The sequence below is a fragment of the Ananas comosus genome, linkage group 3 (assembly GCF_001540865.1).
Source record: "Ananas comosus cultivar F153 linkage group 3, ASM154086v1, whole genome shotgun sequence".
In the NCBI taxonomy this organism is placed as follows: domain Eukaryota; kingdom Viridiplantae; phylum Streptophyta; class Magnoliopsida; order Poales; family Bromeliaceae; genus Ananas; species Ananas comosus.
The window spans coordinates 11,332,457-11,403,748 of NC_033623.1; the positions used below are offsets into that span (position 1 = coordinate 11,332,457).

General features: G+C 36.5%; 7 protein-coding genes across 10 annotated transcripts in view; 3 read left to right on the plus strand and 4 right to left on the minus strand.

Annotated features, from left to right (window-relative positions):
* On the minus strand, positions 412-6,136 carry LOC109707977 (autophagy-related protein 13a). Its single transcript, XM_020229532.1, has 3 exons — positions 4,516-6,136; positions 2,308-2,486; positions 412-1,097 (listed from the first exon to the last, which is right to left on the minus strand). Exons 1-3 carry the CDS (start codon positions 5,809-5,811, stop codon positions 788-790), a joined length of 1,785 nt encoding a protein of 594 aa, XP_020085121.1. The 5' UTR covers positions 5,812-6,136; the 3' UTR covers positions 412-787.
* Positions 12,424-15,852, minus strand: LOC109707186 (putative receptor-like protein kinase At3g47110). The gene is made up of 2 exons (XM_020228307.1): positions 13,198-15,852; positions 12,424-13,011 (listed from the first exon to the last, which is right to left on the minus strand). Exons 1-2 carry the CDS (start codon positions 15,842-15,844, stop codon positions 12,632-12,634), a joined length of 3,027 nt encoding a protein of 1,008 aa, XP_020083896.1. The 5' UTR covers positions 15,845-15,852; the 3' UTR covers positions 12,424-12,631.
* On the plus strand, positions 21,559-27,477 carry LOC109707016 (probable methyltransferase PMT17). 2 transcript variants are annotated; one of them, XM_020228055.1, is made up of 6 exons: positions 21,559-21,810; positions 23,128-23,872; positions 24,296-24,506; positions 25,075-25,372; positions 25,858-26,325; positions 26,837-27,062. In XM_020228055.1, the coding sequence occupies exons 2-6, from the start codon at positions 23,141-23,143 to the stop codon at positions 27,060-27,062; spliced, it is 1,935 nt and encodes a 644-aa protein (XP_020083644.1). In that variant the 5' UTR covers positions 21,559-21,810; positions 23,128-23,140. The 2 variants fall into 2 exon arrangements, with proteins under 2 accessions (XP_020083644.1, XP_020083645.1); XM_020228056.1 differs by lacking the exon at positions 21,559-21,810 and having other exon boundaries at positions 23,141-23,872; positions 26,837-27,477.
* LOC109707017 (auxin-responsive protein SAUR32-like) lies at positions 29,007-30,042 on the minus strand. The gene has a single exon (XM_020228057.1). It carries the CDS (start codon positions 29,712-29,714, stop codon positions 29,334-29,336), a length of 381 nt encoding a protein of 126 aa, XP_020083646.1. The 5' UTR covers positions 29,715-30,042; the 3' UTR covers positions 29,007-29,333.
* LOC109708044 (NAD(P)H-quinone oxidoreductase subunit M, chloroplastic-like) lies at positions 41,755-43,410 on the plus strand. Of its 3 annotated transcripts, none has more exons than XM_020229622.1 (3): positions 41,755-42,056; positions 42,099-42,378; positions 43,057-43,410. In XM_020229622.1, exons 1-3 carry the CDS (start codon positions 41,857-41,859, stop codon positions 43,231-43,233), a joined length of 657 nt encoding a protein of 218 aa, XP_020085211.1. In that variant the 5' UTR covers positions 41,755-41,856; the 3' UTR covers positions 43,234-43,410. The 3 variants fall into 3 exon arrangements, with proteins under 3 accessions (XP_020085211.1, XP_020085210.1, XP_020085209.1); XM_020229621.1 differs by having other exon boundaries at positions 41,755-42,053; positions 42,096-42,378; XM_020229620.1 differs by having other exon boundaries at positions 41,755-42,378.
* Positions 43,307-47,607, minus strand: LOC109708043 (matrix metalloproteinase-2-like). The gene is made up of 4 exons (XM_020229619.1): positions 46,780-47,607; positions 46,430-46,658; positions 45,104-45,180; positions 43,307-43,589 (listed from the first exon to the last, which is right to left on the minus strand). The coding sequence occupies exons 1-4, from the start codon at positions 47,431-47,433 to the stop codon at positions 43,479-43,481; spliced, it is 1,071 nt and encodes a 356-aa protein (XP_020085208.1). The 5' UTR covers positions 47,434-47,607; the 3' UTR covers positions 43,307-43,478.
* Positions 69,295-71,292, plus strand: part of LOC109708195 (GATA transcription factor 5-like) — a 2,408-nt gene continuing 410 nt past the window's right edge. Inside the window, exons 1-3 of the mRNA XM_020229839.1 lie at positions 69,295-69,576; positions 69,747-70,115; positions 70,258-71,292. The exon at positions 70,258-71,292 is cut by the window's right edge and continues 410 nt beyond it. Of these exons, the coding sequence (XP_020085428.1) occupies positions 69,361-69,576; positions 69,747-70,115; positions 70,258-71,196 (1,524 nt within the window). The 5' untranslated portion in view covers positions 69,295-69,360 and the 3' untranslated portion in view covers positions 71,197-71,292. The remainder of the gene's footprint in view (positions 69,577-69,746; positions 70,116-70,257) is intronic.

The following is a 71,292-nucleotide window of genomic DNA, read 5'->3' on the forward strand; positions in this document are numbered from 1 at the left end:
TGAAGAACGAACCTCGCAAAATGAATATTGGGCCTAAACTCAAACTTAACCTAAACTAAAGCTTATGCAGGACAAGACCTGAATATTATTTGGAATGTTGCATTGAAGTTTTGGGCTTCTATTCTCTCTGCTTATTCACCTTTGCTCTTTTTTTGACAGGTCGACGTCCCAGCGCTCGACGGAAAAGAAATTGATACCTGTCCAACTGGGCCCCATATGGCCCATTAGGGCTTTCACCTGTTTATGTGGGCCACATGTGACCCATTAAGGATTTTTATCCTACAAGGCACAGGTTCTAAATGCCATGAAACAAATGAAGTCATTTATTTGATAATCTTGAACTAGGAACTATACTGCTGCACTGGATATTACATTCAAAACCCCAGAAAAAAGGATTTTTCAAATAGAAAGTAGTGGATAATCTTGAACTAAATTACGAAACATAAAAGTTTATAAACATTTGTCCACAGCACTGAATCTGCATACCTGTCACGGGAACGTGCGGTTGGCTTTAAATGTCACCTTTGTACAAATGAGAATGTGTAAGCGAACTTAGCGTGTCGCAATCCAACAGGCTCTCAAAGGGAAAAGAATTTCTTTGCCGAAATTAAATGGCATCTCGTGTTTTTCTTTACTTTTTTTTTTTTTTTTTTTTTTTTTAACACAAGCCTGAACAAGAACAAGTTTATGTACATGGTCATATGTCCTCCGGATGTATCATATAAAATTAGCTTCGATGGGTACCTTTAATATTACATTTTCTGAGGAAGAAGTTGGTTTTAGGCTGCTACTCTGTTCGCTGTTTCAGTGGGTCTTCGAGCTGACCTCTACTCTGGGAAAGCAGAATCTCCTTCATCTCTTTATAGGTTTGGAGCTCCTCTAGTGCATCAGAGGTTTTACGAGACATGAAAAAACTGGAGGTGACACCGCTGTCTCCGTTAAGCTCGGATTTCGACGATTGAGATGAATAGCTTTGGTCTCTCAGAGGAGGTGCGGTCCTTAACATGTGGACGAGAACGCCGACGGCTGCATCCTGGGATCTGTGGGATGACGCGTATGCCTGGCTATATTCGGATGTCTCCTTTCCATCGTTGCTCCTACAAATGGATCATTAACATTTAACATCAGTGATCCAACATCGACAGAGTGTGATAAAATATATCATAAAACTAAATGGTGACGAACGAAGAGTCAGCTTGAACTGATAAATATTCGAGTGAAAGAAGTGAAAAGGAAATATTAGTAGACAGGAGCCTTAAAGAATTATTAGAATCTAAGACTTGGTTAAAATTATAAAAGGCAAGAAACACATGGCTCAACATAGAAAATTAGCTTCAAAAGCAAACGAGAGGAAGGGGAGCCCTATTCATCACATCCTCCATGGTGCTCTAGTATACAATTGTTAGGGATGGACTATTTAGAAATGATCTACAAATAGGTCCTCTCCCTATCTTTTCTGTTGAACAAGTTTGTGAGAACTAAGTTGAGCAGTGCTAGAGTACAAATCTATTTAAGGCAAGTTACCCCCTCAAAAAGGGATGTGAGAGGGTTCTCTTCCCCTAAAAGGGGAGATATGCTGTTGGGAAACGAAGTGTTTGTGACAGAAATACTGCAAAATCAGCTGTTTCGATAAACCAAATGTGCACCCACAATTCAAGATACTGCAAAACACATTAATGATACGGATTTTCCAAAAAAATCCTTTTCTCACTTTCATTTGCTTCTAGCCTTCTACCACTCCGACCAGTATAGATCTAAGAGGTTTTCTTGTTTCTTCTACAGTTTGTTCTTGTATGTGTAACACTTCCAACATCCCACAAGAGGGTGATTGTATCTATTTCTATATGGAGTAAAACAGAGAAGAGACAAGGCTAAAAGATGCCAATCTATGTCCCCTCTTATCAGGCATGTATAATGAGAGCTAGTGTGTCAGTATTCAGAAAAGCAGCAAAAATTCTTAACTAATTCACTATAACAACAATTGGCTGTAATAAATAACGACAATTGGGTATCAATAAAACTTTATAACCTCAGTAATTTAAATAATAGTTATTATATCAACATCTAGTGAAAGAAAATCCAAATTTTCTTTAATACTTCACCAGAATAGCTCTTCAGAGGATCATTGAAAGAGATAAAAGGGATAAAAATTCTGTATTAACCAATATCAGTTTAAAACCAAATACATTATATAATCATGTAACGAATCATCACTTAGTCACCACTAGCCACCTCATACCATGAATAAACAGAACCAAGGATTAAACTATTATGAAATACTCAAGATAGTTAAGAATAGAGAAGTACCTAGTTTGGGAATCTGAAATATCAACATCATCCACAGCAAAAGGATAAGAGTAATCTGCATCATCATCATCTTGGATAGATAATCTGCTCGAACTTCTCGAGAACCCAAATCTTGGTGAACCACCAGATGAGAAAACACCAGAAAATCTTCCAGAATCATCCCTACTTTCCTTCAGACCCTATGTGTTTTGCAGAAACAATATATATTCAACCAAATAAATAGAGTGAACATCAAAATTTTATTTATAAATAAACAAAAGCTGATATATGTTCTAAGCTGCAAGGTAAATGATTGAAAAAAGAATTGTATCCAATACCTCCAAGACTCCAACCAAATATAACTAAGATCAGCTAATAAAATAATTACAAGATTTTCAGAAGTGCTTATTGGAATAGCTCACCGTTCAAAAAGAGAACCCTTCTGTCAAATTCTAACGGACAAGGGGAGACATTAAGCATTTTTACCTGCCAATATTGTGAGGCGTAGAATATTTAGCTTAGTCTTTATTAGTTTACAAAGAACGCCCAATTTATGCAGCATGAATCTTCAACAGGAAGGAATAATAAAGGAGGGAACAACTGCATAGCATATTGTCAGGGTTTGCTGTATTGTGGCATGGAGGCATGCCGGTGCCGGTCACAGTCCCGTATGGAAAAGTGCCATGGCACCTGCAACAGCAAGCCCTATGTGGCACCAGCTAGGTGCCAAACTCTTGTCGGCTTTTCATCTTGACCATGTTAAATAATAGACTTAAGACTAAGCTTTAAGCAGTATCCAAAGATTGTTTAATATAAGAAAATAGCAAGGAAGGGGGAATCAGATTTGTACATAGAAACACAAACAGGGGCATCGCAAGGATGCCTTCATTGGCGCATTGACACATGCATGCTGACTGTCACAAGTGCCACATGTAGTTCGCATATATTGTTGAAAAAGAACAGCATAACCATAAGCATCTGCAATTTAATTGTACATTTCGGCAAATTCTACAGGCATGGCTTTTGGCAATCACATGGACCCCCAAAAATACAGAGCCCTGTTTCCCGAATTACTGTTACCGATAGCCATTTATATAAATGCAAGTCCTAGCTATCAAAGAAGCTTCAGCAAATGATTTACAATAGGAGGACTGCCTGATGATTTAAACAAATTAAGATTTAGTACACACCAACAATTGAGGAGAATGGCATTTTAGAATGTCTTTCCTACTGAAGTTCTATCAAACTCTAGATATATGTGACATTTCCAATGGAGGACACTTAAGCACAGTTGCAGAAAAGAAAGAAATACGCCAAAGAATCATATGGAAGATTTATCATGAGTCTACTAGCCAATGAAAAAGCATAGTGAGATGATGGACAGTCTACTAGCATGTTTCAATAATTTTCTTGTTAAACTAGCGTACTGTTTACTACTAACAGTAACTACTCTCCGAGAACCACCATACTTAGAAGAAGGCAGATAAAAGAAGAGTACAAAAGACTCATTACAAGCTCTACCTTCCGATGAATTTACAACTTAGCCATATCATAATTCAGAGTAGGGTTGGGAAGTTCAGCTCAGAAACCAACTCAGCCTAATCTGAGTGTTCAACAAGCTGAATCAAATACAGCAAACACTCCGGGCCTGTTCTCAATGTCCAATACAATTAATAACAACCAATGAAGAGTGTCTTTCTTTTGATGCAACATTGCAACCAAATACCCAATCACAAATTCACAATCCTCCGCCTATTCTCTACTCAAAAAAGTATGAAAGCATCTCCCTTTTTGCAAGTGCTATTCAAAATACTGGGCGAAAAATGGCTCATCCAGTTTCGAGTGTGAACTTTCTTCATCGGATCAATAAATAACCGATAGTGTGCAAATACATTTCATCTTGATAATGTCTCTGTTACAGTGCAGCTTCCAGTTTGCAATGAACCATCAAATATCAAGGTAAGGCAAATGAAAACACAAGGATAAAAGGTCCCCACAGAAATTTTCAGCTTGCTTACAAAGTTCTAGGTTCATATTGTGTTCATCTTATTTGTGACAAAACTTCGAAAGTTCAGAAGCTAAGACCAACTCAACCCAGCTAGAATGTCTAAACAAATCAATTTATTAAGTTCATTCTTAACAGCATTTGATCATTTCTCTGTTGCAGGGTTAATATAAAATGAAATTGCATCTAATGCACAAAATGAGAGAAAGAAAGGATCATATTACCTTCTGAACCGCATACAAGTTTGAGAAGAGATCCGCAGTCTTTAGCCCTTCCGACTTCCTGAACGATCTACTCCCTGAAGGATATTCCTGGGCCGAGTGATCCGCTCTCGTGCTTCGCGGAGACGGTGGCGGTAAGAAGTTCCTCGTCGGATCTGAAAGGTTAGGGCCGCGAAGTGCCTGGCTCTTCCAAGATGCTGCTTGCGGAATGCTCACCGGCGCCGTCTCGGACGGTAACCGGAACTGCATATTGGCACCCCCGAACGTGGGAGGCGACGGCGTCGTCGACGACGAGAAGGGCGGGGAGAGCTTGAACTCGTCGAAGCTAAACCCGCCTTTTCTCAGCGCCGATGCCGCCGCTTGCTGGCTCGGCAAACGGGGATCGTAGCTCTCCGGCAGCGACAGTCTCTGGTCCGCGACAGGGATCGGCGACGCGCCGCCGATGCCGAGGGGGTGGTGCGGAATCGGCGCGCTCGTCCAGCTGTGCGGGCGCTGGAACAGCGGCGGCGCGGAGGTCGACGGCCGCGGCGGGGCCCCGCCGCGCTCCGCGGGCGACGCGGGGAACGCGCGCATCGGATCCGTGGCGGGGCTCCCGACGTAGTCGGCGATGAGCATCGGCGGGGAGAGCGACGACACCTCCAAATTGAAGTCGGCGAGGGTGGGGCGATACTGCACGGACACGAGGAGGTTCCCGAACTGCGTCTCGACGGGGGCGAAGCTGTGGAGCGCGAAGCCCTTCTCCTCCTCGCGCGAGAAGGGCGCGGCGAAGGAGGAGACCCTGTAGCTGAGGTCGTAGTTGTACGACTGGTGCGACGCGCACATCATCCGGAAGAAGCGGTACGCGGGGAGGAGCCGCAGCAGGGAGTAGAGCGATCGGAGCAAGATGATCGACTTCTTGTAGGTCCTCCTCACGACGAACGAGCTCGAGGCCGCGTCGGCGGGCGCCGGCGGGGGCGACTCGCACTGCGCCGTCCACCGCTCCACCACCGGCTCCGCCGCCGCCGCCGCCGCCGCGGAGGCCGAGGCGTCGCGGGGGGAGAGGACGATGTCGACGACCAAGGGCTCCAGGACGCCGTGGGGGAGGAGGCCCCCGTGCTCGATCGGCGGCGGCGGGTCGCCGAGGGCGAGGTGGAACCACCGATCTCGGCGCCGGTGCCGCGGCGCCGCGGCGCCGCCGCCGCGCGCCGCGGCGGCGTGGAGGTGGGGGATCCGCGCGGCGAGGATCGCGTGGAGGGTTTTGGCGAGGAACTGGGATATGATTTGCTCCGTGGTCCGGTTCGATTCGGTTTGCAGGGCCATGGCTATCCGGGAGATCTTTTAAAAAGTTATTCTCGCGAGAATAGCTTATTCCGAACCGGGTCGGGATCCTCCTCTCCACCGCGAATAGGGGCGGAGCACGGCGTAAGAGACGGAGAATAGGAGGCGTACTCGGGAGTCATCATTAGAGGGAAGGATTAGGGGAATAGTATTCATAGCATAATAATAATATGGGAAATACAACACGGAGAAGAAGAGGAACCCATCACGGATAAAGAGAGAGAAAGAGAAGGGGCAGGGAGAGGGGAGAAGTTATTAGTGGGATTAATACGCAGGTAAATAATATCTTTAAATATCTTTGATTGATTAAATTCTGTTAAATGTTTGATTGATTAAAATTAGAACCAGTTTTAATCTTTAATCTTTAATTTAATAATTTAATGAGGGGGAGAGATGGATTTGGACGCTACTGGGGAAGAGTGTTGGTTAATGATTGTGTTTTTGTGTGTTTTGAGGGGAAAATGATTGAGATAAGGATGTCAAAATACCAACCTAGATCTATCTAACATGTTACATGCGTGTGAGATACTGAGGTTTTTTATTTTATCTTTATTTTTTGATAATCCAGACGCTGATAAATTCGAACTCCAGGGTGGATTATATTCAAAAAAAGATTTGAACAAGAATTCTATCGGGATTTGGGGAAATATTATTATTATTAGCAGTTAAAAAAACCAAAAAGATAAAAGGTTGGTTGGGTTTTATGGTATTGGTGGGCTACTTGTCCGAGAAGATCGCATGGGATGGTCAACGAGTCTACGTTTTGTTAAAGCAATTTTTCTAAAGAAATTAAGAAGAAATAAAGAGGGGAATATTTGTTTCTTGTGTGCGAAGAGATGTATCATGTATGTAGCTCATTAATTCTGTTTTAATTAGAGCAACCGTCCCGATTCGGTTAACCAATTATGTTGTACCAATTTAAGAACAAATCTTGATTTCAGTTTTTATTTACTATTGGAGCATCGATAAACATAATTTATGATGTTTTGAATATCTAAAAAATCAAATTTTATATTTTTAATTTTATTTATCTAGCAAATGAATAGCTTCAAATCAAAATTTCGTTAACCGGCTCAAATTGAACAAATTAAAAAATTGGNAGAGCTATAAAATTTAGCATACTATTTTATTTAGTTAAATAAATTAGCTTATCAAAAATAATTAGAAAATTAAAAATGTATAAATAAAATATTTAAAGTTAGAAGGGTTTATTTTAAAATGCACTATAATTAAGAGATTATTAGTATATTTTCACCTATAAAATACATAAGAAGAGAGAGAGTTCCATATTAGCACTATTACGAATTATAGGCTTATATTTAAAAATTAACTAAAATTTATAAGCTAGAATTATATAGTAAATACTGAAAAGTTTTTTCTTTTTTGAGAGAGATAGGTGGCACGCTACTCGCTTTGTTTATTTTATTTAGAAATAAACTTAGCTGGAAGTATAAATCAATTAGAATTCAAATTTAAAATCTCGGGTATCAATTATTAAGCCCTTTACTACTTGCTTTAGAAACGAACGGTGTAAATACTGAAAAGTTGAGAGGGGTTGTGACCCTGTTGGGTCTATACATGGCTCGGTCGCTGTGCTAGTGGGAAACGGTTGACCCCTAATATTCGGGTATACGTTGAATCTGAGTAAACGTCGGTGTATCGTGGAGGACCCGCTAACGAAAGTCATCATCCGTTGCGAAAACGATCGTGACCATTTTATGTTTGGAGCAACCACAGCATTAACTCGTGCTGCGATCAATAGCAGTACAATACCTGCGCTGTTGTTACTGGAATTTTTTCGAGTCAAAGCACTGAGGGTGGAGTTTCGTTTGCTCCAGGACAAGAACTCTCACATCATCATCATCAGATTGGCGCAGATTGCTCCTCGTAACTACAGAAAATCAGATGGAAAAAAATTTGGTGGGCACCATACCCAAACAAATTTGTTTGGGCACGATGCCGGATAGACGCAGCGCCCATCCGGCACCGTGCCCAAACAATTTGTTTGGGCAGGGTGCCCACCAAATTTTTGTCCCAATCAAATTGTCCTCTTAGATTCACCCATCTTGCCATGAATTTTAAAAAATATTTTTATTATATATTTTTTTAAATATAATTAGTTGGTTATTAATGATTTAGTGTAAGTGTTATATAACAGACTTCCTTCTTAACTACTGGGGATTGAGTGCAACTATGTTGATGTTTTAAAACTTCAAATTTAGGATAAACTTCAAATTGTCTTCTCCAGCGGTTTAGTTTAATTTTTATTTTACCGCCCACTAGTGTAGAAAATTTTACTTTGCTCCTCTTGTGGTTTATCTTATTTTTAATTTGTCATCTTGTAATTTAAAAAGTTACTCTTTGCCCTCCCGTGATTCAGTGCATTTTTCATTTTGCAACCTTGTGATTTTTTAAAATTTTTTTACTTTATAAAACTATTTCATATAGAATGTTTTGGTAAAATAAAATTTAAAATATTGAGGGCGAAGCGAAATTTTTTGAACCACATGATGGCTATGTGAAAATGAGCTAAACAACGAAGGGGCAATTTGAAGTTTACCCTTAGGGTTTGTTTCGTTTATCTATTTTAAATTATAGAGTCTGAATGAGATTCATTGATTTCGATAGTTATTGTTTGTTTTATAGAAATTAAGATTCTGATTCTAATTCCACTTCGGAGTAAGAATGATCCAATCCAAATTTAAATTCCGGATTGGCCGATTCTAAAGTAAGCCATTCAAAGCTTTCTTTCACAAATATCTTTCCCTTCTCAAATATCTTTCCCTCCTCTTCTATCATCATTCTTCTTTCTCTTAATAAAATCCTTTCTCAAAATCCTAGATGTTCATTTCGATTTTCTAATAATAAACCAAATATTTTTAGATGATTCCTCATTCTATTTTTTATTCTAATGCAATCCAATTCTATTTCACGATCCTACTCCAATTATGAATCAAACATACCCTTAAATTTATCTAAGATTATGTTTGGACGTTTGAATAAATAATTTAATAATAACTTATTTGACATAAAAATTTTCTTGTATAATTGAAAGCAGGAGATTAGAGGATAGCAAATTTCACACATGAAGTGATTCATCTTATTTGTCGAAAAATTACTAGAGTACTGAATTAAAATCCAGTCTATATGTTTGATCACACTCTTCATTTGCAAAAACTATATTCTTCTTAAGTAAATCAAAAAAATTATATATATACCAAACAAAATCATGCATCCAACATGTACGTTGCTAATCTATGATTTTATTTTTATTCAGTAATACTTTAATACACCATATAAATCTTGACCATTTATTTTTCTTAACAAATGGTTTAGATTTAATATGACTCTAGAAGTAATCTACTATTGAAGCATAGATATCATTTATCAAGTACCTATTTAAAGGGTATTTTGGTCTTTGTAAAATATTTTGGTTTACAAAACCAGTTTTATCCAACTAAAAATACTGTGACCTTTTCAAATGCCTACAATAATAGTTGGATTCCCAATTACAACCAAATTGTAAATTTAAGTTCAAAACAATATTTAAAACTTAATTATAAATCAAATTCAATTTTTTAAAATATAAAACACTAATTTAAAATAAAACTTTCAATTAAAGTTTGGCTTTAATTAAAGGGTTATTTGCATACACGTCCTTGCAAACATAGTGAATTGCGGAAATATCCCTGCAAAACGGAAACTCCATAAGTTGTCCTTGCAAAACGGAAACTCCATAAGTTGTCCCTGCAAAAGTCCTAATTTATGTAGATATGTCCCTCTGATTAACATCTGTTAGAGAACTGTTTATTTTTTAACAGTTTTTTTGTGAAATGACCATTTTGCCCTCACAAATGTATCCCTCCAAAAGTATCATCTTCCCCTTCTCTTTCTCTTCCTCTTCCTCTTCGGGCCACCGGAGCGGATGGCGGCGACGGCGCGGGACGAGCTCGCCGGCGATGAAGAAGAGGGAAGAGAAAGAATGAGAGGAAGAAAAAAAGAAAAGAGGAAGAAGGAGAGGAAGAGAGAGAGGAAAAGGGAAGAGAAAGATGAAGAGGGAAAGGGTTCGTCACCGCGCGCCGCCGCCGCATTTCCTCCCTCGCCGGCGATGAAGAAGAGGGAAGAGGAAGAGGAAGAGGAAAAGAAAAAAGGAGAGGAAGAAGAAGAGGGAGAGGAAGAGGGTTCGCCGCCGTCGTCGCATCTTCTCCCTCGCCGGCGATGAAGAAAAGGGAAGAGGAAGAGGGAGAGGAAGAAGAAGGGAGAAAAGGGAAGAGGGAGAAGAAGAAGGAGGAAAAGAAAGAGAGAGGGTTTGCCGCCGCCGCCCTCGCCGGCGACGAAGAAGAGAGAAGAAGAAGAGGAGGAAGAAGAAGAAGGGTAGAACCGTAAATTCACGTTATAATTAATCATGGTTAAGTATTTTAACTATGGTTAACGAAAATTTTCTAACAGTCCTTAACGGCAGGGACATATCTGCATAACTTTAGACTTTTGCAGGGATAACTTATGAAGTTTTCGTTTTGCAGGGATATTTTCGCAATTCACTATGTTTGTAGGGACGTGTATATAAATAACCCTTAATTAAACTTTCATTTAAAATAAAACTTTCAATTAAACTTTCAATTAAACTTTCATTTAAAATCAAAAATTAAAATTTGGCTTTAAAATTAAAATTTCAATTTAGGTTCAAATTTAAAAGTTTAATATAAATTTCAAAATTAAAATTTTATATTTCAATACCAACTTCAAAAATTAAATTTAAATTCAATATTTTTTGAGCTGGATACTTAACAAATTAGGTATTATCTAATTTGGTAAGTTATCCAAATAAATAAGATATTTAATATTTATAAGATGCTGACAAATTTGGCATATACAACTAATTTTTATTCTAATATTGTCATATTAACTAATTCAAATCAGTAACCTATTCAACAGGTTACTTCATGTAAAACCTAATTATACTCTTTACTAATTAAGAATTAGATTTTGATATTTATAGTGTATTGAAACATTCCTCATTTTTATTTCATTGTAAATACTGTTAAATAGAATAATTAAATGCTATACTTTACAAACAAGCATATTAGTCAAGTGCAAATCATACAACAATAAAATGCCAAATCTTACCACCAATAATTTGTAAGTAGTAAACCAATCATCCCTAGCGCAAGTTGCAAAAGGGCTTGGTAGTTGATACCCGAGACACGAGTTCGAATCCTAATTGATTCACATTTCCAGCTAAGTTTATTTCTAAATGAAATAAACGAAGCGGGTAGCATGCTAACTTTTTCTGGAAAAAAATAAATAAATAAAATTTGTAAGTAGTACAATTTTACTACTTCGCAATTTGTAAAATACAGTAATTTATATTTTCATATAACGAAAAAATTATATTGTGGAGCAAAATTAAAGCCATAGAACAGCAAACTACAACTTTTCAAATCACATAGTCAAAAAGCGACAAGTAATAAATTAGTCTTTTGAAAAAGCCATTCATGAAAATTTCAAAATTATTGGCAATTAAGCAAACTAACTCGTGCTCGAGACCAGTTTAGCTTGAGCTTCATTTTAGCTCGAACTTGAAGCTTTTGTCACCTGATTTCTAAATAGGAATAATTTCATACATCTAGCTCCCTATAAAAATATCAAATAAGAGATATATATCGTACAAAGTTTAAGTTTTCAAATTTATCCTTTTAAAAATTCTAACGGTACCAAATATACTCTTATTGTTGGTGTCATTAGAAAAATATAGTTAACAATAGAAAAAAATACTTCAGGCATATGTAGATGCACTCGGTATAGAGAAAAAAATTTAGAAGCCATAAAATAAATCAAATCAGGCATGCGTAGATGCACTCGGTATAGAGAAAAAAATTTAGAAGTCATAAAATAAATCAAATCAAACAAACCAAAAAGTTAGATAGTAAAATTTTAATTTTTAAATGCTAAGTAGTTACTTCAAAACAACTCAAAGTTTAGATTAGTAAAATTTTAATTTTTAAATGCTAAGTAGTTACTTCGAAACAACACAAAATTTAGATTAGTTTCATACATCTTTACCTATCTATAGTTTATAGTCTATAGATATATTAAAAGTTCACTTCTATCGGGTCACGTGTGGCCCTCTCCTTTCCTCACGCGGTCCGTACCCCTCTCTTCGATCCATTTGCCCACGCTGAGCGGGCGCAGCGCAGGGGGCGGGCACGGGCGCCGGCGGCGGGTCGCACGCACTTCTCTCTCTCTCTTTTTTTCCAGCGCGGGCGCAGCGCAGGTCCGGGCGGGAGCGGGCGCGGGTCGCGGGCACGTGGCAGCACCGGCGCGCGAGGGGCGCGAGCAGGCGCCCGGCGCGGGTCACGAGCAGTGGCAGCACGGGCGGGCGTGGGCGCGCGAGGGCCGCGAGCGAGCGCCATGCGCGGGTCGCGCGCACAAGGCAGCGTGGGCAGGCGCGGCGCGAGCGGGCGGCTTGAGCGTGCGCGGGCGCGGGCGCAGCTCTCTCTCTCCCCCGCTCTCTCTCTCTATTTTTATTATATTTTTTAATTTTAAAATTTTAATAATGATATATATTGATTGATTAAAATACTGTTGATCCACCGAGAAACGCGGGTCCTAAACTATTATATATTTTGACGTCAAGCAAACAGAACTAATTGTATGGTTCAAAATGTTTAAGCTTAAATTAGTTATTACAATTAACTTTTACACCATCATTATACTGTGTGAAACTATTGAAATGTATGAGGGAGTGAGATTTATATAACACATTTGTTGTGCATCTAAGCACCAATATATAGATTTGTTCCTAAACTACAATCTGAGGCTTCTTCACTAGAGCTTCTTTGATGGACTCCAAGTGATGCAGCACATCACGCATGCTACTGCGAGTTTCCGGCGATTCGAGGACGCAACACAACGCAATCTGAATCATTGAGACCAAGCACATAAGCTGTTTCTCTGGGCTTATGGTGCAGGCTCCAGATCTTATTACGTTTGTGACGTCGAGTTCAGTGTCGATGACCTCTGAGGTTCGATTGGGGAATGCGGCTCGGACCCATTTCTCTAAACTCAGGCCCCCGACAAAGCTCTCGTCAGTCGGGCTCTTCCCGGTCACTAACTCCAGTAGCATCACTCCGTAGCTGTAAACATCTCCTTGGGTTGACGGTTTCCCGCCAAATCCATACTCTGAGTGCCATTTAAGTGAACATCTTGTTACAACAAATTACTAAGGGGTGGTTTGATTATATGTAATTAAAACTATAATATAGTTGAAGATGAATGCTGTTACAAATATATACAGTTACAATTATAGTACAGTTATAACAACATGCGACCAAACTTATGCCGTATAAGATTGAGGAAAGAGAATACCTGGTGGTATGTAACCTATTGAGCCTTTGATCCTCTGAGTACTAGTTACAGAATCCTGTACACTAGCCTCGTTAAGTAGCAACCTAGCCAATCCAAAATCCGCGACCTTCGCGCACATTCCCGCGTCCAGCAACACATTGCTCGGCTTCAGATCACAGTGCACCACCGACGGCTCGCAATCACTGTGCAGGTAATCCACCGCGCCCGCCACGTCTATCGCGATCTCCAACCTCGCCACCACACTCAGCCCCGCGCCGTCTTCGCGCCTCTTCCTCCCTCTGATCCAGTCCTCCAAACTCCCGTTGCTCATGAACTCATACACCAATGCTCGGAAATCATTGTTGGCGAAGTCCAAGCTCGAGCACAGTGTGACCAGCTTCACTAGATTGCGGTGCCTGACATTTCTCAGAGCCTCGCATTCGGCTACGAAGCTCTTTGAAGCCCCGCTGGTCGCGAGATTCAGAACTTTGATGGCTACTTCCATGCCATCTCTCAATATTCCTTTGTACACCGAACCGAAGCTACCGGCGCCAACGCAATTGTTAGGATCAAAGCCTTCGGTTGCTTTGTAGAGCTCTGCGTATGAAACCATTCTATGCTGCCCTTTCATCGCGCTCGCCACATCAGCGACCTTTTTCTCTCTCACTCTCCTTTTCAGGAATAGGATCAAACCAACACCGGCTATTAAAAGACACGACAAGAATAAGGCTAATGTTATGATGACGACGGTGTGCACCGCCATCTTTCTTCGATGAGAGGGAGAGAAGCCATCACATGAAGAGAGGCCGAAGCAAAGATTAGGATTGTCTTCAAGATAAACAGCGGAGCGGTTTCGAAAAACGCCTTCTTTTGGTACATTTCCGTCAAGATCGTTGAAGGAGAGGTTCAAAAGCTGAAGCGCTTGAAGCTTCTCGAGACTTTGCGGAATCGAACCAACAAGCCTATTGGAGGAGAGATCTAAACTCTGCAACCCTTTCAGGTTTCCTAGTGAGTTAGGGATTAACCCCAATAGCGAGTTATTCGACATGGACAGAACTTGCAGGCTCTTGCATTGCCCCACGGAATCCGTAATGTTTCCGGACAGCAAATTGTTCGAGAGATCGAGCACAATGAGATTCCCCAACATCCCAATATCTTGCGGCAAATGCCCGGTCAACGAGTTATGCGAGAGGTTAAGAAGAGAGGTGAGGCTTGTGAGAGTAAAGACGCCGTTGGGTATTGCCTCTTCGAGGTGGTTGCTTGATAGATCCAAAGATAGCAGCAGTTGGAACTCGCTAAACGAATCCGGAATCCGGCCCACAAGTTCATTTTCGTACATTTCGAGTTGAGTTATCAAGCTCAGGTTTCCGAGAGAAGCAGGAATTTCCCCGGAAAGTCGGTTTCCGGCCAAGCCCAACATCCTCAGCTGCTTGAGCTGCCCTATTTCTGGCGGAATTTCGCCCGAAATCAAGTTGTGGCTCATGTTTAGCAAGGTCAGACTAGTAAGCCGGCCTATTGAAGCTGGAATTTTTCCGCTTATTCGGTTTCCTCCCATGTACAATTTTGAGAGGCCAGCCGAGAGGTCTCCGATGGACTCGGGGATTGTACCACTCAAAAGATTTTCGTCAATAGCGAGGTATCGAAGCACCGTGCTATTGGTTAAGGAGGCGACGAAATCTAGTGTATCGACTATTCGATTGAATCCGATGTTGTACATGGTTAGATCATGAAGCTTGTCTAGTCCGGGCGGGACCGACCCGACGAGATAGTTGTGTGACATTCTTATGCTTTTGATCTTTGTTAGATTGTGAAGCGAAGGTGGGATTGTACCGGTGAACTGATTAAAGCAGTTGTGGAAGGCTAATAGTTTGGGGAGCCGAAAGCCGATGTCGCTCGGGACTTCGCCGTACAAGTCATTTGATGCCAAAGCGAACGAGACGAGTGACGAGAGATTGTATAAGGACGGTGGAACGGTACCGGTGAGATTGTTTATCGATAGTTGTAGTTGTTGTAATGTTTTTAGATGGCCTAACTCGCGGGGAATCGGGCCGCTAAGAGTATTGGTACCGAGATTCAGTGTGTTGAGAGATGACAAGTTTCCGATGGATGTCGGGATCGGTCCGGTGAGCTGGTTTTGAGCTAGATTCAGCACTTGGAGCTTCGAGAGCATCCATAGTGTTGTCGGTATCGTACCGGATATCGTATTCACCGATAGATCGACAGCTTTAAGATTCACGCAGGCGGATAAGTTCGGAGGGATCGTACCTTGGAGGTGGTTCGAGCTCGAGTTCAACACCCGCAACCGAGTTAGAGAGCCGATTTGGCCCGGGATCGGACCGGTGAAGTGGTTGTCCTGCAGATAGAGAAACCTGAGAGAGGATAGATTGGCGATGTGTGGGCTGATCGAACCGGTTAGCTCGAGGCCATGCAGATCCAAAGTGGACACTCGATCGCGGCGGTCACATCGAACCCCGGCCCATCGGCAAATAGGGGAGGTGTTGTTCCATGAAGAGAGGGTGTTGGTGGGATCACTAGTTATCATAGACCTAAATGAGAGCAAAGCTTCTTTATCATTGAGACTATCTAAGGAAGAACATGTAGTAAAAAGAAGAGAAGCAAACGCTAGAGTAGTGAGTAGTGAAAGTGTAGAGGAGAAACACATTGTCATTTGATAGAAATGAGAAAAAATTTAGTAGTTGTAGAGATCTATACAGGGGTCTATATATATGATTTTTTTTAAAGGGTTTTGCGTATGATCAGAAGACGTGTTCTTGTACAATTGCGTCAGGACTTAGAACTACGATTTTTGACTTGGAAATATTGGAGGTCTCCGAGCTTGAAAAGTATGGCAATTAGGAAGAAAATATGTAAAAAGGTGTTCACTCATTTTCAAAGAACATATCACGAATTTAAGCGTGTGGCGCGGAATTATGCTAGAAACTTATTAATACGGTACGATACTGTGTGCATCGGATCGTGCCGATATACATCGATCACAACAAAAATATATGTGCCGACATATAATGGTATGAAATATTTATTTTCTTTAGCAACAAAATATTTTAACTATTTATTATAATTTTTTATTAAATTTTTTAAAATTTGTTGAGAAAATTACTTACGAGTTATACCATCGATACAGAGATTATATCATATAGACATCTTGTTGACACGATACCGTACGGTGGATATGACCTGTACCGATGGATATTTAAATCCTCGAAACATTCTTAGAAAAAGAACTAATAGTAGTTAGGATATAGTGGAATAATTTCTGTTCCACAATTATCCTCTTGGTAAATATTTTTCAAGGGTTTATAATATCACCAATGTCCTTTTAAAATTTTAAAAATTATATCAAATTGTCCCTCCTGATAATGTTTCATCAAAAGTAATTTTGAACCTACGAGTCTCATAGAGTGGGGGCACGGTTTCTATACAACCTGTGCGCAGCACATAGGACGAGCTCGGTGTTTACCAGCAGCAAGATACATTCAAAATATTGCTAATACTAGTGTAATGGCCCGCACTTTGCGGCGGGAGCTAATAACACAAAAAGATAATAAGATAATTATCTTATTATATTTATTTATTAAAAAATATTATAAAATATTTATTTATTAAGAAATATAGAGATACATATAACATTCACATTATATAAGATAACTAAATACATAATACATATAATCTAATATGATATAATGTCATTTATAATGCAAATATAATTGGTAAAACAATTTTCAGATTATAGCCTATCTGTTTCATTTGATTTCTTGCGGGTGTTAATCTTGCCTAGCTTTTCTCTAGTATTCGAACTGCATAAGTATGAACAAGTTGGTTTATCATTGAGTCTGAGTGCATTGCAAGTATAGAGACTCATTGATATTTTTTTATTTATCTGGTCAAGTCAGCTCTCGGCATATATCATATTGGTTTTTAGAGTTTAAGTTCATCTCCGAATTCAAGTATGTCACGGCTGTTGCAAACTTGATATTCAATTTTCATACCGGTTATGCCGATCCAAAGTTTTTTTCAGATGAGATCGCTCTACAATTTACGGCAGATATTCACTTGGGTGCGCTTCTAACCTCCCCGAGTATGTAAACTGACTCTTCACATTCTGCAGGAAGAGAAGAGAAAAAAAAAATGAAATGCCAACTGTGGCAAAAAAATTAGAAGACACAATATAAAATATTCATAGTAACGAAAACTTTAGATTTAGAAAAAAATAGGCGATGCAACTTTATGACGGAACAACATTTTTTGACGAACTCTTTTTCTTCACCAAAATCAAAACAAATTTAGCGAAAAATTTCATCTGAAAAAACTAAAATGTAAAGCAGCCTGGCAATATTAAAGCAGCGTAAAATAATTAGAATAACTAGAACTTCAAATTTAAAAAAAACAGGTGACGCGGTTTCACAACAGAGCGTCGTTTTTCGATGAAGTCTTTTACTACATAAAATCAAAACAAATTTAGTGAAAAATTTTTTCCGAAAGGAAATAAAATTTAAGCAACTCGGTAATGGAAAAAACAGTATAAAATAATTAGGAAAGAAGAGGGAAAAAAAGACAGCAAACAAATGTTCTGTTTCTCTTAACCACCATATTTCTGCTTCACTCTCTTTTTTTTTTTCCTTCCTGAATTTCTTTGTGTGTGTGTGTCTTGGGTTACGAAAAAATATAGAGAGAGAGGAAAGAGAGAGAGAGGAGAGTTGACAATTTTAATTGGAGAGCAAATACATGCCCCCTGGACAAGAGGCTATGTGAGCCCATGTGTGTGTATGTTGGGATAGAAATAAATATAGAGAGAGAGGGAAGAGAGAGGAGATATAAAATAAGCAAGTACATGGCCTATGGATATAGAGTTCGTATGGGACCATGTGAAAAGAAAGAGAGGCCATGTGAAAACTCATATGAAAAAATGACGACGTGGCGGAGGGACGTCGTTTGGTTTCTCCTTTAGTATAAAGTTTAATTGATAACCTATTTTACTACGTCATGAACGTGTTTATTAGCTTTAATGCCTCATTTCGATTTTACTAGTATACTCTTGGATAAGTCTTTATAACTTACATGTTTGACAAATTACATAACTCACCAAACTTTCTTAATGAGATCTTAGTAAAGAACTTTTTGAGCTCAAAAAAAATATTAAATTTATTTTTTTAATTTACACTTGCTTAATTCTAATTTTTTTAATTGTATCATGCCGTTCAAATAACTTAAGAATTTTGTTAAATCTAATAGTAATTTAGTTGGAATTTATTTTTTTAAATTTTTGTTAATAAAATAATAACAACCAATGACTAATATTTAGTAGAGCTATTAAATTTAGCATACTATTTTATTTAGTTAAATAAATTAGCTTATCAAAAATAATTAGAAAATTAAAAATGTATAAATAAAATATTTAAAGTTAGAAGGATTTATTTTAAAATGCACTATAATTAAGAGATTCTTAGTATATTTTCACCTATAAAATACATAAGAAGAGAGAGAGCTCCATATTAGCACTATTACGAATTATAGGCTTATATTTAAAAATTAACTAAAATTTATAAGCTAGAATTATATAGTAAATACTGAAAAGTTTTTTTTTTTTTGAGAGAGATAGGTAGCACGCTACTCGCTTTGTTTATTTTATTTAGAAATAAACTTAGCTGGAAGTATAAATAAATTAGAATTCAAACTTAAAATCTCGGGTATCAATTATCAAGCTCTTTACCACTCGCTTTAGAAACGAACGGTGTAAATACTGAAAAGTTGAGAGGGGTTGTGACCCCGTTGGGTCTATACATGGCTCGGTCGCTGTGCTAGTGGGAAACGGTTGACCCCTAATATTCGGGTATACGTTGAATCTGAGTAAACGTCGGTGTACCGTGGAGGACCTGCTAACGAAAGTCATCATCCGTTGCGAAAACGATCGTGACCATTTTATTTTTGGAGCCACCACAGCATTAAATCGTAGAATCACTCACGCTGCGATCAATAGCAGCACAGTACCTGCCCTGTTTCATTCACTGGAATTTCTCCGAGTCAAAGCATGCGAGGGTGGAGTTTTGTTTGCTGCGGGACAACAACTCTCACATCATCAGATTGGCCATATTGCGGAAAAAGTTTAGAATGTAATGATTATATTACTGATATAGAATTTTCACTAATTATATTGTCTTTTTTAGATTCATCCATCTAGCCATATTATTAGAAAAATATTTTTGCTATATTTTTCTCTTAAAAAAAGTTATAATTGGTTGATTATTGATGATATAGTGTAAGTATTACATAGTAGACTTCGTCCTTAATTACTGATGATTGAGTGCAATTATGTCAGTATCTTAAAACTTTAAATTTAGGGTAAACTTCAAATTGTCTCTCCCATAGGTTTATTATTATTATTTTTACCACTCCGTCGTACAAAAAATTTTACTTTGCCCTTCCATTGGTTTATGTTATTTTAAATTGTCATCTTGTAATTTAAAAAATTGCACTTTGCCCTCACGTGATTTAGTGTAGTTTTCACTTTGCAACCTTGTGATCTTTTTTACTTTATAAGCCTATTTCATGTAGAATGTTTCGGTAAAATAAAATTTAAAACCTTTGAGCCAAAGTGAAAATTTTTTGAACCACAGGGTGGTTAGTAAACGAGCTAAACCACGGAGGAGCAATTTAAAGTTTACCCTTTCACCTATTTTAGATTATGAAGTCGGAATAAGATTTATTGATTCTGATAGTTATTGTTTATTTAATAGTGTTGGGAATTCGGTACTCGCGTCGGTACCGGATCTTGAGAATCCGCAACCTGTTTCGATATCGACTGCTGTGGATTCGGTACCGATTGTTGGGGTTCCGCAACGGAAGCGTCGAATTGAGTTTTTACCATAAATCCGTCTTCTCAGTAAAAGTTGATACAATCACAAAAAAGAGAAAAACTAAAACAAAAAATATACGGGTAAAATAAGATTCATTAAATAAAAAGAAATTACATCTGATTTCTCTTCTGCAATAAAGTAGCTACAACTCAAGTCCTTTTTCTGAATCTTTTCTACTTTTCTCTCGTTTTTTATAAACCTAAAAGACAACCCTTCATATGCACCTATACACTAGATTCACTCAACTCACTAACTCTCTCTCGCCTCTCTCCTCTCTTAATTTGAGAGCAATTAATTAACTAGCCATACGGTCCTTATTTGACATGAAAATTTTATTGTGTAATTGAAGGCAGGAGATTAAGGATAACATATTTCACATGTGATATGATTTATCTTATTTGCAAAAAAAAAAAATTGAAAACTGAATTTGATATCTATTATATATATTTAATCACACTTTTCATCTACCAAAAACTATATTCTTCTTAAGTTAATAAAAAAAAATACCGAACAAAATCATGCATCCAAACAAGGCCTAAACATAAGTTTCAAATTTATTCCTCCAAAAATTCTGAAGGTACTAAATATACTCTTACTGTTAGTATCCTTTAGAAAAATATAGTTAACAATAGAAAAAATACTTAACCTTAGATAGTGAGGGAGGTAAATTGATCTTTTTACACGTCTGATATTATACCTTTTTCTCTTAATTAAAACCGTAGTTCGATCAAAATTCTAGCAATGAAAATTCTTCTTCCTCTTTTTCTCTCTCTCTCCTTCATGCTAGTTTCAAATTCATAAATATGGTTTTCTAATTCTCTTTCATCTACTACATTGTCGCTTCACCGTGTCAAACGTCAGAGAATTAATAATTGATATGTAAAAAAGAAAAGAAGTGAGAGAAGAGTTAGAGATTGAAGAGTTTGTAACATGGTAGATTGCGTAAGTTTTTACAAAGGAAAAAAATGACTATTGAGAATTTTTTTTGGAAGGACATTTTTGCACGATTCTAAGACCTTTGGAAGGATATATTTTGAATAGCAAAAATAATATTTTATTTATCTTATTTAAAAAAATAAATAATTAGTTAACGATAACAAACAAGAGAAACAAATATAAGCATCACTGAACTTTTGAAGGGATAAATCTGCAAACTTAAATTTTATAGGGATATATCAACTATTCGATATGTTTACATGTAGCTGTATGAAATTATCCCTTCTAATTAAATAATATCCATTTCCATGCTTTTCATTTTCATGTAAATAAATGAATCGTTGGATACTATTAACAAAATCATATGCAATCTTTTAATTTATTAATTAACTCTAAATCAGTGATAGCACCTAAATTCAGAGCATTAGAGGTTGGTTTATCTCCACGTTATCCTCATTCCGCGACTTTTGTAGAGCTTCTCCTTAGACCAATTCCCCACCAACCACTGTAGCCAATCAAATTTTTCAAAAAATAAAATCAGGAAATAAGAAAGAAAATTAAGCAACATCACAAAGGAGAAAAGAAAAGAAAAAAAAAGAAGGAGAAAACATATGAAAAAATAATAAATAAATGTGTCGCGCAAATCCAATAGAGTTTTAGCGAAACAAGAACAAATATGATCAGAGTTTAATCCCCCCGTCTTTTGTTAAGAACAAGTAATGCATGATAAGATAGCGATTTAAGTGCAAGAAAGTTAAAAAAATAAAGATTAAAAAAAATATTGAAGTAAAAGAGAAGTAGAAAGGTGGGAAAGCAACTGGTTCAGGTATGTTTTACATTTCTTTGTCCTGTTTCCTAATTAAGTATTTTACCTTTTTTTTTTTTGTTTATTGTAAACAAGAGAACTTCCCACTAACTTTTTTTTAATCTTTTTTTTTTAATTTATTGTTTAAAGAAGATAGATTTCAGGGTGTCTTTATTTTTTTAATGGAGCTGGGAGTAAATTTAGTTGCAACTTGTGATTTATAAAAACCATTTCAACTCATCAACTGGTAGTTGATCTATATTGAGTCCTTCCTATTCATATTCTTAACCTCAAAAAAAAAAAAAGGAGAGACTCTAAATTGTGTTAGTTATTTTTCTAAATTGCGTTAGTTAAAAGTTTCTTATGATTGACAATTTTGCCAACTATCAATTATTAATGATTAATAAAATTTAAAATTTTGTTAGTCAAATAAGTGTTTAAAGCAGATAAATTTGCATGCATGCTTAGATTTAGTTTGATATTCTTATCTTTTTATTTCTTTTTTTCAAATGAAACTTAGTGGATTGCCCGTGATTTTTGCATCCAAAATATTTATTTGGCTATAAAAAGTAATTTTTTTTTTGCTTTTAAAGATAATTGTTTTTAAAAAAACTATCATTGATTATTTAATTAGAAAGCTAAGATAACTAGTAATGATACAATAAAATGTTGTTCTGCCGATATATTAAACTATATAAAATTAGTATTTAAAAATTGTAAAAAAAAATAATAATACGAAGCGAAATCTTATTTTATAAGGTAACTTTAAATACCACACATGTGGTTTCGCACTTTCTCACTTTAGTACCCTGTTTAAATGTATCAATTTAATACGTTTCATTTTTCTCTTTTCTCATCAGCTCATCGATTAATATTTCGTTAAATTATGTACAAAAAAAGTCCGATACCCTATCTAGGTTTATCAAATATTTATTTTACTATATTTTTGTTTTAACTTTGTCACTGATTTAACGAAAAAATTTAGTAGAGAAAATAATAAAAAAAAAAAAAATAAAATCATGGATACTAAATTGATGCACTTTAAATTATAAAGTACTAAAATAAAAAAAAATATAAAACTATAGAAATTGTGTTTGAAGTTTTTTCTATTTTATAAAAAAAAGTCGACATAACTAAATTTACCACTTTGACCATTTTTACTCTTTGAATTATATTTTTTTAATCAACTGTTACGGAAATTTTAGAGGACTCAAAATTCAAAAAAGCTTATAAGTACTAATGATAATTTTTAGTGCTATTAGAAACATTCGGGCACAACTCTCATGAAAATAATAATTTAAAAAATTGAAATGAGTAATTCTATTTGAGTATGTACAGGCACAACAGCAAAATGGCAAAAGAGTACCCCGACTCCCCCAAAATTCACCAACCCTCGGAATCGAAGAAGCAGAGCTTAACCCACATCCTCGGCACCAGCGCCCTCTGCATCCTCTTCTACATCCTCGGCGCGTACCAAAACGCCGGTGTCCCAAACCTTAACCCTAATCCTAACCCTAACCTCTCCAAGCTCGGCTGCAGCGACGCTGCCTCCTCCCTCCCCCCGTCCACCTCCACCGCGCCCTCATGGGGCGGCGCCGCGCTCGACTTCGAGGGGCACCACCGCGCGAGCGCCGCCGACGCCTCCTCCGCCGCCGGCGCGGCGGCGGCGGGGGCCGCGGCGGAGGCGTTCCCGCCGTGCGCGCTCAACTTCAGCGAGTACACGCCGTGCCAGGACGCGCCGCGGGGGCGGCGCTTCGAGCGCGCCATGCTCGTGTACCGCGAGCGCCATTGCCCCGCCGCGGACGAGCTCGTGCGGTGCCTCGTCCCGGCGCCGTCCGGGTACAAGGCGCCGTTCAAGTGGCCGATGAGCAGGGACTACGCTTGGTACGGTAACATCCCCCACAAGGAGCTCAGCATAGAGAAGGCCGTTCAGAATTGGATCCGGGTTGAGGGCGATCGGTTTCGCTTCCCCGGCGGCGGGACGATGTTCCCCCGCGGCGCCAATGCCTACATTGACGATATCAATGCGCTCGTGCCGTTGACGGATGGGAGTATTCGAACTGCGCTCGATACGGGTTGCGGTGTAAGAATTATTTCTATCCCTTTTTTTTTCTACTTTGTTTGATCTTTTATGGTCCGATAATATTGAGTACTTGAACTTTGAAAACTCTGATCGATTATCGAACCTTCATTGTTTTCAATCGTAGAATTCGAAAATTTGCGTCAAGCTACTATCAGTGTCCACTGTTTCTGTAAATAGTCGAAGTATATTGTGTTAGATTGTGTAATATTTCGTCAAAATAGTTGCAAGTGAAGTTGTAATAGAAATGTGCTTAAATCTAAAATTAGAATTGTTTTAGTTTAGGTACCAATTTCAAAATGTGTTATTGTTCGGGCATTGAAATTGGCTTATAGTTTCTAGGTAGGGTCTGTAGGTTTGTGTCAATATGATCTCGTTGAATTGGTTAATGGATTTTCTGAGGTGATTTCCTTTATTTGTGCGTAGGTTGCGAGTTGGGGTGCCTATCTTCTGAACAGGGACATTGTAACAATGTCTTTCGCGCCAAGGGACACGCATGAGGCACAAGTACAGTTTGCTTTGGAGCGTGGAGTTCCCGCCATGCTTGGAGTGATGGCGACACAAAGGATCCCGTATCCAGCAAGGGCCTTCGATATGGCTCATTGCTCGCGCTGTCTAATCCCTTGGTATGCTTATGGTAAGCAAACAATACCAACGCTATCAGAATCTAATGCTTTGCTGATTTGAAATTGGCTGCATTAATCACAACCAACTAAATATCCACTATTCTGCTACGTCCCATGTGGTTTTTGTTCCAGATATGCCAGCGATTAATTAGCAGAAGGGTGTGGTATTGCTCGAGTGCGCTCTAATATCTCTTGATTCGGATGGGGACATTTTATCTCCTTCTGGTTGTTATTCTAGTTGCCTGTTAAAATGCCATGAGAATTAGGCTCATGACAATCATATAGCAGCTTTAACGAGCCATGTGATTATTCCATGCTTGTATTAACCCCATTGACAATAGCTACCAACAAGCATACCAACCATCGACATGTAGTGATACAACTCAAACAATGTAGTGAAGTAAAATTGGGCTATACCAGAAGGTCTTTTTAAGTTTAATCTTAATTAGCATTTGCTTTTTTGGGTTTTTTTTTTTTAATTTTTCACTGCTTCTAGTATCTTGGGGGGATAGTTTGAAAGCTTGGAATGGTATCATATTGCATAGTGCACTAATGTTCTTTTTTTTTTCCTGTCTACAGATGGTCTTTATCTGACGGAAGTTGATAGAGTTTTACGACCGGGAGGCTACTGGATCCTCTCAGGCCCTCCAATCAACTGGAAGAAGTATTACATTGGTTGGGAGAGAACAAAAGAAGATCTCAAGGAAGAGCAAGATAAGATTGAAGATGTTGCAAAGCGTTTATGCTGGAAGAAAGTGATTGAGAAGGAGGATCTTGCAATTTGGCAAAAGCCATTCAACCACATGGAGTGCATTACGAGCAGAAACATCTACAAGACCCCACACATTTGCAAGAATGAAAATGCTGATGCTGCCTGGTATGAAAACTATTGCATGTAACTAAAGAACAATTTTAATAAAATTTGAAGGTAAAAACATACCGAGACAATTCAACTTTTAAAATTCTAGTTTTACTATCTAACCTTATAATTGATTTGACTTTAAAGTGTCTCTCTGCCAGAACATCATGGTACTTTTTAACCTTTTTTTTACAGTATTTCCTGTAACCTGGCGGAATACTCTGTACTGGACGTAATATTCTAAAGTTTTTTCTTAGAAACTATCAAAGTATTAAAAAAAACTTGGGAGTTTTCTGAAACTAAATTAGCTGTAATAACTTAGGTACCAGAATCATAAGTTTAAATGTCATGTAGCTACTGTAAGATTTTCTATTCTTAAATGATTTCTTTACATTTTGAACTTAAATTGAAAGAAATTTCATTGTTCCTTCATAAACTGTTATGAATAATTAACAAAAAATCAACAAACTACTTACCTATTTATGGTTTTATGGTGTCTGCAGGTACAAGAAAATGGAGGCCTGCATAACCCCATTACCCGAAGTGAACAATGAGGAAGAAGTTGCTGGCGGAGAATTAGCAAAATGGCCTGATAGGGCATTTTCTGTCCCACCAAGAATAAGGCGCAATTCAATCCCTGGAATAAATGTAAAATTTTTTGAAGAAGATAACAAGATGTGGAGTCAGAGGTTGGCGCTCTACAAGCAGGTCATTCCACCTTTGTCTCAAGGGCGATACAGGAATGTGATAGACATGAATGCCAACTTAGGTGGGTTCGCTGCGGCTATGATGAATTATCCTGTTTGGGTAATGAATGTGGTTCCTGCAAATTCGGAGCATGACACACTTGGTGTTATCTACGAGCGTGGATTCATTGGCACATACCAGGACTGGTGCGAAGCATTCTCAACATATCCTAGGACTTATGATCTCATTCATGCTGATGGGGTGTTTAGCATTTATCAGGACAGGTAAAATAAAGGGTCAATTATTATTTTTGCTGTAGCTTCTGTTTGTAGTTTAAATTTCATAACTAGCTCAGAAAATGATGCTTCTGATTAGCCTTGAAGAGGAAGATGAACTGCAACTTAACCATAGTAGTAGTTTTCCAGAACATTTGTAAGCTGTTTTCTGATTATCCTGCTGAATTTCATAATACCTTTTCAGAATATATACTACACAAAAAGGCTTTAAGTTCTCTCAGTTTTTTTGTAAGCACTATTGGAAATCCGTTTACAATTTTACACTTAATTGGGATACACCTGTGGTGCTGATAATCTTAAACTTATTGCAAACCCTGAAAAGTTGAAGACTACAGGTAACAGTGGATTCTCATTTTTACTTTTTTTTTTTTGTATGTAGTGCTGATTTTCACTTCCGTAATCCAGAGAAAGAACCAGAGATGCATGAAACTATATATGTTTTTATGGCATTAACAAGTTGGATTAGTACATTGAACTGCATAATATTTTGTGACCGCAGGTGTGACATAACATACATTCTCTTGGAGATGGATAGGCTATTGAGGCCCGAGGGAACAGCAATAATTCGTGACACAGTAGAGGTCCTCACAAAAGTTCAGGCAATAACAGATGGGATGAGATGGAAGAGTCGGATCTTCGACCACGAAAGTGGACCCTTCAATCCCGAGAAGATCCTTGTGGCATCTAAGACTTACTGGACTGGTGAGCCCTCCACAGAACAGTAGCAAGTATTTTACTTACTATTATTATATATCCACTGCTAAGTTGGCTTACTAGTTACTATCCCCTTTTTCTCTCTTGCCCTTTTTCTAGCTTATTTTAATACTACTTTTGAAGCATCTGATTCTTTTGACACCCTGTAGAAATAAAGGTTTTATTAGAAGGCTTGTGTGAGATAGGTTGGTGACAGAGAAATTTGCAGAGAAAGTGTAGTGTTGCTTTCCCCACTGTCAACAATTTAGTGGGGTTTAGTAAGGTGATGTACAATTGCTGTCGCATTAATGCAAGTTAATTTGTACTATTATTTGTATTATTTTCACCAATTATGTGTAAAATTATCTTCTTTTTTTTTCCTGTACTTACTTGATTGCCAACTCTTGGTGATTTTAATATAGAGGCAATCAATATATGTCGATCAAACTATGAAAAACTAAACCAATCATCAGCAACCATCTTAGTACACCAAGATTGACTCATCAGTAATATTTTGAATTATATTCTCATGTAGCATTTGGTTAATAACTCGTCTGTTTACCTGATGAGGGTATATTCGCTTGGCCACACTGCAGGTCCAGGCAACAATTTCCGCAGATTAGAGTGTTTATTACATCTATTGCTGCAACCTTCTAATCCTATATTTATCATTCGTTGTTGATAACTTCATAGAATCATTATCTTATACGCTTTTTATCATTATGACTCATCTAATTGATAAATTTCACTGACCAATTATTATTTGATTTACTATTACTCTTTATGTGTTTTCTCAGCACTGTTTTTTCCTTTGTTTTTGTCTTTTCTCTTCCCCTCATCATCTTCTTCTCTCACACGTAAGGAATAGAGTGATCAACCAGCCAAGCCGTTGAAAACTTATTTTCTATTGGTAAGTATGCACAGAGACGCTTGCCAACTACCACAGGTTTCTTGTAAAAGGATAAGTTTATTTTTGTGATTAGTACTCTTTTTCTCTGTTCTGATTTTCTGATTTTGCGTTCCTCCCTCGGCTAAGTTGCAATTTTATCCCAGAGTACTTTTTTAGATTATTTTGAATCAAATTAATCTTCAAATAGTCTGAGTACTAAAGTTTTGTTTGGGATTTGCGGGGAGATTGTTTTACGTGTAATGAGAAAGTACGATAGGATAATATTTTATTTTTGTGATTAGTACGTTTCGTATAATATGATGAGTCAGTTACGATATATTTTCTATGGTCCTACCGAAGGACGTAGAAGCATATTTTAATACCAAATTAAGCCTAAGTGTGTACTTGGCCCTTGCTAAAAATGTCTTGTCTATTAGGATAAGTTCTCCTATAATTAGTTTTAGTTTAGACATTATTTTTTAATCAAAGTTTACGGCATAGTATATACAGCCAGTAACCTTTTCAAAGTGAGATAAATCATCTCATAATAATTATATTAAAAAAATAGAATAAGTTTCAAATTGTCTTTATGGTTAGCTCATTTTATTTAGTCACCATATGGCAGTTCAAAAAATTGCCCTTTACTATATGTTCTATTCTGTAATTTTTTTTAAAATTTTTTATTTTTCTATCTTAATCTATATAAATTTTTGTGATAAATTAAAAATTAAATTACAAAAAAGTAAAATTTTTTGAGCCATAGAATGACAATATAAAAATAAACTAAATCAGACAATTTAAAGTTTACCCTAAAAATTATAACAACAAGGATAGTTGTATCCTTGTAGGAGTAAATGTGCAAATCAAAATAAAGAAAAAAAAATATCAACAGATAAGTTGGTCCAAACACATTTTTTTCATAATAAAAAAAATAAAATAAAATATGAATAGATTACTTGTTCCAACATATTTTATAATAAAAAAAATAGCCATTAAAAAAAATAGCCATTTAATTATCCTTGAAGAATTAGATCTATAAATTTAAACAAATAGATCGATGTATAGAATCTCAGAAAATAAAACAAAATAAAAGGAACAATCACATCCTTCCAAGCAATTAATTCATTCGTGTTTTATTCAATTTTTCCCCATAATCTACTATTAAAAGAATATCTCAAAAAATCAATAGGAGCAGCACAACATTTCCATCCTACAGAACTGCATCTTTATTTACACTTCTTCTCGTGTTCTTCTTCGTCATCATCATAATCAAAATCAAAATAAAAAACCTTCCATCTTTCAAATTAAAAGCAACAAAAGGAAAAAAAAAAAAGAAAAGAAAAGAAAAGAAAAGAAAAACTAAAACACCACCCATAAATTAAACTAGCGAGACTCAACCGTACACGACCAATCATCAAGCCCTGAAACACCCAGCAAACCTCGGGAGATGCAGGTGCCCGTGCTGCCCGTGCTGACCGTGCCGGCTACTGTGATGATGGTGATGGTGATGGTGGTGATGATCGCGATGACGATCGCGATCGATCATGCCCTGGACCCGGCAGAAGTAGTCGATGTGACACGGGATTACGATCGCACCCTTCTGCTCGAATCCATACTCTCTTTCCGCTTCATCCAAAAGCTCTGCGAACAATGGATGACTCAGCTGCTCCAGCGACACCACGAACCGCCGCCGCTCCTCCCCCTCCCTCCCCACCCGCACCGCCACGCACCCCTTCGGCGGCATCCCTGCCCTCTCCTCTTGCCTCTGCTGCTGCTGCTGCTGCTGCTGCTGCATCCCCGGACCCAACAACGGATTCGAAAGCCAAGAACGAGCGAAAGAGAAGAAAGAAAAATCAACCTTTAAACAAAAAAAAAAAAAAAAAGAAAAGAGAGAGAATCTCCGAGGTGGTGGTTATGGTTAGACAGAAAAAGGCCAGGGGTCGGAGCTGGAGATGGCGAGGCGGAAGAGGGTGAGGGAGGAGTCGCGGAGCGAGGTTGGAACGTTTGACATGGCTTTTTAGGATTCAGTAGTATAGGAATTGAGTTGTGTAACGAAACAGTGTAGATGTAATTTACAAGATTAAAGCAGATGAAGATGACATATTTATAGTAGGGGGGGTTTGGGTTTTCTCGGGTGTTTTTCAGGGTGGTGGGTATTTGTCCGTTGCTTACATGATAAGTTAGGAGTTATTATTAATAATGTCTTTAATTTGAAATATTATTGTTGTTATTATTGATATTATTTATTATTATTATTATTATTGTATTTTTTGGGTTGAGTTTATACCGGGACGGTACGCAGCTGGAAGAGGCGGTGCCACAATGCAGCTGTAAGTCAATAGAGTAGCGATCTGGGCCTTTTCTTCGTAAGCCCCGCGTATCTCGGAACGTTAATTTTGGAGAAGTACACGTAGGTCCCACCACGGCGCGGCAAGTGTCGGAATAAATAAAAATAATAAATAAATAAATNCGGTCGTTTATTTTGAGGCTACTTTTTTACTAGGCAAAGAAAGTCAAGAAAATTATGAAATTTGATTTTTAAATAGTTCAAACACTGTAAATCATGTCTAATGGAAGCAATCGTCGAATCGGATGTTCCATTATCAAAAATAATTTACAAGCAAGGAAGCCTATGTACTTTCAAGTAACCTAGCTCTTTTTTTATTATCGAAGTGTTTTTTTAAAAAAACTTTTCTGGATTTAGTTTATGCCGATATCCATGTTCTAAAGATAACTAACATGTACAGCGGAAAAGCATCGAAGAAAAAACTTTGATGAAGAGGTTAGGGACCACAGAAGACATGGCTGCAGCCGCTGCTTTTCTTGCGTCGGATGATGCTTCTTACATCACCGCAGAAACCATTGTGGTTGCTGGAGGAATGCCGTCAAGGCTCTAGATTCCCTTGAAACTGTTGACGAATGCATATTGCCTCATATTTTCGCTTCTTCCCTTTTATTTACAAATAAATTGTTTTCCGTTCCCAGTGGTAGATGTGTACACCTCTCCATTATGGTAAAAGTAACTTTCGGATATATTTGTGGATGCAATAAATATTTGTTCTGTATATCTAAGGTTTCATAGTTAAATTATAGATTACCCTACATCTTTTTGGGTGGAATTTGGACGTGGTCCCTATGCTTTCCATAGTTCCGATTTGGTCCCTACTCATTTACTAGAACTGATTAGTCTCTGAACTCAGCAGAAATTTTTTTTTTCTGTGCTATAGTTGGGTTTATTTTCTATGTTAAATCCTCATTTGTTGGTAGTTCATATGGTTTACTCTTGAAAGATGTTGGAGGTTTTTCTTCTTTTCTTTTTTTTTCCCTGAAGAAAATGCAGCTAGGGACAATGGTGAATGAATTAACGTTAAACAATAGATCAAGGAACATATTACAATTTCTCGGTAGTTCAGGGATGATCCATGCATTTTATTTCAATTTTTTATGGTGAAACACCGGTACAATTGATGTATGTTTGAAGCCTTCGACTGGACTCCGGCCAGACTTCCAGCCGAAATCTGACCAAGTAGTATCTGCCCATTATTATATAATAATTAAGGAAAAGCTTCAAATGCCACTCATATGGTTTTATATGTTCTCACTTTAGTGCCTTATGGTTTAAAATGTATCAATTTAGTATTCTATGATTTTCTTTTTATATTTGTATTACTGATTCTACTAATTTTTTTTATTAAATTAGTGATAAAGTTAAAAGTAAAGGGTACTAATGTGAATATTCGATAATTCTAGGTAGGGTATCTGAAGTTGTTGTATATATTTAATGAAATATTAACGGAGAAGCTGACGAAAAGAAAAAAAAAATAAAAGCACGGGATACTAACTTGATACGCTTTAAACTATAGGGTACTAAAATGAGAAAGTGCGGAACCACAGGCGTGATATTTGAAGTTTACCCTATAATTAAGGAAAATGGAAAGCATTACGTAATACCGAAACTAAAAGAGAAAAAAAAGCACCTGAAGTAGGTTGTAGTGCTTGCTGAGGTCGTGAAGGTCGACTGCTGTATTTGGCCACGACGGCTGGCCACGCGATGCGGCACGGGGATAAAGCAAGCTTGCCACGGCAATGGAAGAGGATGAAGATGTCAAAACGGCTTCGAACACCGCGGAATCAAAGTTATAGAGCAAGAGTTGTGAGCAGGGCATTATTTTTTTTCAAAATTTTGTAGGTGGGAATGTAATTTTTTGATAGGATTTTTATCAAATCAAAATCTTTTATGTTAAGATTGGGAGACGGAGGTTTAGTGATCGAATACTGTTTTTTTTTTTTTTTTGAGAAATAGGTAGCGAGCTACCTGCTTCATTCATTAGGGAAATGAATTAGGCTTACATAATGGAAGCAACCAGGGCCTCCAGAAAGGAACGGAAAACGGACGTAACAAAATAAAAGACGAAAAAAACAAATAAACAAAGCACAGAAAAAACGAAAGAAAGCGGGGGAACGAAGCACAGGAGAAAGGACTGTCACTACCACAACTAATACTACTACTACTACTACGTCAACCAATCGCCCATTAGCAAATTGATACGATCCAGAGCTCGGGTAGGGTTAGGTTGTTTCGCTCGGAAAAAAAAGTCGTTTCTCTCGGTCCAAACTATCCACCAGATAGCTGAAAGAAGGGTCAAAGCTTGTGATCTCTTCTGTGTGTCTGGTAGGCTGGATGCTCTTGTCCAAAGTTCTCTGACCTCCGCCGAGGGTAGTAGCAATAAGTCTGGCCCATCCACTCGGATGAGCAGATATCGAACAAAAACGCAGGAGGTCATAAGGTGGTTGCAGCTTTCCGTGTTGGAGGCACAGAAAGCGCAATATTGTTCTTCAAGCCAACCTTGTTTGTGTAGCCTGTCGGCTGTCGGAATTCTCTTTCTCAGGAGTAGCCATACGAAGACTTTAATCTTGATTGGAACTTTGAGTTTCCAGACAGCTAAGTTCAAAGTATCCCGCAGACCGGCGTCGGTGAGGAACCCATATAGAGATCTGACGGAGAACTGCTGGTTTGAGGTCCATCTCCAGTTTATCAGATCAGGTGATTGGCTCGGACAGATGTGTCGAAGCAAATTCTTTAGAGACGTCAACTGTCTGCGACCTTCCGCTGAAAGGGGCCCCGAAGCGCCCCGGCAAATGAAGCGCCATCGCCAGCCGTTAGAGTTCCAGCATTAGGCAACTGTGGCTTCCTTGTTCCGCACATGGTCGAAGAGAGTCGAGAAGAAAGTGCGTAAGGGGGTTTCACCGATCCATATGTCCATCCACAATTTGATGTTGTCTCCATCCCCTAGCACATGACATATACCGCATCTAAAAATTTCGCGGCAGTGTAGCACGCTTCTCCACCAATGCTGAGTGGGGGACAAAGGTTCGGCCCTCGTGTAAAGGTCTACGTTTGTTGTAATAGAGAGTTCTGACTAACTTGATCCAGGGAAGGTCCGTATCGTTGAAGAAGCGCCACCACCATTTGGTTAACAGTGCCAAATTCATCGATTTAAGATTGAAAGCACCGATTTATGTTATAAATCGATCAAAAAAATTTAAAAATATTTTTAATTTTTTTTATCTTATAAAATTGTGAATGTGAAATATAAAAAAAAAAATACAAAATTTTTATAATGTATAAAAATAGTGCTTTTAGCCATAATATTTCTAATTCTAATGTAGAATTTTTTGAAAGTTTAAAATTACTATATAATGTTATTTTTAATTGCTTATATTCAATCATCATTATTCATATCTTGAGACTTTAAAATATATGGAGATACGTGTTTGAATTAAATAGAAAAAAAAAAGATGCAGAAGCTTTATAAATTTTTATACTCCCAAACTAAAGCTACTAAAGAACAACTTTAATCGTTTATATTTTTAAAAAAGAGGACACAACACAGTAACAAAATTCACTCACTTTTAAAAATAGTGGCGAAGAGTTGAAGACACTTTAGTACCCGAATATAATTTACTAGAATATTATTGGCTAACATTTATCAGATATTAACGAAAAGTTAAGAGAAAATATTAAAAAACTTACAAACGAATCAACAACTTTAAATATTTTATGCATTATTCATTGTTAAATAACTTGTTCATTGTATTGTTTACTTTTATTACCTCAAAATTGACTAAAAAAATTTAAAATCATTCCAGACAAAAGTTTGTTTTTTGAAGATTTTTTAGTATGATATATTTACAATATTGGTCAAACTATTGCCAAATAATTTTAAAATCTTTCGAACTGTTTAATTTGACTAATGCCACATGTATATTTATAAGCTAGGTATAAGATTTATATCCTACAATTCTTCCGCCGGTGAAGTAATACTATATATATTAATAAATTTTATAATGTTTTATAAACTAGCATAAGTGGCCGTATTTAATTGATAAAAAAATATAAATTACGAGAATATAAGCATAATATAGAAACTTAAGATTGAAATTCAATTACTAAATTATATAATTCAGAAGACATTATTGAAGTAGTTATTTATAAGTAAAATATTTTTGATGGAGAAAATAGCCCATGGCTTTAGAAAAGGGCAAGTAAAACGCAACGGCGTCATTAAAATCGGCATCACATCTTTAATCAGGTTGGACCGGGTCCTCCGCGTGCTCGTTACACTCTCCCGAGAGTTCTCAACCGATTCCCCGCAATTGTGGAATACTTTATATATATATATATATATATATATATATATATATTTGGCTGGGATACTGTCGATAGCACCAAGCACTTGATGCTACTGAGATTTTCGCCGTTAGATGTAACCCTTTAATTATTTTTACCCGTTGGATTATACTATTCAAACAAACAACTCAGTCAATCCCTAAGAGGCTTCATCAATCGTAATCGTACATTTCTTCATCAAAAATTGAAAACCTAATAGCACCAAGTATATATATTATATATATAATATATATATAATATATATTATATATAAAAATTGTAGCTAGATACTTTTATAAGCACCAATGCTTTGGTACTTCTAAGTTTTTAGTCTTGGATCTACTCCAATTATAATACCCTTGGATCAAATACTATGTCCACCTACTACCATCACTTTAATTCTATGTGTCTCTCTATCCAATAGTTAAAACTCAAAAACACCAGTATATATAATATATATATATATATATATATATACTATATTAGTATATAAATAAAAGGCCCAAAAAATATAATTATTTAAATTTACATGAGTGGCGTCCTACTAGTGTCAAAATGCGGACCGTATTTTGATTGGCCAATAGGAAAATCACATCTCAGTGTGTAAAGCGTTGTCCTGTTTTAGTAGGATCAGCGATGAGGTTAACTGAGTGCGTAGAGCGGAGAGTGGGAACAGAGGGAGGAAGAGAGAGAGAGAGAGAGAGAGAGGGGACGCTAAGTAGGGCCTACCCCGCATTGCGCCTATCTTAGGCTACATTCACACCAAATAATTATTTAATTAGAATTGGTATTAGTACTACTTTACGTATCCCTATTAGTACTCTAATAAATTGTTAACTAAGAATATTCTTTAGGAATTTAAAGATGAATTAGTACAACATCACAGCTAATTAATGAGAAAGCAAGGCATTGACATATACTAATAAATCCAAAACTAGGAGGATCAATCTTCTAAATTAGACCGAATTTATTACACATGTCATATTTTTCGACCATGCAGGCCTGAGGCTCTGGACTAAACCAAAACTCAACAGAAAATAAGCGTGCAAATTTACGCGCAAATGATCTTTTTCAATTATAATAATGGTAAGATACTCTGAAGAGTAATGAACAAGTGTGGATCAATAGTTTTTCTTTATGCTTAAATATTATTCAGAACGTGAGATAAATTCTTTATACAATTTAATGGGCATATAGTTTAGGGTGCGCGAAGTTTAATTCATTAGTTAATTGACTTTTTGGGGAGTTAAGTTCTTAATGCATACAACTAAGGATGGTTAGTTCATGATGACCTATAAACTCCAATTTAAAAGTCAACTATATATTGCTAGGGTAGGTATAGATTAGATACACCCTAGCATTGTTAGGAATTTTATATTTTGATATATTCGCCTTTTATAAGGAAAGGGTCCAAAAATGTGTATAAACTTCTACAAATGTGGATGCAACGAAACCTAAGTGGTTATTATATTTGGTTTGATCTCTTCAATAGAAATTTTTAATTGACTTCAAAATGACAATATTTTTTTGAGTTTGACTATATTAATTACTTAGAATTTTCTCTCTTCTAGAATGTACATGACTCAATTGTGGACTAGCGAAAAACATATGCAATTTCGTTTGCACGGCTTCGTCGCCACTTGTTTCGACCCTGACCTTCTTTTTTTTGTTCCTCTTTGTTTTTTTTACTGATACAGCTCAGTATGCAAAAAATTTCTATTACAATTTTTATTTCGATGCTAATGAGTGATAGAATTATTTTCGACAAGTTCTGCTTAGAAATTCCTACGCACTGAAATATGAAAAAATTACATCTAAGTGTTTTTGTCCACCTAGTCTAAGATGGATTGGTGGAGCTTCACTTCAGCTCGGTGCAGGTGAATAAGCCAAATAAAAATGTAAGGCACATGTTCAATCTTTACTTCTCAAGCATGAAGCACAAAGTCTTCGATTTTGTTGGAACTCAAATTTGGAATATATGGGCTTGTTTTTCACATGAAATAAATGTAGAATAGAATAATCTGTCATTTACAATTTAGGATCCGTACTCTCTTTTCCCTCTCGTTAGTTGATGCGCGTTAGTTCTTTCTTAGTGTCATTACCTTTTCATTTAATCTGAGTAAAAACATATAGCACAAAGTGTCTGACCTCAAATATAAACTTTAATAAAAGACGTATATGTAGGTTTGACGTGAACGAAACTATATTAAGATGTTTCCACCAAATTAAATATTATTTAACAGTTAGGCCTGAGACAGAATGATCGGTTCCAGTGTAATTGGCGAAAGTTTTGATACCTAGTGCTCAATATTTTAAGTTCGAAATCTAATTACATAACGTTTGAAGCTAAGTTTATTTCTAAAAAAATAAACGAAGTAAATATCATATTATATTCTTTGAAAAAAAAGAGATGATAACGACAAAGGAAAAGTGAAGATACCCAAATTATAAACGTGCAAAAGGAATTTTGGCATGTGAGTAGTAATACTCCATACCAAGGGAGTTTAAATTCGCAACTCTTTCTTCTCATTGCATGAAGTCGTGTTTGATTAAAAAAATAATAGCTAGCTAACTATTTTATTTATAGCGAAAAATAAATCTATTTACAGGGCGAGACGGCAAGGCCTTGTTAAAAGGGTCAGAAAGAAATAAAAAACAAGCATATAACAAAATTAAGAATATATTTAAACCGTAAAACAAAATTAGTGAGATTTGTGAGTTTGATTTGCATCTATGTTTTCCAATCAGAATTGCTAGTTAATTCAGAGAGTCTAATTCATTCTTTTGAGTTCAAATTCTAATTCGCATAGTCTCTTTAACTAGTTGCAGGATATTCTAAATATCTTAGCTTTTCAATTTATTACTTGATATCTAAGCCATAAATGTCTAATAATTACAATTTTTAGAATGCGAACTACTTAGGAACTAAAAAATCGTATTTAAATTTAAAGTTTCTAAATATGAGTTTTTGAGCCTGGTCCATGGACCTACATAACGGGCTCTCGGGGAACCTATACTGGGTATACAATGGGCCCAACAAGCCCATCTTCTTTTGGGCTTGGCTAAATATATTTGAATACTATTTTTAATGGCATTTCAATCGCCGAAAACTACATCAAAAATTCATGGAAAAACTTCAAAAACCACATCTTTGATTTCACACTTTCTCACTTTAATATCTTATATGGTTTAAAATATATCACTTTTATATTATGTTGTTTTTTTTTTCTTTTTATTATCCCCTTCTAGTAATTTTTTTCGTTAAATTAGTGACAAAGTTAAAACTAAAGAATACTAAAATAAATATTTAATAAATTATAAATAGGATATTTGAAAATTTTTGTATATAATTTAATAAAAAGTTAACGGAGGGACTAACGAAAAAAGAAAAATAAAATCGTAGGATACTAAATTGATACATTTTAATATATAAAAATACCAAGATGAAGAAGTACGAAATCATATGAATAATATTTAAAGTTTACTCAAAATTTATTTTCATTTTGATCCGTCTTGAATAAAATAATAAATAAAAATAAAATAAATAGAATAAAAATTAAACCATTCAAATTTCCTTCCGTTAGGATCACAGGATCTGCTCCATTTGTATCCGTGACCGTGCATCTAANCCAATTATAATATTACTAGTGTTGAACCCGCGCTTTGTCGCGGACAGTTTTAATACTAATATATGCAAACATACACGTTGCGTGAACAATTTATTTTTTAAACAATTCTAAAAGAAAATAATTTTAACTTTTGTTTTCGAAAAATTATAAAGACGGATTAAGTATAAATATTATAGAGAAAAGAGATTTAGATGAGACCTGTGAGTCGAGGTGTGCGAAAGCACTATCCTAAACACAAGATTGCCCCTCCACGTGCAAGATTCCGGTAATCACTTCTAACGATACAACGACCATCTTTCACCCCGTCTGCACGTTTTCAGAGTTGTGCGGTAATCACTCCTAACGATACAACGACGACCTTTCACCCCGTCTGCACGTTTTCAGAGTTGTGCAATACGAACCCAAGTAGCTCTTAGAGATCTAGCAAAAAATATAAAATAAAATGTAAAACTTAGTGTAAAGAAAGGTGAAGTTCAGTGCATGGGAGAGGAAGAAGAAGCAATTGGAAAAATTTCTCAAGATTCCAACCTCATGAGTATAGGTTCTCCTATATAGATAAAAATTTTGTCCCTTTCCAAGGTAAAGAAATGAGGATTTTGTCGAAAACAATTTAGATAGATTTACCTTCCCTTGCTACCTTTCCGAGGTGAATTTGGAAAGATTTGGTACCTTTTCGAGGTGTAATCATTGGATAGATTTGGTACCTTTTCAAGATGGATTTGAAAAGATTTAGTACCTTCCCAAGTTGAATTTGGAAAGACTACCTTCCTGAGATGTAATTATGAACAGATTTGGTATGCGAGGAAGAAAAGAGAGGAAAAAAAAAGAAGCGGACATGTAAAAAGGAGCGAACATGTGTACAGGAGGGACTGTCAATTAGTTTATTTGTATAAATCATATTACTTTCACATCAACGATACATCATCATTAAATCAACTAAATTATAGTACAATGACTTAATTGCAACAATCAAACTCTATTTCTAGCTAGAAAATACGGTAAATTAAAGTTTGAGAATCAAGCTATCAGGACCTCATAATTTTAGGACCGCAAGAGTAACTTAGCCAATAATAAATTCCTTTCTGAATAGAATGCATAATGTCGCAACAAACAAAATTACGAGGTCCCTACAATTACAATAAAGTAAAAGTTCTAATAAGTTGCAACCAAAAGAGCAAAAAAAAAGAAAAAAGAAAAAAAAAGACACCACGGCATGAAGTAGAGCTCGACGTACATTACCTATTCGATTCCTTCTTTCTTCTCCTCGCTGCTCAAATCAAAAGTCTCTTGTTTTTCAATTGTTTCTTCTCTTTCAATGGTTTAAATAAAAGGAGGTACGTCGAATTATATAAAGAATGGGTGCGGAGAGAGGCAAAAAAAGCTACAAGTCCTATTTGTAATTATAATATAAGTTGTTAGAGTACTTATATAACAAGAATAATTTGCCCAATTATTCGGAGAGTTTTTTGATTGAAGGTAAAATTTATTCGGAGTTGTACGTGAGTTTACATAACATGCCGCAAAAAAAATTTAAAACTACATGATCTATTTCCATCTTTAAGAGAATATAGAAGTTAGGGATATAATAGAAAATAAAACGAACTAGCTAATATATTGATCTGTTTATCAACTTTTCTATTTTCTATTTATCTATTTATCTATTTATCTATACGTCTATTTATCAAATCTAAGTTATCTACTTTTATATATTTTTTTAATTATCTAAATTTGTTCATATTTACAAGACGCAGAAAAGGATTAGCAAAAGTAGATAAAGATTTGAATCTTCTTTGAAGTTAAATTTAACAGTTCAGAGCCTGTTTCTATTCTCCGGACGGATTTTCATAATATAATATAATATATTTTTCTTATTTTCTAGAAAATAGTACTTATATATATTTACATATGAGTGTTTGATTGCCTATATTAGGGTGCGTTTGAATGGGTTATCCGGACAGGATTATAGATAATCGTGTTAGGATTACTGTATTTGATTTATCTGGTATGTAATATGATTAGTAATATAACATCACAATTGGTGCAGGATTATACCGAAAATATTAACGAGTGGGGGTGAGCATGTTGTATTACTAATAGCAGGTTATCTTACATTTATATAAAATTACAAGTTTATTCTTCCGAACCTCTAAACCCTCTCAATACNTTTGGCTAATTATTCGGAGAGTTTTTTGATTGAAGGTAAAATTTATTCGGAGTTGTACGTGAGTTTACATAACATGCCGCAAAAAAAATTTAAATTGCATGATCTATTTCCATCTTTAAGAGAATATAGAAGTTAGGGATATAATAGAAAATAAAACGAACTATCTAATATATTGATCTGTTTATCAACTTTTCTATTTTCTATTTATCTATTTATCTATTTATCTATACGTCTATTTATCAAATCTAAGTTTTCTACTTTTATATATTTTTTTAATTATCTAAGTTTGTTCATATTTACAAGACGCAGAAAAGGATTAGCAAAAGTAGATAAAGATTAGAATCTTCTTTGAAGTTAAATTTAACAGTTCAGGGCCTGTTTCTATTCTCCGGACGGATTTTTTATAATATAATATAATATATTTTTCTTATTTTCTAGAAAATAGTACTTATATTTACATAATGAGTGTTTGATTGCCTATATTAGGGTGCGTTTGAATGGGTTATCCTGACAGGATTATAGATAATCGTGTCAGGATTACTGTATTTGATTTATCTGATATGTAATATGATTAGTAATATAGCATCACAATTGGTGCAGGCTTATACCGAAAATATTAACGAGCCGGGGTGAGCATGTTGTATTACTAATAGTAGGTTATCTTACTTTTATACAAAATTACAAGTTTATCCTTCCGAACCTCTAAATCCTCTCAATACGTCATTTTTAAAATTTTAATTTAAAATTTTAAATTATCAAAATTTAAATTTCAAAATTTTAAAATTTAATTTTTAATCCTTCAAATTTTAAATTTTAAANTATACTACAATCCACTGTTACATTACTATATTAAATCAAATGCGTTAATGCTATTAGCAGTAATCATATTCAAAAATTCAAGATATCTAAATATATCGAAATAATCTGTAATATTACGTAAGGCAAACCAAACGTACCGTTAGGGTATCAAAACACAACAAAAAAACCACATATAAAATGCTATAAATTTGTTGCGAAAATAAAGAGCCATACACCCCAGTGTATTATTACTCCATAAAAAATAATAATAAAGTGCCCAAATAGGTTCTAAGATGAAGGGACCTGAATTATTAGGTTGGGACCCCAAAAATCAGATAAACAGCACTCATCTTTGGTTTACTAAAAAAATATCTTGAAAAATAATTTTCTGACTAAAAAAATATTTTTACTAACGGGACTAGATGTTTCGGTTTTGGTCGAATTAGGATTCAAATCTTTTTTTTGGGTTCTGACTCGAGCCCAATTATTTTTAACGCTAGCAATGAAAGAAAAACCTTATCCACATGCAGCAAGACCATAGTACGTGTGGCTTAAAGCACTTGCTATACCTGCACCTAAAACCAGAGAAAATAATAACATATGCGAGAGAAAAAAAAAAGAGAAGGAAAAAAAAAGCTTAAAATTGTCCGGACGAAGGGCTGAGAGAGCATCAGGAATGGCTTCCACAGCTTCCTCATTCCTCTCCCCAGCTGGTCTATCAGTCCAAGGCTGGGCAATGAAGAGAAAAGCCGGACGATCGAGCCGGTCGCTGTCTGTAGCCGCGCAGCAGCAGCAGCAGCAGCAGCAGCAGCAGCAAGAACTGCTCCAAGAACAAGAACAGCAGAAGCCAAGTGATCAAACCAGCTTGCCGCAGCAGCAGCAGCAGCAGAAGCCGGCAGCAGCAGCAGCTGGTGTGCAGCAGCAGCAGAAGCCGGCAGCAGCAGCAGCTGGTGTGCAGCAGCAGCGGCTGGCGAAGAGTAAGAACATGAGCAGGGAGTACGGCGGGCAGTGGCTGAGCAGCGTCACGCGCCACGTGAGGATCTATGCGGCGTACATCGACCCCGTCACCCACGCCTTCGACCAGACCCAGATGGACAAGCTCACCCTCCTCCTCGACCCCGGCAACGAGTTCGTGTGGAGCCCCGAGGCATGCCAGAAGGTCTATTCCTGCTTCCAGGAGCTCGTCGACCATTACGAGGTAATCGCAGATACCCGCTTCGTCTTCGAATCACCGAGAACTTTTACGATGTTTTCATTTGGCTTCCAACCTTTTCATTGATCCAATTCGGTCCCTAAAACCTGTACAGCGTTGCAATCTTACCCTTTTCATCAAATTAAATATCAAATTGGATAAAAATGCACTCTCGCAATCATCATATAAGAAGCTTAAAACTTGTTTAGCAACAATGAGATGATGAGAGGAAAGGAATTTCACCCAATTTGGCTGAGAAATTTTAAACCAAAAGGGTAAGATAGTAATGAATTCAAAGGCTCGAGGCTAATTATATCACAAACTACAAAGGTTGGGGGCCAAACTTAAACTACACAAAAAAGAAAAATGAAGAAAAAGGTTGATCTCCAAAGTAATTTACTTGAAAACTGATTGAGATGAAAAGTGCCTATGATGAAGCACAGAAGAATCAGAAGCTAAAATCCTCCAACACAATCAAAGGAACAACTAAAACAACAATTTTACCAACACAATCAAGAACGCCAACACAAACAAAAGGCGTCAAAATTGCACCTGCATCTAAAAACAGCAATTCATTTATTTCACTTGTTCATACTTTATCATTATATTCTCTACTGTTTGGCTAGCTCAGCAGTGCTAGCTCATACAGTGTGACTAACAGATTAATTTCCTGGTGCATAAAAGGGAGCTCCCCTGTCGGAGTACACGCTCCGTTTAATAGGTTCGGACCTCGAGCACTACATACGCAAGTTGCTCTATGACGGGGAGATCAAGTACAACATGAATGCGCGGGTCCTCAACTTCAGCATGGGAAAGCCGCGTGTCAAATTCAACAGCAGCCAAATCCCAAATGTACAATAGAATGCCATAAACTTTGTAATCTATGATTCTGATTGATGCGAAAGCAAAATGTATACACACGGCGCACCAATCATTAACCAGTGCCCAAGCATGATGTTACTAGAAACGAAAATCCCAGGTTGAGCATATACATTTACAAAAAGAACCATAGCTTTTAACCCCGATAGTTAATTTATACTGATGAGAGGCCTGATTTATTTACAGAACAAGATAAAGATGTCCCCAAACTCATCTTCCAGAAAATTTCAATTTGAACTCTGGTGCGAAACTGTTTTCTTGCAATCATTGTAAGGCACTGACTTGTAGCTTGTGGATGCAGCCACCCAGGGCATAAATGCTCCTTCATGGCCAACATTCTACAGAGAAATATTTCATTATCAAAAAAATTTGCACAACCGGAAAATGAAGTCTTACCAAAAAAAAATTGCCATAAAATGACATTAATAACAACAACGTTAACACAGCAATCCAAGTTAATGCAACAAAGTATTTTATTTTATTTTATTTTTTTTATGTTTCACTTATAGACTACCAACAGCAAGTTGCGTACACTAAAAACAAGGTGACTAGAAGTAATTTTTATATAAGGGGCTGCATTGCAAATAATAGTATATGTTTTGATGATTCAGGTGAAGCTGCATGGTACCCAAGAATTAGCCTGATAAACATATGCAAAAATTCAAACAATACAAGTACTACAAAATTTCAATCAAGGGGAGAACTAACAACATAGCCCAAATTATGTAACCCAAAGTTATTAAGATTAGCAAGCAAATCTCATATACCATTTCGTCACTTCCCAACATTTTCCAATATGGGACTATTGGAATGTGACATTACCACATTTCATGTAGTATAGTAGAATGTGTCACATATGCGAGAGTACTTGCACATTTTTACAACTTAGTAAATTTGTTTCTAACTAAAGTTTTATACACCAAAGTTCTCGTTACGGTTAGGCATAATTGGCACATGCAAAGTGCACTGGCATATTATGTATAATTGTGCAGTATCAGTACGTGTTGAACACTAGCACATAAAAGGGGTTCAATATGTGTGGCAATCTAACATATGCCCGTACTGAACATTCCCAAGCCACAACACTAAATTACACGATTAGCACCGGTATCTAAGTGATTAGTCACTTACAGCAATAACGATTGATCCTTAGTATGAACTATAACTTTCAATCTTGGAACAAATCCTCTACATTTGATATCCACCCCCAGCATTTACACATCAAGTCATCAACTAAGTTTTTTGACACTATATCAAATAAATGCACTCTGTTATGCATGCTAATGACATAAGTTTCTGCTAACAAAACTTATTCCACTAAGATTCTCATCATTTTCACTCTCACAATGGATAACTGAGTCCCAAAGGAAAGAGCCTTCCAAGGTACTCCATTGGGTATATAATGCCTCATCTCGAAGGGGACGCTAGTTTCGGTTGAATACCAACCTACTATCTTTTAGTTTGAAGAGTTAAGATTTGTAATTTGTTTGTATAAATCTCAGTCCACATGGAATGTTTACCTGAAGTTTAATAATAACAAAGAGCTGTAGAGGGAGAGAGATGGAAGCAACCAGAATACTGGAAGTTCTTTTCCTACAAAACCAAACTAGTCCACTCCAATTTTGGGCAGTTAAATAACTTCTCAAACTTAATAGCTTTGTCTATTGCTAAGCTTCTTTGATGCTCACAATTGGGCATTTAAATAATCTAAACCTTGGTAGCAACTGGCATTTCAAAAGTGCTCTTTGAAGAATTTCTAATCAAGGTACTGATAAGTATCTCAGAAAAACCAAGAGATAATTTCAAATTCACAAAAACAGGATGCCAAAACAGTGCATTCTGAAAATCATACCTGTAACCAAAAGAAGAACCCACGCAACAGACTCAATCCCCTGTGAGGATCAGCACATTCCATCTGTCTGGCAAGATCTGTAATTTGCAGGGAAAAAAGAGTCATCGGCCGTTCTTTCAAACATTTGAGTTTATACAAAATATAGGGGAAAAAAAAGAGAGATTGAGGTATTAAAGTTTGTTCTGAACTATTGAGGATGTGTTAGTTATATACGCAAGATCTGTGGAAGTTTAAAATAGACTAAGCACAATCAAGGACATTTGCTGGAAATATAAGAAACAGATAACAAGCCCCATGTCCAACTCAAGATTGGAGTGGTGACGGGCAACCGAACTTTAAAGGAGACTTCAGAGCTCTCAAAAGCACCATATTCTAAATTGGGTCACACAAGCATAGAGTTTATTTCTCATTAATGATATACTGTGAATAAAAGGATAATATGAAACAATAGCATAATAAATTTTGCCATTTCTTGAAATAATATACTTGTACTGAATATATATTAAATCAAAACTTGTTACTGGAAAACAACTATAAACGGATATCTAGCTTAAAGAACTGTAAGATACCTGGAGATTGAAATGCATACACCGTATAAAACAGTAAAAGAATTAAATAATTGAAAACAGAAAAGCAAGCAACCTATACATAGACAGGACAGGGAAAGCTTCATGTAATACACTAACACCTAATTTATTTATCGTGCAAAGATCTGGCCAGGACTTGGGTGATATATCGAAAGACAAACATTAGGATGAATGGAGAAAATTTGAATGCCCCACAGGTAATGATAGTCCTTTTCTTCTTGAAAACTAGGCAAAGCTGCATGTACCTATGGGTTGCATGTGGTGAGAAAACGAAGCCCTGCACGGCCTATATCTTTTGTGCAGAGTACTTAGCCATGCAGCACATGTTTAAAGCACACAATAAGTATCATTTCATTTTCCAGGACCATATGCCATGTTACTTTTATTGGATTGCTTGTACCGCAGAAAACTTTGTAGAATGTGAGCATTATTGAGGTTTACTAGGCCACAGATAATTGTGAGCTTGCATTGAGCTAAAATAAAATATTAGTCTCAATTTTGTCCTTTTCTTCTCTTTTGAAGGCTTAGTAATGAAGCTTATTCTCCAATTCGCACATCGAGATACCATTTATGTACGCAAACCTAGAAAATCATCGAGAAACAAATATAATATAAGAGAAATAACTAGCTATCGGACATGAACAATCTAACATATGTAGGATGCAGAAGAGCACCTGAAAATATTAAGTGTTAAATGTTAGAAATTTAAACAGAAATGACATGCACTAGGAGAATTTACCTGGGTAATGATCAAAATATGAATAGCCCAACGCATTTGTTGAATAAGGTATGGACATGTTTCGCAACTCCTTGAACTTCGTTATACGTATGCGACGAGTCGCCATTGCCATAAGATCATCATATTCACTCTGATCGAATGGCTGTCGAAGTACACTCATCAGCCTGCTCTTGAACTCAGATGGTACCCTACCAAGGATCTCTTCGGGACAGCCATCGTTTTTCAAGGTCTGTAGCCCCACGATGTTATTAAGAGTAACAGTAACAATAACATTAGTAATAAGGTGCCGAAAATTAAATCCGTATACAATGTTATATTCAAATCAATCAGCATGAGAAGGAAATCATTACGGGAACGTTAGCGGGGGTCTTCGGAGACTCATTAGAAAGGTCCGTAAGCTTCAGCGCCATCTCATTCGATCCACGTTCGCTTTCTTTTTCGACAACTTCAGATTCAACTAACAACTCCTCTTGCCTCTCTTGCTCCTTGATTTCTTCTTCTTTGACATCTTCTTCCTCCTCATTCTTCTCCTCTTCTTTTTCTTTTTCTTTTTCTTCTTCTTCTTCCTCCTCCTCCTCCTCCTCTTCATACCTAACAACCACATTGTTATCCAATTCAAGGACCATTTTCCCATCCACAACCCGGACGTGATCCAAGAAAATCCGATAGCTATCGTCGAACATCGAGATCCGAACATCAAACTGATCGGCGGGTTCAGGGCAACAAGCGGCTATCTCGCTCGAGTTCGATCCCGAACCCGCCCTCGTCCGCTTCGTCGTCGTCGTCGTCGTCTTCTTCTCGCTAGGGCAGGAACTCGGCCCGTTCGCGCTGCCGTCTCCGCTGCGATGAGATTGGATGATGTCGCTCGAATCCTCGTCATCCTCGTACTTGATACGCAAATGCGATCGCGAATCCTCGCAGATCATCTCGAGAACGTAGGATTTGCCATCGACGCGGAGGTGCTCGAGGAAGAGCTTGTAATCGGGGTCGGCGTCGTCGCCCATGGCGATCGCGGATCTCGCGGGGCGAGAGGAGGAGACAATGAGAAGGAGCACGCGATCGCAGATGGCGACTTCTACGGCGGATGATCGGAGGGGCAATCGATCATGGCGCTAGGGTTTAGGGTTTTGGGGAAGGATTAGGGAAGGGGTTTGTGGTGGTCTTTTTGGGGAAGGGGAGAGATTATGGGAGGGAAAAACGGAACAAAACGGTGAGTTAAATGGGCCGAGTTACGGCCCACAAATCATTCGATTGGGACTTACTTTAGGCCCATTGAGGCCTATTAAGATATTAAATTGGATCCGGCTTTTATCTTGTGCAAAAATTTTCAAGCAACCATTTTTGTGATTTCGTTTTTTGGGGATAAATAATAATATTTAAGTATATTAGTTAAAAAAAAAATTGAGTCCGGCTACTATACTATCGATAGTACCAAGTGCTTGGTATTATTGAGTTTTCCATCGTTTGATCTACCCCTTTGACTCTTTTCACCGGTCAAATCATACTATTCAATGAACCATCTACTCAACTATAGAAAACTAGTATCATCCTAATCGGAAATTATTATCATTCTAACCGTATGTCTCTTCATCCAAGGGCCAAAAATCTAATAGCACAAGATGCTTGATACTATTAATAGTACAATAGCCTAATTCAAAAAACTTATATGATTATTAGAGTGGAGCTAGAAGCGAGCATAGCAGTTTGCTTTCATATCATTGCTGGTGGTGGAACATTTGAATGAACAATCGGCATTATTCTTTATCTAAGCTATTTGAACTTTTTAGATCTGAATTTCGCAACTTTAGACTTTGTTTGTCCATTATTTGAATGATCTTAAATTTGATAATTTCTAATTGCTAAGATGACATGAATTTGAGACCACTTGATTATTAGGTACATGATATCATAAGATCATGAAATTAAAATTCTACATTGTTCAAACAATCTAAATTAAGTTAAAAAGTGACGATCATTGATTTGAAATACTCCAACAATGCGGAAGTAAACTTTCGTAAACTTCAATTATTCCTATAGAAGTATTCTAGCTTCAATTCGATAGCGTTTAATTTCGTGCTATTATTCCTAAATAAAATATTTGCAACTCATAAATTCTTGCCCAAAAGGCCACCCTAAAATGCAACATAGAATAAATTCTCTCTACATATTGGAATTATTCCAAGAACTTCTGTAGATGGTTATTTCAATCACTATGTTTCTAATATTTTGGTCACCCAATTTATCACTCAATGATTGTTCATAGCACGTGTTTACAATCATATATGCAAATTATTAGTCTTGCATATATTATTAGTGTTGCAAATTATTGGGGAGGGTAATGCTATATGTACATCAAAAACACATTTATGAATTTTCTTATCCAAGAGCTTATATCGTAATCTTATTTTATCATTTTTTTAACTAAAAATTCAAAAAAAAGTTCTGCACTCTAGAATTAGGGGGTATAAAATTTTACACTCTTTTTTGGATGTATAATCAACAATTTTTTAGCTGAAAATTTATTTTTATACTGCAAGTAGGCTCTAGAAACCCTAATTTTGCCCATTTTAATAGTTGGAAGATAATTATTGGATGATTGTCCACGTCAAGGGGATAATGTGAAGATAATGTTATTTTGATCAATAATATCTGTGAGTCCTTTTCTTTGCATTGATAAGTAGAGTACAGCTTTTCAACATAAACAGGGAGCAAGGCGACTAATCGATCTTGAATAATGAATTCTTTTTAATTGCTAAAGGCTTTGCCTCCCCTTCGCTTTCGTCTCACAGTGGATGCTGTGTAGCTGCAATTGTACGACGCAAGATCATGGAAAACTGTAGTGGCAAAAACACTACGGGAGTGTAATTATAATTATATAAAGAATAACTTGCAATGATAATAATAATTAAGTTTAAGTATGGTTTGAACCTGAAGAACTAATATGAATGGTGTTAAATGCAACGTAGTATACTAATATTAGCATTTGGGCCTAACAGGCCACAAAGTCCAAAGGGCCCATTAGTTGCAGTGATTACTCCGAGATACATTTTCAGGCCCATAGACTCAATTGAAGCCCATTTCTTTTCGGGTAAGCTCGTAGTCACATCGCATATATTTTTAGGTAGCGTTTGGTTCGGGCATAAGCAAGAACTAGCTATTCCAAGGATAGGTACAAGTATAGGATAGGTACAAGTATGGGGATAAGAAAATAGCATTTGCATGAAAATTGGGTTGTTCTCAGGGATAAAAAAAATAGCGTTTGAATAGATAATATGGAATAAAAAAAATAGTGGGTAGTTATATATAAAAAATGGAGGTGTTGGTGAAGCCAGTTATACCAGATTATTTTAGATAACCGAGAACTACTATTTTTGAATGAAAAATTTATATTTTGGTATAAAGGGGATAAGGGATTATCCCTCCCCTTATCCCTAACCCTTTATCCCCAATCCAAACATTGCAATAAGCCAGTAAAATGCCGCCAAACCATGGTACTCCAATAATATGATATGACACTTGGAAGATGATCGTAGTGATGCTGTGCTAGAAGAGATGTCCGGAATAGAAATGTACGGAGCTAAATTCCCGTTTTCAAAGAGCACAAGGAAAACAAGTTAAAAGCACAATAAGCTCAACATTCTATGGAAAGTAAGCTTTCTATTCCGCTAGTTTTGTCTGAGCGATCCTAGTTCAATTCTATCAATTTAGACATAGCAGTAGGATACAGCTACCTTAAGTCGAACATTTTGAGCAAGTTATAATAATTTTTCAATAGATAGTGTCCAAAACTTTGTTACTATTTTCTTTTAATTAGCCAAGCGTTTTATTACAAATGAAACATTATATATAAAGACACTTTTTTTTATTTCTCGGCACAACTGAATCGATGCGATATGCACAACATGCTATATGTACCGGAACAAACGAAATATCTTCTTGTATATCACGCATTTTAAATTCACGTAATATATTCAGCACGCAATACCAAATGGAGCCTTAGGAGCTAAATAATCACGGACACTTAATTATTAGATCTCTTTAATTTTATCTATATTTCTTCTAATGAAATGATTGTACAAACTCATCAAAGTAGCCACCCAACAAAAAAATTTGAATGGACAAGCATCATTGGCTTGCATCAAGCATTTATTATTATTATTATTATTTTGAGAGATAGATAACATGTTATCCGCTTCGGATATTTTATTTAAAAAATAAATTTAACAAGAAATGTGAATCAATTAGGATTCGAACTTGAGTCTCGGCTATCAATCACCAATCCTTTTACCACTTGCTCTAGGAATGGTCTCAAAATGTGGAACCCATCTCAATTATACAAAGCTCATCTACAGTAACAGGGAGAGATTAACATTACCCCACCACATAATCACTCTTCAACCACAAAAGCACATGACTACAAGATGTAGTCCGAAGCTGATGTTAGCTTTTGTGAGAATAGCTACAAACAAAAGCCGCTCAATGGTTGTGCCTTGCAAGCAAAATATTAAGCAGCTGCTCTAACAACTACTTTAAAAAAAAAAAAAAAAACGAAGAGCTGGGGATAAAAGCTAAAGCGCTTTTTAGGTTGGTGCATGGAGGTGGGGATCCGAACCCACTCGTTGAAAAAAACCACCCCCACCCCCCCAAAAAAAAAGAAAAAAAAAGAAAGGAGCCGTTGGAATTCGCACAGAGACTTCGAATTCAAAAAAGAAAGACAGCGGGGCCACGTGTTCCGTGTGACGCGCCGGGCCCATTTGTGCCCGTATTGGATTTTGAATTTTAAACTTTCATATCTATATAGAACTTTGGTGTATATACACTCGCGCGGGGGCAACGAACTAGACTTGCTTGCCGTCGGCAGATGGAAAAGAAGGTGGGAGACGANAGCCGTTGGAATTCGCACAACAGAGACTTCGAATTCAAAAAAGAGAGACAGCGGGCCCACGTGTTCCATGTGACGCGCCGGGCCCATTTGTGCCCGTATTGGATTTTGAATTTAAAACTTTCATATCTATATAGAACTTTGGTGTATATAAAAGAAGGTGGGAGATGAGGAGAGCGGCATGGTGGTGATAATAAAAAAAAAAATTCCAGCGAATAACGTGATGTTGAATTTCTTATTAAATAGTCCAATACATGACTCAATACTGTAGCTTTTTTTTTTTTTTAATAGTGCAATATTGCATCATCCGCCAACTTACTACCATCACCACTTCGGCGTTGTGGCCACGCTCGCGAACTAAGAGTATCTTTGACCACCAACCATCATCTCCTTCGCCACCGTCTTCAGGAATGCTCCGAGCAGCGCCACTGTCATCTTCACTGCGGCAACCTTGTTGGAGAATATCGAGAACAGTTACGACCATGGCCACGGTCACGTCCACGAGTTAGTACTCAAGCTTCATCATCATCATTTTACTCATGCACGACATAAAGGAAGAGCACGGTGGTGACGTGGGGGCAATGGAGGAAGAGTAAGAGGAAACGGAAGAAGAAAAAGATAAAGAAGAGAGAGAATATTAGTATTTTAGTTGTTTTTTGAAAAAAATAAGCTGAATTTATAAAAATAAAAAAGTGACACACTTTTGCAAAATTACAAAGCGAGTAGATTTTTTAAGAAAAAAGGGCTGCTTAGATTCTTTGACAATTGCAAATTACATTACATTATACTATATATGTAAAGATAATTTATTTAGAGGCATGTAACATACTACCACCCGCTTCGTTCATTTTTTTTAGAAATGAACTCAACGGGAAATATGAAGTAATTAGGCTTCAAACTTAGGACTTACCAAGTACGAAACCCTTTATCGCTTACGCTATAGACAATTACTATATATATATAGTTCAGCTACTGCTCTTATGAGTATAGATTCTTTTGTACTTATAAATTTTCGGCCATTACCGACCGTTCCTAAAACAAGTGGCAAAGGGCTTGATAGTTGGTACCCGAGACCCAAATTCGAATCCTAGTTGATTGACATTTCCAGCTAAGTTTATTTCTAAATGAAGTAAACGAAGCAGGTAGCGTGCTACCTATCTCTCAAAAAAAAAAAAAAAATTCAGCCGTTATATCTACTCCTTTAATCATTTTCATCATTTAGATCATACTATTCAACTAACCATCCACTCAACCATAGAAAATCATTATCATTACATCTGGGAACTATTATTATCCTAATCACGCATCCTTTATCCAAGGGTCGAAAATTTTTTAATACAAAAAAGCCTATACTTATAAGAGTATAGTATCCCTAACACACACACACACACACACACACACACACACATATATATATATATATATAGAGAGAGAGAGAGAGAGAGAGAGAGAGAGAGAGAGAGAGAGAGAGAGAGAGTTGAGCTGGAATACTATCTGGTAGCAAACGAGCTCCGTTTTCACCTATTTATTTTCGATAATAGAGCCTCCAAATCGACGATCAGCACGGTTGAATATGATCTATACCACTTGAAGCATGTAGAAATCAATTTTTAAATATTTTCGACATCATTGACCTAATAATCAAAGGATTTCAAAATTTATAATTTTATTGGTCAATATGATGCGTTTTTTCGTTTAATAGTGTAAAGATATCCAAATCAATTGATTTTTTGTTAAATTTTTTAAAAAATTATTTAGAATAAGATCTATATTTTCGATCTTGATTACAAGACTACTATCATCACTTTTTAGAAAATATTTATAACGATCTGACCTGTTAGCAATAATAACTTGTTGGGCACAACCACTGACCCAAAATGCTTAAGCCCGGTTATTATTACTAATGTGTTCGTTACTTATAAACATATCAGACTCTCCCACATTATCCGATGTGGGACTATCGAGATTCATTAGGCGATGTGAGATTTATCTCACACTTCCGGCTTGTTATCAGGCTCTGATACCAAATATAACGACCCGACTCGCTAGCAATAATAACTCGTTGGGCCCAACCACCGGCTAAAAATGCTTAAGTCGGTTTATTATTATTAGTGTGTTCGTTACTTATAAAACTACGTACTCTCCCACATTATCCGATGTGGAACTATTGGGATGTCACAATATTCATTTTCAACCGTCATTTTTGTGTCTATTTGATGGATAAGAGAATAATATCGAAAAAAAATGAAATTTGATTTTTAGATGCTTCAAGTGGTATATAGAATTGAGCTCCTATGCTTTTAAAAGTACCAAGTTATTGGTACTTGTAAGCTTTTGGCCCTTGGATTAAGAGATGTGCAGTTAGGATGATGTGGGCCCTCTAGAGTTGAGTGGATGGTTGGTTAAATAGTATAATTTAATAGGTAAAAATGATCAAAGACGTAGATCTAACGGTAAAAAATTTACGAGCATCAAGTGCTTGGTGCTTTTACAAGCACCATAGCCGGACTCTATATATATATATATATATATAATTGAGCTAGAATACTCTCAAAAGCAACAACCCCTTAGTACTTCTGAGTTTCTAGCCCTTAGATCTACTCCTTGATTACTAATAACCTTTGGATCAAACACTATTCCACATACCACCACCTATCACCATCATCTCAAACCCTACATCTCACTCCATCCATGGCTAAAAATTCAAAAATCACCATACCAACCTTGGTGCCTTTTTAAGGTAATTCTAGCTTAATCAACACACACACACACAACTCACACACTCTCTCTCTCTCTCTCCTCTCTCTTCTCTCTCTCTCCTCTCTATCGTCGATATCGTCTTCTCATATCTCTCTATAATTATATATTATATATATATATAAATATATATATATATATATATATTATAATATATATATATTGACTAGAATACTCTCAAAAGCAACAACCACCTTTAGAAACTTCTGAGTTCTAGCCCATTAGATCTACTCCTTGATTACTAATAACCTTTGGATCAAACACTATTCACATACCACACCTAGTCACCATCATCTCAACCTACATCTCTCCAATCCAATGCTGAAATCATAATCCACCAACCCCTTTGTGCTTGAAGAGTATCTAGCTAACACATCACACACACACACACACACGCATTCACTCTCTCTCTCTCTGGTCTCTCCGGATCTCTCCTCCTCTCTCCCTCCCCCTTCTCTATATAGATATATATATATACCTGTAGGGCTACTATACTCTTATAAGTAGAAAGCCCTTCATACTCATAAGTTGTTTTCGATGTTAGGGTTTTCGAATCGACGATCCATATCATTAAATATGATCTAGAGTATTTAAAATTTTAGAAAATAAATTTCGTAATCTTTCGAAATCATTATAAAGTCTATCAAGCGGGTATAAAATGAACGGTCAAAATCGAACAACATCCTAAAAATGGATGATCGAATTCTTCAATTTAAGATCGGAGTTATTGATCTTTATTTAAATAGTGAATAAAATTTTCTATAAAAAATTAAACCTATTTCGATTCTTTTTCACCGTTAAACTAGCAAATATTTCATACCGGCCATTCAAAATTATCAATTTTGTGAGGTTTTGATCGTAAGATAAATGATATTAAAAAATTATAAAATAGAAGTTTTAAATGTTCTAGATAATATTCAACGGTATGGATCGTCGATTCAAAAGCTCTATCATCGAAAACAACTTATGAGTACAAAAGCGATCGTACTCATAAGAGTATAGTAGCCGGACTCTATATATATATAGAATCCAGCTACTATCCTATTAATAGGATAGAGACCATCGTCCTATCAAGTCGCTTTTGATGATAGAAATGCTGAATCGATGATCGGAATCGTTAAAGTTGATCTAGAGTATTTGAATTATCTAGAAATTAAATTTCAGAAATTTTAAAAATCATTTACATGGTGATTAAAGGATCGTAAAATCGATAATTTTTTACGGCCTATATGAGCCGTTTACTTGTTTAACGGTGTAAAGCAATTCAAACTATTTGAATTTTTGATAGAAAATTTTTTATACTATTTAGATAATATTTAATAACTGTGATCATGATTTAAGAAAGTCTAACCTCTATTTTAAGAAGATTATTCATTTATGACCGTTCATTTTTTCGACTATTCGATAGACTTGATAATGATTTTTAAAAATTACAAAATTCGGTTTTTAAATATTTTTTATAGTATAGATCAATTTCAACGATGCCGATTATTAATTTGGAGTGTCGATCATTCAAAACGACTTGATAGGACAATAGTCCCAATCCTATTAATAGGATAGTAGCCACTCTCTCTCTCTCTCTCTCTCTCTCTCTCTCTCTATATATATATATATATATATAATTTAACGAAATATTAACGAAAAAACCGATGAAAAGATAAAAATGAAACCACAGGACACTAACTTGATACACCTTAAACCACTGTGTACTAAAGTGAAAAATTGTAAAATCACAGGGGTGGCATTTTAAGTTTATCCTAAAAAAAATATCTATTTAATTATTATATTATTATTTAAATTTGATTTTCTCCGTCAATTACGTGAATTCGTCTTTGTTGGGCAACTGGTAGGCCAAATAAATACAAAATTCCTTTGAATTTAATCCTTTTTTTTATTATTTGGTTTTAAATTCATTTTCCACCGATAATCACGTGAATAGGTCGTTGTTCGCTAGCCAATTTGTGGGCCCTGGTTGAGCGCCACGTGTCGCCGGCCCCTCGGCGCGTTTCGTCACCCGACCTGGGACGCAAATCCAACGGTCACGATTCCCCCCTCGGACTTGGCCCTCGTTATGAGATATTATCCCTGCACTCCGTGTATGAGCCCCTGTCGTACACCGTACCTAGTTTTTTATTTTTTGATGGTCTATGAATTAAAAAATTATTAGTTTAAAATTTTATTATGTAGGCATCATTTTAGAAAGAGTATTGTTTGGTTTAATAATTTTTTCCAAATTAATAATATTATTTTGTTTCTAGGTACTTTTATATTGTGTTAAGCATATGTAAAAAATTAAATTTTGATTTTAGAAGTATCTGCATGAGATAGCTTAATTCCATCATTAGTTCTGAAACTATGAAGTGAGTGATATTTTGGTCTCATACTTTAATTTATTATAATTTTTAACGTAAATTTTTTAAATTATTATAATTTAGCCTCACAATCGAACTAAATTGAGTGAATTATAATATGTCATAAAGGACGGAGCTAGAATTCAATTCTTAGAGAGGCCAAACTGAATTTACTGTAATAATTGTATATTTAAAATTATTAAATTAATAATTAGATATTTTTTCTAACAAAAATTAATTAAAAATTTTCAAAAGATAAAATTAGTACCGATAGGCAGAGCTTTTTTTGTCCATATATATTGCTGATGTGATTATATTATTATTAATAAATATAAAAAACACATCAGTATTTAGCTAAATAAATTAAATTATAAAATATACAATAATTTAAAATTTAAAATTAAAATTTATAATAAATTAAGATTTGAGAATTAAAGTGTCATATTTCTTACAGCTTTGAGGACGAATAAAAGTTGACCATATTATAGTGTATAAGAAGATGTACTACTAATACACCCGGTTCAGGAGATATTATCCGCCTTGTACCGGTCCAATGGTGACATGAATGTGACCGTGGACCGCCACGTGGCAGTAAAGAAAATGACTCCGCCATTGTTTTTCGTTTTCTCTCTCTCCATAATTTCCGTTTAAAGATCGTTCAGAGCACGTGCTCTAGTTGTATTGAATTAACGTTTTTCAAAGGGTTAATTACACAATTGGTCCCCAATTTTTACACAGTTTTTTCAATTTGATCTTCAGCTCTTTTTTTTTTCAGTTAAGTCCCTAATTTCTTTATCATTTTATAATTAAGTCCCATTCATCAGACATGTGTTAAAATTAACAAAAAAATGTTACGAAGACGCCATGTCAGCCCCAGCTAATTATACAATTTAAATTTAAATTTTATATTATAAATTTAAATTATATATTGAATTAAATTATAAATTCAAAGCAACATTTTTAATTTAAAATTTAAATTTTGATTTTGGATTTAAATTTAAATTCGAATTTAAATTTTGATTTTGTATTTAATTTTAAATCCAAATTCACATTTTGAATTCTAATTCTAATTTAATTTCAAACTTTGATTTCGACTTTCAAATTCAAAATTGAATTTGAATTCAAAGTCTAAATTAAAATTAAAAATTGAAATCAAATCTTAAATTCAAATTTAAAATTTAAAATCAAAATTTTAAATATAATTTTTACTTTAGTTTAGATTTTAAATTTAAATTTTAGTTTCAAAATTTCCATCTTAAATGCAAATTGAAATATCGAAATCAAAATCAAAATTTTAAGTTTGAATTCAAAATTTAGATTCAATTTAAAATTTGAATTCCACTTCGAAACTTTAATTCAACTCTATATTCAAATTCAAAATCTAATTTCTCGTTAGTTTAAAATTTTAATTTTAATATTATTTTTTAATTTAAATTTAAAATTTAAAATTTTTATTTTTGAGGACTAAAGTAAAAAACGTGTAAAGTTTGGGGACCAAAATTAGCATGCAATGTCACCAAAATTAGCATGCAAAAGAATGTCAAGTAGGCGCTGCCGTAAAGATTTCATTAATTTTAATATTTTTTTAACGGCCGAGACGTAATTGCAATAAAATTAAAAGATTTGAAACTTAATTGCAAAAAAAAAAGTTAGGGACTTAAATAAAAATTGACGCAGAGGTTGGGGACCAAGAGTGTAATTAACCCTTGAAACTAAGACCGGAATTTTATGTTAGTTTATTTTGGGATCATCTTAAAGAGAAACTTCATTGAACTTTTCTTCGACATGGACGTTACCGTAGACCATTACTTCTACGCTAGTTCCGTACGTAGAAGGGAGTTTGAATTTTGCTCCTTACGCGGTCTAATTAGAAGCTATGATTTGATAAGATAATAAATTTTACTAGCCAAATAATTTATTTTATTTCAAAATATAACTTTATTTATTTAAATATTTAATTATATGCCTCATTTATTAAATATATATGCTTTTTAAATATTTCAAAGAAGTATACAAGATAAGTGAATTACATTAATTTTAATTTATTATTTATTTTATTTTGTGTAAAATCTCTAAAAAACATATAGTGGGCATATTAAATAGAAGGGTGATACTCATGGATGAAGTTAGAAATTAAGATTCGAAAGGGTCATGATTTAAATTTGACAGGAAAAAAATTCAATCTCGGATAGTAAAAATAACCAAAAAAGATTTTGTCTGGTTCGCTAGCCATCTATTACTAGTAACAATGGTGACAATATACTTAATAAGGACTAGAGAGAGAGAGGGAGAGAGAGAGGGTCGAGCAGTTCAGAAAAAAAAATGGGAGCACAAATTTGTTTAAAAAAAAAAATTCAATTCGACCTCTTCTAAAACCTAAAATATATAATGCTTTAATTTTTATTATAAAAGTTATATGCAATTTTTAAAGCAGATAAAGGCCAGGGCTACTATGAACCCCACAATGGCTCCGTCCCTCGGAATACTCTCTTGATATGGATTTTTACGAACTCTTTTTTGTTTATTTTATTTTTTAACTCCATTGCTCATGTATAATTATACTAAATTTGGGGTGTTGAGTTTTAGAAACTAATGAAGCCCCTTGAAAGTAGTTAGGGGGAAGATATACACAACTCCATTTCTCATGATTGTTCTTTTGTGAATTTCATGATTTTCTATTGCAAAAGTCAATATTCAACTTTTGTTAATAAAATGCATTAGTAGTTCCTAATCCAAAAGCAGATTTAAGAAGAATTTAATTATATTGGCAGCAAAAAGTCGAATCGATCGGCCTAATTGGATCTGATTTGGGTTAACGTATAGCCAGAAACCAAATCGGCTGGCCTAATCGAGTCCAATTTGGGTTAATGCATGCTCACAACCATGTGACATGTTCAACTAAAGTTTAAGTTCGCGTCAAATTGGACCACAGATATAAAGGTTAAGTTCGGTTGAGGAAGAGCAAAAGGTACATATATTGATGTCTAATGCCAGCGAAAGTTTGGACCACCTAAATCAAATTAATCATCTTAATATTATCAGTACCAAAGTAGGGTCATATATTTACAGTTCATTGTTCAAGGAAAAGATTGGTTAACAAATTGACCTAATTTTAACATATATGTACTATATAGTATGAAAGCTAGTGCTCAGCTCATTTGATTTCATTAGGGTTTCGATATAATTTGCCCTAACTATAGTTCAGTAGGTTATAATTACATGTTTATCTTTTAATTTTACTAGGTACTCACATATGCTAGTGCAAAGAGGTGTACTTAAGACTCGTTTTAACTCGGCGCCTATCAAATAAATAAAATTGATAAGTTTCCCGTCTATTAACAATATCAAATACACATATGTTAGTCTAAGGGATGCAAAGGGATCCGGCTTGGTGGAGCTCCCGCCTCGATCCGTTCCGAATGAGACAGTAAACAGAGAAAATAAATGGATTTGGGACAGAAAACCGGATAATTTTTGTGATCCGAGACGGATTTAGGACAAAAAACGGAAGAAGTTTTAACCTACTCCGAATCTGTCTCGCCATGATCCGCCTAGAATCCGCCCCAAAAATTATTTATATTTTTAAAAACTATTCCTAAAAAATAATGTATTTACAAAAAATTTTAAAATACAAAAAATTTAGTACTCTCATTTTTCATGTATTTGAAATTTTTAAATTTTATTTTGAATTGTGATTGATATTTTTAATTTTTATAATTAATGTTGTTAATTATATATATATATATATATATATATTTTTTTTTTGAGAGATAGGTAGCACGCTATCCGCTTCGTTTATTTCATTTAGAAATAAACTTAGCTGGAAATGTAAATCAACTAGAATTCAAAAGTGGAACCTCGGGTACCAACCACCAAGCCATTTGCCACTTGCTGTAGGGACAGTCAGTTATATATAATATTATTAAAAATTATTAATTTATATTTTACAAAATATTAATAATATTATAATTTTATAAAAACTATTAGTTGGTGGGACGGCTTTGGGGCGCCGGCGAAAGGCGGGTTACGAGGCGGGACGGATTATAGGATACATCTTTTAACCCGTTATAGATTCGGGCAGGGTAGAATTTGCTAGCCGGAGCGGGAGATGGAGCGAGGCTCCCGCCACCGCACCCGGATCCGCACCGTTTGCATCTCTAATTAGTCTTGTAGACTTGTAGCAACAAGTCGGTTTGTTCGTCGACCCATCAACTGTGGTCCTTAAGCTATCAAAACACAACTTGGCTCTAGGACGAATGCACTTCTCTCTTAAATCATGTCACTTCCTTACTAGAGTCAAACAATACGATAACTCCACATATCTATCCCGTTGAAAAATTCTATAATTAATCTTGGTTGTGGATTATCCACTTTCCTAATTAGAATGCATGTAAGCACCCTCCTCATCAATTTGTTCTCTCTTTTTTTTATATAAATTTGAATATGCTATTTAATGTTCTCTACCAAGTAACAACTACATGTATATTAGGCAAAGAAAAACTAGTGGCCTAGAGTGACTAAGCATAAATATCCAGCAACATCAAGATTAAGTGAGAGCCACACATTTCATGCACTACTACTACTATTTGTTATGAGTTTGACCCAAAAATGTTGCAAGTGTTGAGCCGGCTTTTTTGTTGAGGTGTTGGAGGGCACTCTTAGATTGATTGTAGGGATGCAAATGGATCCGGGTTGGTGGAGCTCCGCCCCGATCCGCCCTGAATGGCCGTAAGTGGGAACAAAAAATATAAAAAAATATAACCTGTCCCGAATCCGCCCCGATTCGCCAAGTAAATGAAGCGGGAGGTGGGAGACTCTTTTCTTCCTTCAATCTGTTCCGATCCGTCAAAAATCCGGCTTCCGTCCCGATCCGCCCCGAATGGAGCGGTAAGTGGGAGCCAAAAATAAAATGAAAAGTAACCCGCCCCGAATCCGCCCTGCCCCCATAAGAAATGGAGCGGGAGGTGGGGGAACTCTCCCGCCCCCGGATCCGCCCCGTTTGCATCCCTAATTGATTGGACTTTGCGAATTGTTAAGTAATTAGCATATAATAATGTCATAATGTCAAAGTTTTTGATACAATTACTTAGTTGTTGAATCAACCATACTTGTGTAATTAAAGTCAAGCATGTGGTTCAAGTTAAGCATTTTATTTTCCCCATAAATTAATAATGAGAAATTATAGCGCGGTTAGCTAAAAACTTAATAATTAGTATATGAGATCTCAAGTTCAAAAAAAAAAAAAAAAAATTAATATCACTACTTTATCTCGTAATCAAACACTGTTTACAAGTTGGAATAATAAATAGGCCTGCTCAAAAGAGTCACAAATGAGACAATAAAATTAACTACATATTTTAACTTTTAATGTGACATCCCCTTCAAAAAATTATATATAAAAATAAAAAATTGTGTATAAAAGAATATTAATTGAGGGTGAGTGAGAGTTGTTTGCCACGTGGAATAATAATAAGAAGTAGTTAGGAGTTGACCTGCACGATTATTATCACCTGGGCTCTAGCAGCACTCCTCAATGTTTTAACAAAAATTTAATTAAATTTGCCCACAATATTTTTTTTTTTATTTGAAATACGAACCATACTAATCGTTCTTATATTTTATTTAAAAATAAACTTAGCTGGAAATATAAAATAATTAAGATTTCGAACTTAATTTGGGTACCAAGTAACAAGTCCTTTGCCACTCTCGCTAACACGTGTACAAATAATTTTAATGTTAAATCTATTTATACTGTGTTATATTAGTTAAGTTAATTCGGATCGCAAAAATCGTACGGTATAATTCGGATATAAAATTATATTTTAAATTTTAAATTCTGTTGAAAAATATCTAAATAAACGGATCCCTAATATTCGCGGATACGTGATATAACATATAAATACTTTCACCAATTAAAAAATTCGAATATAAAAATTCGTGCAATAGTATAATAAGTATATTAATACATTAATATAATATATTATATATAATTTTTAATATAGAATAAATATTATATATAATAATTAAACATCAATTAATAAACATAAAATTATAATTTAAAAATATAATAATAATCATAAATTATAAAAAAATTAATAAATTATATATATAAAAATAAAATAATATATATAATAAATGAAAATATATATTTATAAATAAAAATTATATATATATATATGAGAGTGAGGTCCACTGTGGACCGCCCCCTCATGCGGTCCACGAGGCTGAAATAGCTTCGTGGACCGCGCACCTCCATGCTCCCAAAAGCCCCGCATTTTTACTGTTCAACTTCCATTTTCCCAAAACGGCATCGGGCAAGGAGATGGGATCCGCTGCCGCAGCCCTTGCTCCCGACGCCGGCGAGAGCGGCGAAGGACGACGACGATGCGAGCGGCGACAACACGAGCGGCCACGAGAGCAGCGACGACACGAGCGGCGACGACGCGACCCTCGGCCGCGAGTCCACGACCGCGATCGCCGATTTTTTTGGGCGAATTATTCGCGAATCGCGAATAATGATTTTTGAGGAAGAAATCACGTATTTTTTCAAATTTTTCGAAAAAATACGGAAATCACCGTTTAATTCGTATGTAAAAAAATCGCCGTTTAATTCGCGTATTAAGCGCGAATTAACTAACTAAGGTGTGTTATCAATGTGAGTCAAAAAAAATTGAAAATTGAAAGATCAAGTTGTAATTGAGCTTAAAAATCAAAAAAACATAGCATGAGCGATCCCTATATATTTTTTTCTCAACTTTATTTTATTTAATACCGTTAGATAAATCTCAATACCAAACTAAGCCCCAGATGAATTAGAATTTAAGTAGAAATTACTTTTTTTTCGTTGTTCGTTTATTTAATGGTGGAGTTGAATTTTTTTCCTTTCTGTTGTTTGTTTGACAAGAAGTGCCTGATGAAAAAAATCGAAGATTGAGAGATGGCTAACAATTTTTTTATATATTTCTTTTTCTCACCTCTTTTCTCAGTAATCAATTTAGGACAAAAGTCATTTATGCTATTTTGGTAGATTTGAGCTTCAATTAAAGATAAATTATAATAAACCAAACAATAAAAATAAAAATAAGTTGTTGATGCCAAAAAAAATTAACACGCCGACCTAATCCACACATGAGCCAAAGAAATAAGGACCCGTAATACATCAGAAGTCGGCAATAAAGTGCCTAAAGGTCGAAAGCCTATATGCGGGAACGGTTGAGATGTGGGCGTAACTTCTACGATCATAGTTACACCACTAACCCCACTATTAAAAAACCGACTAATAATGTGGGCTGATATCACTATAAATAGTAATTTCGAAGCCTATAATAGAGGTATTTTTCTCCTCTGAACGAGAAGACCATCGTATTTTCAATATTTTACTTTTTGTATTTATTATGTAATTTTTTCTTTTCGCATTTATCGTTTTTCTTAGGAGTAGTACTAAATTAGATTTTCAGAATCTGTATGCCCCACGGGCACACTCTTTTGTACTAGTTTTCGACTTCGGTTTAATATATAAAGACATTCGGCTCTTCAGCGGACCAAAACACTGTGTAATATCTTATTCGGCTTTTCAGCCGACCCAAAATACTGTGTAATATCTTATTCGGCTCATTCAGCCGAATCGAGTCTACAGCAAAAGTTTTCGAACTCAGCTGATTTGATTCCTCATCAGCCGAATCGTTTGATCCAGTCGAAGGACGCAAACTTCGAGGGTCACTAACCGTAACCGTTCCGCATTCCGACACGCTTTCCGAGAAAGATCTCTGACCAAGTCAAAGAGAAAGAAATTCGGCTCCTAACATAAGTATTGAGACAAAAATAATTTTACCCATCTCCGCTTTCAATGAGGCAACGAACAAAATCAACATTATCTCGATCTTTAGACACTGGTTTTTCTCCCCAAAAAAGAGAAAAAATAATTAAAAAAGGCCGGCGAAGAGTTCAACGATAGATAGAGAGCTCTGTATACATAGTTACGTAGTGTTAAGAAGAGGTGTACAAAATAAAGAAGATTCTGAAGGAAATGTCAAAAGGAGGAACAAAAGTAAAAATAAAAATAAAAAAAAAAATAATTAAAAATTAGAACTGTAATTTCTAGATTCCTCTGGATGAATAGATTAGTCGGCGGAAATCCTTCATGTTTCAAATTTATTCATTGGAGAAATCATATCAAAATTGCTTAATAGAGAAGTCACATAAAAAATCATCACCTAACAATAACCATCGTTCTTACTCCTTTCTGTTCCACTCTTTTTTCTTTTTTTCTCTTTCTTACTCCTTTTTTCAACCGTTTGCCGCTCTCTCGGAGGCCTAAGCTGCCTCCAACTTGTATACTCAGTTCATTTGACCTAATAAATGAAGCAGGTAGCTTGCTATCTATTTTCTCAAAAAAAAAAAAAAAAAAAAAAAAAAAACAATAACCATCGTTTTTACGATCAAAATCGAGCTTTATTTGCACATTGCATGGACCATATATCAAGTCTTATAATTAACTAATGCGACAGTTTTTAACCCCTCGTATCCTTAATAAGAAGCTAGCTATTTGATTAATGGGATAAGATTTTTTGCTATTGTTTGCAAAAATAATAATAATAATAGGAGCTAGATTTGTATTGATAGAAGATGAAGTAGTTTTAATAATTAGGAACTCAATTTTTTTGGGCTTGAATTCTCTGCTGGAATTTGACCTCTTAGTGACACACGCTATGTTCGACCGCGTGGCTTGTGTCGAACTTAGATAGTCGGAACTTGGTGAATCTTCGAAATCGAAACTGATGAGCTCCAATGACCTGAGATTTCAGGCTAAAACTCAGAATGAATTATAAAATCTACTAGTAAAGTTACTGAAGAAGTTGCTGCTCTTAACTAATCTAAACTATCATATTTTTGATAAAAATATGATAATTATTCTACCTTCGAATCGTATTTGGATACTTGCTTTGTTGTTGTGTTGAAGATTTTTTTTTTCTAGTACTTTGTGCATTATTTATAGCCTACATAATCTGAATTAGAATCTGAATTTTTTAAACAGGTTCGAAACTTTTTTGAAAATTTAATCATAATAATTCGACTAAATCCCATCGGATAACTGAATTCCGATAATTTCGACCAAATATGAAACTTCGAGATGCCTATCTCTTATCAAACAGCTATGTGTACCGTATTAATGTGACTACACACAAATTCAAATCAGGGCAAAATTATCATAAAGGTCCAAAAGTTTTTTTTTTAATTTGAAAAAAATATTAAGCAATTAGACTTCAAATTTAGAATCGTGAACGCCAACTATCAAGTCTTTTGTAACCTGCATTATGGACGTTCGAGATAATAGGTCCAGAAGTTAAGTTGGCTCAAAGCAGATTTGGATTCAGATGCGGGCATCAATCGCAATACAGATCAATTTCCCTAAACCCAACTCGGAATCCAAAGGTTGGTGGACTCTGCATTATGTTATAGTAGCTCAAGTACTTAAGGGACCACTTATCCATCAACTCCATTAACACCCCCAGTGCCTATTTGTCTACATCTCTGTTCTATTTTTAGCAGCAATCATCTCTAGTAGATAGTTCGGCAAATGTAGAGTCCTAAAATTTCTACAGCACTAGAAAAAAAAAGGCAAAACGTTCTAATTCGAAACTTCTATGGTGTAAATAACGGATATAATTATTCAGTGATAACTAAAATAGAGAATTGTTCCTACATGGCTTGTAACTTCATTATCGATGCAGGACAGAGAGACTTGACGTACGTACACTTATGGAGCTTACGAACTCCGATTAAAATCAAAATTTTCATTTGGATTCTGCTCCGTAAAAGACTACTTCTGCGTTACATCCTCTGAAAGTTGTGACCATCTCTTCTACAACTGTGTATTCATCAGATACTTTCTTTTCAGTGAGGGAAGCTCTGACGCATCCGACTACGGGGCAAGCAATGTGCGATGCCTATGGTCAAACACTTCTAGCACCCCTGACGCTACGAGGAGAACGAAACACCTAACCAGCTTGGCGGCAATCTGGTGGGTCATCTGAACGGAACGTAACAATACTATCTTCTGCGAGTACTCACCCAATGCTACCAGGGCGCTCGAGCGCATAAATAGCTTGACAAATGACTGGACATTCCTGCCTTGATGTTTTTCGGGATTGACTTGTCATCTTTCTCTTCCTGTGCTGGGTCTTACCTATCCTACTAGCCTTCTCTTCTTACTTCATTTTTCACTTTCTTGCTTTTTTCATAACTATTTTTCTGCTTTCTTCAGGAGACCTTAGCTGTTTCCATAATGTATACTTAGTTTATTTTACTTAATGAATGAAGTAGATAGCTCGCTACTTATTTCTCAAAAAAAATGTTCTCAACTTCTTTTGTAGGCAAAGTATAAATCTGAAAAACCAGAAAAAAAAAAAGAAGAAGGAAAGAAAAAAAAGCAGCACACATGAAATTGAAATCTCTCTCTTGTGACAGAGGTTACAGAGACAACAGTGAGCATCTCTTTTACAGACTTTACACAAAAGGTAAACTACCAGAGATACTTGAAGCAAGGAGCACTCATTGTACTCACATTGGGTAACACTGTGTAAAATAAAAAATTAAAAAAATAATAGAAAAAAAGGTCCCCATTACTAACTACACCCACAATGTTACCCACAAGTCCCCACCCCTACTGTTTACAGCGTTCCTAGGGCCCAGTTGTGGGTGCACTGTGTGGGTGCATTAGAGAATGGTGCAGTGAGTGTGTGGGGCATTGTAAAATCCGTAGATTCTTAGTGAGGCCACTTGATTGGTTCCCTCCAAAGGAAACGTTCATTCACTCTCATAAGGCTACAAAATCTAAGAGAGGTGAATGTGCATAGCATAGCCTCTCCCAATCCCAGATTTTAGAAACTATAAATGCTGCAGGTATCTCATAAGATACCCCAAAACTGTAGTAGTAATCTTGTGTTAGGTTGCATTTGAAATTGTGGGTAGAGCTTAGATAGATACAATGTTCTATTTTGTATGAAAATATCACATTTATTTCTGTAAGCGATAACATGTTGTATATGTATATCGTTTTAATTCATTTATAATATAATTTATATGGCACCGTCGGGGCAATGTTAATGAATTTATATTTTTATCTGTTTTTGTCTTAATTTTATTTTATCTAATAACACTTGAATGCCCTCGATACCAAATGCAGACTTTTTAATTTTAAGGGCAATGAATACTCAAATGCAAAAAAAAAAGTATAGATAACATGGAGAGGGTTTCTCCATCCTTTATTATGGTAAATCAATTAATAGGATTTCGAAAGTATTTTGCTGTACCGATAGCATAAAGTTATAGTTTAGGCTAAGTTACACTCTCAGTCCTCAAACTATGAGGTGCGTGACCCTTTAATCCTAAAACTTTAATTTATTATAAGCTTTAGCTTAAATTTTTTGAATTATTGGGTTTAAATTCTACAAATTAATTTAATTGACTAAATATTAATATGTCGCTAATATGAAAATAATATAGTAATATTGAGATTGAAAATCGTAACAATAATTAGAATGTCACGTCATTTTTATATTAGTGATAGATTAATATTTATCCTATATAAAATTTGATTTTAACAACAATTTAGCGTGTAATTTATAAAGTAAATACCTAACTGGGTCCAGTAAATCATGACCGGGACCAGAAACGGTCACCGGCGCACCTGCGGTGAGCGGACCCGGCCGCAACCGCGACTCGCGTTCAAATTTTGAACGCGATTCGCGTCGGCGAAAGCGCGGCTCGAGCCCAAACCCGCCCCCAACACCCGCTTCGGGTTCCAGCCACTCACAGCACGCCACGTGGGAGTTATGACGCGCCAACTCGGCCGCCGCAGCGGAAAGCGACTCGGGCCGGCCCTCCACTCCACGTCGGCTGCCCCGTTTTTACCCGGTAAAACCACTTTCCCGAAAATGCCCTCGACGAATCCCGAATATTACGCCCCTGCCCTCCGAAAGCGTCGGCTCGGCGTGGCGACCGATGCGACCCGGACCGGACCCCCTTCCGCGTCGCTTCGCCCACACGGAAGGAACCCGGTCCCCGGTTTTTTTTTCCTTTTATTCATATATATTTTTTCCCGGGCGTATTTCGGTAAATTCACATGCCGGGGGGTGAGTCCGGGTCAATTTTGACGCGCGAGCGGATTCCTGTTCCGACGCTCGCGTGTAAGCTACAACACAAAAAATAAAAGTAAATAAAAATTAAAATAAAGAGGAAACTAATGCTTAAATAAATCTTAAAAATAATTTTGTTTCTATTTGTGTGAGAAAATGGATTTAAAATAATAGCCCGAAAATAATGTTTAAATAAATTATTTGGTCTCATAATTGCGATGTGACTACGTAATTGCGTGGGCTCGTGATGGTAACATGCACCCAACAAATGGGTGGGTATGTTTTGAGTGAGGTTCCCTTGATTTAAAAATAATTTTTTTTTTAATATTTAAAAGTTCAAACCGAAATTAAGATAAGAAAGAATTTAAGTTCAGTTTAATTGTGAGAACATCCAAAGACATGATACAATGTATGTAGTATATGGAGCAGTTTTTTTTTTTTTCCAAAGGTGGTGAGAAACGCCAAGTTTGTTCTGATTTTTAAGATATGAAAAGAAGGTAATTAATTAAAACCCCAAATTAATCCCACATCCTTTGTATTATTTTTGGCTAGTGTATCTTGGTATTTGATGAGGTATTGGGTACAGCGAAGGGGAGCGTATCATGTAAAGATGGTGGGAGATACAATACAATTTCTCCTTCGAAGCGAATCCTTTTACTTTTAAAAGCAGAGAGAGAGAGAGAGAGAGAGAGAGTGAATAGATTAAATAATAAGTAAAGGGAAGGGTTAATTTCATTTTGTAATAAATTAGAAAAGGGAATTAATATAGTGGGGTAGTAGTAATAGAGGAAGGGAAAGAGAGGTATGGGGAGGTGGAACAGAGCATTTGTTACGCCCACGGACTTTGGCAGCCATTCAATGCTCCACCAAACGCTCATCCCTTCCTCCTCCTCTTCCTCCTCCTCCGCCTCTCTCTTTCCCTTCTCTTCTCCATCCTCACCTCTTCCTCTCCCTCTTCGGCTTCTTCGTCACCCCCCTCCTCCTCCTACTCCTCCTCCCATGGTGTACTCCTCATCACAGGTAAGGGGCGAGAGAGAAACTCAGAGAAAAGGAAAAAAGAAGCGCTTTTTTTGAGGGAGGGAGTAAAGAGAAAGATGGAATCTTTCTCTCTCTCTCTCTCTCTCCTTTTTTTTTTTTTCTTCTGGGTCTGTGTTATATCATAGAGAGGTTGGGTTATTGGGTTTGCGCAGGTGGTGGAGAAGGAGACGAATATGGAGCTTTTGAGTTCTTGCAGGGGGGAAGTGGCTTCTTTGCAGCAGCAGCAGCAGCAGCAGCAGGGTTTTGGGGTTGCGGAGGAAGGGGGGTTCATGGAAAGGGCGAACTTCGTGGTGGAAGGGTTCTCGGTGGACGAGCTTCTCGACCTCGGAGAATTCGCCGAGCCCGAGCAAGACGAAGAAGAAGCAGAAGCGGAAACGGTAGAAGCGCTGGAAGCGGAAGCGGGGTGTGGGGAAACGGAGCTCCACACGGAGAGCTCCAATTCGGGCTCTTTAATTAACTCCTCCGTTTCCACTTCCCCTCTCCCCTTCGACCCGCCCCCACCCTCCGATGATTTCCTCCCGGTAAATATTTACAAGTAAACAAGAAGAAGAAGAAAAAGTGGCAATTTCGCGTCAAAAATTTTCTCCTTTTTTCTTTTCAAAGTTCAAAGTTGTAATTTTTTTTTTGTTTGTTTTTTCTCCCACCCCTGTTTTCTTACTTTAGGAGCATGATGCGAAGGAGTTCGAATGGGTTTCTTTGTTGATGGACGACACGCTCTCGGAGATGCCACCGCCGTGCGCGGCGGCGCCGCCTAGGCCGGCTGCAGCTGCGGCGGTGCCGAGCCCTACCGTGTGCGCGCTCGCCACGGAGGCCTTCGCCCCGGTGAAGGCCAAGCGGAGCAAGCGCTCGCGCGGCGGCGGTGGCGGCAGCGGGGGCGGCGGTGGGGCGGCGTGGTCCCTCTCCTCAAGCGGCGGCGGCGGCGGCTCCTCGTCCGCCCCCTTCTCCGACTCTTCTTCTTCGTCGTCCTCCACCACGACCTCCACCGCCACCACGACCTCGTCGTGCTCGTCCTCGCCGCCCTTATCCTCCCTCCTCGTCTACGACCTCCCCCTCGTCGGCGCCTCCTCCGACCCGGGCCTCTTCCTCCTCCACGACTCCTCCGACTCCGACAACCCCCCTCTCCTCCCCCCTCCCCCCCGAAAGCTAAAGCTCTCGCCCCCAAACAACAACAACATCAACAACAACAACAACAACAACAACAACAGCAAGCAGAAGCCCAAAAAGAAGCGCGGCCGCAAACCCAAACACCACCACCACAACCACCACAAGTACCAGCAGCACCAAGGGCTGCCTCCTCCTCCTCCTCCGGCCTCCCAAATTCCCGCCGCCGGCGAGCGGCGGTGCAGCCACTGCGGCGTGCAGAAGACCCCGCAGTGGCGCGCGGGGCCCGAGGGCGCCAAGACTCTCTGCAACGCCTGCGGCGTCCGCTACAAGTCCGGCCGCCTCCTCCCCGAGTACCGCCCCGCCTGCAGCCCCACCTTCGTCTCCGACGTCCACTCCAACTCCCACCGCAAAGTCCTCGAAATGCGCCGCAAGAAGGAGGCCGCCATCCTCCTCCCCTCCGTCCCCGCCGCCGCCCCCCTCCCCGTCCCTTCCTTCTAAACCACCGCCTCCGAAAAAACGCCGCACCCTTCGCTCGGCAATGTAAATTATGCACCAAAAACATCTCTTTTCCTTTTCTTTTTTCTTTTTTCTTTT

Excerpts from the sequence above, each read along its gene's own strand:
- LOC109707977 (XM_020229532.1), bottom strand. The coding sequence starts at position 5,811 with ATGGCCCTGCAAACCGAATCGAACCGGACCACGGAGCAAATCATATCC. Across the intron at positions 2,487-4,515 it reads ACTTGTATGCGGTTCAGAAG|GGTCTGAAGGAAAGTAGGGA; the intron begins GTAATATGATCC and ends CAAAACACATAG. Across the intron at positions 1,098-2,307 it reads ATTTCAGATTCCCAAACTAG|GAGCAACGATGGAAAGGAGA; the intron begins GTACTTCTCTAT and ends ATCCATTTGTAG.
- LOC109707016 (XM_020228055.1), top strand. The coding sequence starts at position 23,141 with ATGGCAAAAGAGTACCCCGACTCCCCCAAAATTCACCAACCCTCGGAA. Across the intron at positions 23,873-24,295 it reads CGCTCGATACGGGTTGCGGT|GTTGCGAGTTGGGGTGCCTA; the intron begins GTAAGAATTATT and ends ATTTGTGCGTAG. Across the intron at positions 25,373-25,857 it reads GAAAATGCTGATGCTGCCTG|GTACAAGAAAATGGAGGCCT; the intron begins GTATGAAAACTA and ends TGGTGTCTGCAG.
- LOC109708044 (XM_020229620.1), top strand. The coding sequence starts at position 41,857 with ATGGCTTCCACAGCTTCCTCATTCCTCTCCCCAGCTGGTCTATCAGTC. Across the intron at positions 42,379-43,056 it reads AGCTCGTCGACCATTACGAG|GGAGCTCCCCTGTCGGAGTA; the intron begins GTAATCGCAGAT and ends GGTGCATAAAAG.
- LOC109707017 (XM_020228057.1), bottom strand. The coding sequence starts at position 29,714 with ATGCAGCAGCAGCAGCAGCAGCAGCAGCAGAGGCAAGAGGAGAGGGCA.
- LOC109707186 (XM_020228307.1), bottom strand. The coding sequence starts at position 15,844 with ATGACAATGTGTTTCTCCTCTACACTTTCACTACTCACTACTCTAGCG. Across the intron at positions 13,012-13,197 it reads AATAGGTTACATACCACCAG|AGTATGGATTTGGCGGGAAA; the intron begins GTATTCTCTTTC and ends AATGGCACTCAG.
- LOC109708043 (XM_020229619.1), bottom strand. The coding sequence starts at position 47,433 with ATGGGCGACGACGCCGACCCCGATTACAAGCTCTTCCTCGAGCACCTC. Across the intron at positions 45,181-46,429 it reads ATATTTTGATCATTACCCAG|ATCTTGCCAGACAGATGGAA; the intron begins GTAAATTCTCCT and ends TGCAAATTACAG. Across the intron at positions 43,590-45,103 it reads GGTTCTTCTTTTGGTTACAG|AATGTTGGCCATGAAGGAGC; the intron begins GTATGATTTTCA and ends ATTTCTCTGTAG.